The sequence below is a fragment of the Asterias rubens genome, chromosome 8 (assembly GCF_902459465.1).
Source record: "Asterias rubens chromosome 8, eAstRub1.3, whole genome shotgun sequence".
Taxonomy (NCBI): domain Eukaryota; kingdom Metazoa; phylum Echinodermata; class Asteroidea; order Forcipulatida; family Asteriidae; genus Asterias; species Asterias rubens.
Window position 1 is genome coordinate 7,831,010 of NC_047069.1, and position 66,957 is coordinate 7,897,966.

General features: G+C 39.3%; 3 protein-coding genes across 3 annotated transcripts; 2 read left to right on the plus strand and 1 right to left on the minus strand.

Annotated features, from left to right (window-relative positions):
- Positions 1-3,204: 3,204 nt before the first annotated feature.
- On the minus strand, positions 3,205-29,510 carry LOC117293553 (sushi, von Willebrand factor type A, EGF and pentraxin domain-containing protein 1-like). Its single transcript, XM_033775913.1, has 26 exons — positions 29,400-29,510; positions 25,596-25,817; positions 25,016-25,372; positions 24,456-24,860; positions 23,598-23,714; positions 23,231-23,359; positions 20,931-21,056; positions 20,487-20,600; positions 19,929-20,060; positions 19,246-19,359; positions 18,503-18,625; positions 17,627-17,752; positions 17,038-17,193; positions 15,951-16,073; positions 14,219-14,344; positions 13,704-13,826; positions 12,889-12,981; positions 12,079-12,189; positions 9,809-10,003; positions 8,310-8,534; positions 7,850-7,983; positions 6,931-7,033; positions 6,156-6,344; positions 5,541-5,624; positions 4,901-5,077; positions 3,205-3,998 (listed from the first exon to the last, which is right to left on the minus strand). Exons 1-26 carry the CDS (start codon positions 29,473-29,475, stop codon positions 3,862-3,864), a joined length of 4,017 nt encoding a protein of 1,338 aa, XP_033631804.1. The 5' UTR covers positions 29,476-29,510; the 3' UTR covers positions 3,205-3,861.
- A 16-nt stretch (positions 29,511-29,526) lies between these two features.
- Positions 29,527-54,181, plus strand: LOC117293902 (sushi, von Willebrand factor type A, EGF and pentraxin domain-containing protein 1-like). Its single transcript, XM_033776380.1, has 29 exons — positions 29,527-30,006; positions 33,008-33,282; positions 33,913-34,089; positions 34,766-34,979; positions 35,603-35,782; positions 37,347-37,502; positions 37,944-38,132; positions 38,934-39,030; positions 39,576-39,670; positions 40,180-40,371; positions 40,818-41,075; positions 41,298-41,428; positions 42,323-42,431; positions 43,287-43,484; positions 43,748-43,913; positions 44,296-44,437; positions 44,963-45,170; positions 45,562-45,723; positions 46,441-46,602; positions 46,848-47,009; positions 47,497-47,667; positions 48,332-48,444; positions 49,200-49,414; positions 49,925-50,109; positions 50,633-50,807; positions 51,327-51,469; positions 52,218-52,380; positions 53,425-53,581; positions 53,785-54,181. Exons 2-29 carry the CDS (start codon positions 33,016-33,018, stop codon positions 53,806-53,808), a joined length of 4,611 nt encoding a protein of 1,536 aa, XP_033632271.1. The 5' UTR covers positions 29,527-30,006; positions 33,008-33,015; the 3' UTR covers positions 53,809-54,181.
- Positions 54,182-58,276: 4,095 nt separating this feature from the next.
- LOC117293554 (fibrillin-1-like) lies at positions 58,277-63,679 on the plus strand. Its single transcript, XM_033775914.1, has 9 exons — positions 58,277-58,589; positions 58,813-59,145; positions 59,304-59,702; positions 60,407-60,523; positions 60,755-60,883; positions 61,146-61,271; positions 61,600-61,713; positions 62,213-62,344; positions 63,576-63,679. Exons 1-9 carry the CDS (start codon positions 58,307-58,309, stop codon positions 63,677-63,679), a joined length of 1,737 nt encoding a protein of 578 aa, XP_033631805.1. The 5' UTR covers positions 58,277-58,306.
- Positions 63,680-66,957: the final 3,278 nt, after the last annotated feature.

Genomic DNA, 66,957 nt, shown 5'->3' on the forward strand with positions numbered 1-66,957 from the left:
CAATCTTTATTAGGGCTTATATCATTAGAGTATGCAACAAGTGTGTTTATCAAAAGTTGGTTTAAGGTACAATACATCTAACCAAAAGAAACTAAGAACCAAAGAACCAAAGAACCAAAGAACCAAAGAACCAAAGAACCAAAGAACCAAAGAACCAAAGAACCAAAGAACCAAAGAAACAAAGAACCAAAGAACCAAAGAACCAAAGAACCAAAGAACCAAAGAGCCAAAGAACCAAAGAACCAAAGAACCAAAGAACCAAAGAACCAAAGAGCCAAAGAACCAAAGAACCAAAGAGCCAAAGAACCAAAGAGCCAAAGAAACAAAGAAACAAACAACACAAACAACAATTTTCTTCGTTTGTTTAGATGAGCAATGTAGTCAATTTATTATTTTTTTTATGAGATTACAAACTATAAGTTTTACACTGAATTAAGTTTAATATAATTGAGTATGGAATAGACATACATTTATTTTTATACCTCTGGGTAAATTTCCCAGTGATGTAGTTTACCAAACGAGACAATGCGAACTTTGTTTACAATAAGTGTGACCTTGTGCATTCTTTGAGTATTCTGGCAGGCAAGATACTTCACTGGTCCTCTGGGAGAGTTGACATTTTGTGTCATAATTTCCACATAAACCCAATAATTATGAGAGTAAAAGCTGGACAAGTTTTGAGATGTGCCCCCTTTCATCATATCAGAAGTTGATAGGAATTAGACAGTGCAATCTCCATAAAATTAATATTAGGTTTCATGTTTTCTTCCATTAGGCTGTGTACAAATCATGCCTGCAGGACGTCCAGGCTCTGTGGCTCTTTTGTAAACATGTTATGTCACAGGTCACAATTAAAAATTAAACATAATATGATATAGGTTAAAATTAAAAACCAATAACGAATTTTTCAGAAGTAACATTCATTATTATCATACAACAATATTCAAGACATTTGTCACGATGCAACCATCTTGGTCATGTTTCTTGTATCCTGAGAAACCATACTGGGTGTTAATATTCATTATTAAAAAAAGGGACCCGACTATTATTCCTTCCAGCCTCAATTTGATGACAATGAGTTGAACTGGGGAAAATCAAGATGACCACACCGTGACAAAGGTCTAAACATTAAACCAAATAAAACAGGTCTCTTAAAGTTTTAAAAGTTGAGCACCAACTATTAAATTCCATGTCTGTATACTTGAAAACTGGGCATCTACGTGTATGTTATATTTGCATCAGGAATAGCGTATACTACTTTGGTTTTTAACCCATACATCGTTTAGTGTGAACACTGTATACTCAGTACTTCCCAGAGTCCTGAGGAAATATAAACCACCCTCATGTGTAGAATTGTACTCTTCCGAACTTTTGCTTACATTGGAAAAGAACATTGGCCTACATATGATACAGACGACAAATTAATGCCCTATCACTTTAACATTGAACTTTGACCGGGTTGGCAGTTTGTGTAGCACACTTTTCCATCAGGACGCCAAAATGTGTGCATTTTTTCAAGGATGTGGAACAGCGTTGTGGAAATTGTGTGGGAGTCTCCCAGATCTCGCACCAAGATGGTAACACCTTTGGACCCTCAGTGATTCAAAACAGATGGCCGAGATGTTTGAAAATGCAAGTGAATGTTTTGTACATTACGTTCATAACATTGTAACGGCTTAAAGGTGTGATCAGAATTGGTATACATGTATAACTTACTTCAAAAGTACTGGTGTAAGTTCATAATGTTTAATAAAATAGTACAAACATCAAAACGCCATGAGTTGGAAATGCAGGTGTTTTGTACATTACGTTCATTACACTGTAATGGCTTAAAGGTGTGGTTAGATTGGTATACGGCTTATTTTTTGAAGTAATAGTGAAAATTGGTTTGATTTAACAAATGATACAATGATACATATAATTTGTTAGCATTACATTTATTACCTTGTATGGGCTTAATTGTGTGGTTAGATTGGTCAATTCAACTTACTTCAAAAGTACTAGTGAAAGTTGTTTGTTTAAAGGAACACGTTGCCTTGGTTCGGACGAGTTGGTCTATAAAAAGCGTTTGTAACAAAACAAAATTAAAATGCATATGGTTGGAAAGATGTTTTAAAAGTAGAATACAATGATCCACACAAGTTTGCCTCGAAATTGCGTGGTTTTCCTTTTACTGTGCGAACTAACACGGTCGGCCATTTATGGGAGTCAAAAACTTGACTCCCATAAATGGCCGACCGTAATAGTCGACGAGGTACAAGGAAAACCGTTCAATTTCGAGGCATGTTTGTGTGGATTATTGTTTTCTACTTTTACAACATCTTTCTACCCATATGGATTTTATAAAAAACGGTTACGAATGCTTTTCAAAGACCAACTCGACCGATCCAAGGCAACATGTTTCTTTAACAAGAAGATACTAACATCAAAACGCCATGAGAAAAATTTCCACTGTGAAATAGTCCCAACTTAAATGGAGGACAAACCTTTGGTAATTACTCCAAAAATTAATGACGATAAAAACTGACTTTGTTATAGAGAGTACTACCTGGTGCTAATAAACCATTTCTAGAAACGACCCCCTCTGAGGTAATGTAGTTTTAGAGGACGAGGTCATTTCTTTTGCACACATAACAATTTGAGCCTGAGAAAAGATTTAGTCATGACGCTTTCCTCAGGGATCTGAAAGTACACAATTCAATGTAATAGGGACGGTTTTTTCTTCTTCTTTATCTTCTTTGAACTTCTCGATGACTAACTGAGCCGCAATTTTCACAGGTTTGTTATGTTAATTATTATGTTTGGATACACCCAATGAGGATGCTGGTCTTTGACAAAGGTATACACTGCCTTAGAGCAACAAAACCAGCAATTAATACTGAATTCATACTTATAAATAATTCAAACACTGGGTATGTTATATAACTTTAACAAAAGTGGTAGTGCGATTTCCAGGATGGGGTTTTCTGGCAGGTTCTTGAAAACCCGAAACCGTTGGTGAAACGATTATAATTACAAAAAACTACAGTATAGTTCGGATAATTACTTTAATTGTACATGCTATGTACACGTTTAATTGCTATAAAAAATAAAAGTTAGTAAAACTATAGTATGATATTGGTATAACTACTCATTGTGCTGTTGTGTAGAAGGTATTAATTAAAATAAACATTCAAAACACGGAAATAGACACTGCATAATATATTTTTTTTTTCGTTTGGCGAACATACTTTTTGTTTCGTTTCAAATTTGACTTCCTCACTGAAAAGGGTTTTTCATCGAAAACATCCTTCTTTCGGGTCGCTCAAGTCACTTTATTGAATCTGCTTAATGGACGAAATAAGACCAACCAAAAAGTCCGTCATTAATATGACGCTTTAAAAACTTCACATTTCTTTCTAAAGTTCTCTATGTGATGGATTCTACAACCAACAGTTGAAACACTAAAAAAACTATAATTGTCGACCATTAATTTTATAGTGTCATAAGATAATCAAAACAACTAATGTATTATAGCACTTTTACTAAAAGGCGTCTCAAAAAGCGCTGATCATTATTTAACTTCCACACAAGTTCTTAAAAATTTGGACTAATGAGACCAATACAATTATTGGTAACACATTGTGATGGGGTTTACAAAGTGTAGGGTTACAATCAGCAGTCACTGCCCGAAACACCTTCGGCAAACTCCAAGCGATACCGAGGGTACAAAACTTGTGGGTGTAACACAATTTAAATTTACCAAACATCTGACTGGTTATCCATCATTTCAAATATATAATGAGGACATTGATAATGTTGCAATTGTGCTGCGTTGTGATTGATACCTACGACCACAGCATGCTTAGTTAGTATATTCAGCTACTTTTGTTCCATTGTGGCCGGTGCCTCCTCTGGGGTCGGTGCCTCCTCTGGGGTCGGTGCCTCCTCTGGGGTCTGTGCCTCCTCTGTGGTCGGTGCCTCCTCTGTGGTCGGTGCCTCCTCTGTGGTTGGCATAACTGAAATAACAATGTGGCAGTGATATTTCATTAGTAAAAGTCCACACCAAATCAAATAAGAGTTAACTTTGACCGGGCTATGCACACTGCAAACACTGGGGTGCAACCTTTGACATCACACCAATGTTTTGTCAAAATAAATAATAACAAACAAGAATCAAAGTTAAAACCATAAGGTAAATATTGTATTTTGTATGAATTAATAAGTGTTATTTTAGTGTTCTTTTAACAACTCATGATGTAAATTTTGAAGTATTGTTATAAGGGTTTTAATCTTCGTCAATTCGTGTTTCAATGGGAACTATAGTTTTTTTTATGTCAGTTTATTTCTGCTATTGTATGTATTCTTAATGATCTTTGTTTTATTTTAAGAGAGCTTTAGGTGCAAACTAATTTTCGCTGTTAGGGATTTAAAGGCAGTGGACACTATTGGTAATAACCCAAAATAATTATTAGCAGAATACCTTCCTTGGTAACAAGTTATGGGAGGGGGTTGATAGTACAAAACATTGTGAGAAACGGCCCCCTCTGAAGTCACGTAGCTTTCGAGAAAGAAGTAATTTTTCAAGAATTTGATTTCAAGACCTCAGGTTTAGAATTTGAGGTCTCGAAATCAAGTTCTAAATCTGAGGTCTCGAAATCAAACTCGTGGAAAATTACTCCTTTCTCAAAAACTATGGCACTTCAGAGGGAGCCGTTTCTCAGTGTTTTATACCATCAACCTCTCCCCATTACTCGTCACCAAGAAAGCTTTTATGCTAATAATTATTTTGAGTAATTACCAATAGTGTCCACTGCCTTTAAACTTTTAAAACACAGGCTGAGCAAATATCTATATCTATCAATATTGACAAATAGGTCAAAGGAGTGAAAACAGTGAGAATTTAAATGTTGCAATTTACCTTCACTTGCTTGGCAGTCAGTGCTTGCCTTGGACGACTTGCCCTCCGTGGTTTGACCACGCTCACATTGTTTACACGATTCCTGGCCGAACTCGTCTTGGTAGGTGCCCACAGGGCACGGCAGGCAGGCAATGGTCGAGTTGACTTCCCCGTAGAACATCCCGCGTGGGCAAGAAACTATAGGCACGAGAAAAGTTGTTATGCATTATTTTGTATGAGGAACATTCATGGGGCTGGAAAAGAGTGAGGGGGAATTTTGGGCATATAACATGAGAACATCTCAGTGTTTGTCATATAATAGGAAGTGCAAGGGAGAAAAGGATATTAGTATAAGGGGTATCTGCAATGGTAGATGTTGATATTGTTTTTGAAAATAATTTGAGTGCCACGGCAGAACAGGGCTGTATACTCCCCAGGGAGAAAGAAATAGGAGTGTTATTGGCCCAAAGACCAGGGCGCCAAATAATGTGAATAGAGCTAATTATAATGATTCAAAGAAGGTATGAGGGTAGAAACTAGAGGAATACTCCACTGTGAAACATCACAAAGTTATATCAATGCTAGCTTTGGGGATTTTGTACTTTATATTAATGGTATTTTTATAAAGCATTTGACTAAACTATTAAATTATGACACTTACTGCATATTTCCCCTTCAATAGCTGGGAACGATGTCTGTACTGTCCCGGTTGGGCATGGCAACTCTGAGTTATGCTCTTCATAAGCTGCGAATGAAATCAAAGTAAATATCCTGACACTTAAGCTCAAGTAGCTCTCGAAATATTTTAAATCTGAGAATTAACCTTTGGTTGATGAAAAAAAAACTTTTTTTATTAATTGTTTCAAAATACAAACAATTTTTATATACATGTCTTTAGATTGAAGAAGTTCGTCTTATCAACAACACTAAAATAGATCTTTGAGAAGGAATTTTTCTTCTTTTTAGACATAGCTATTTTCAAATCGAAATCGAACACAATTTCCCATATGTACAAGTGCGGTGTTCTGGAAGCCTGCAAACGAGACCGGGCCCAAATTCAAAGAGCTGCTTTAGGAGAGCATTGTGCTCAACATGTTTCTGCTTAGCAAAAATTAGCAGGATACCAGTCACAAATTGAAATTGTGACATAGTAGTTTTGGCTGGTAACCTTATTCTGGTTATCATCATTTTTTTTTGTACTTGGCTACTTTTAGTGCTTAAGCGGCTCTATGAAATTGGTCCCAGAGGTTTTGAAAAGGGATGTGTGTATACTAACGACTACAGTCTGGTGCTATAGAAGATGGGGACCAGACCCCATCGAACCCACACAGGAACACGCTTGAAGGAAGCCCCTCGAAGAAGTAATGCGATTCGTCACAAGAGGGCTCACAGATCTTGCCGAACATCCAATCAGAGCAGCTGATTGCTCCATTGGCCGGGGCAACAGGTGTGCCGCACTCCTTGGCTGCAAATACAAAAACAATAATAATAATAATAATAACATCCGCATTTCTATAGCGCCTAACGCCTCCGAAAGAAAGTCTCTAAGCGCTCAGAGGAAACAAAAGAATAATTATGTATATGACGCGATCAATTCATCTAGGAATGCGATCAATTCATCTAGAAAAAAGGGATCTCAAGTCTGTCTTGTTTAAAAGTCTACGGCCCCGGTGATTCGGTTCCCCTCTTGCGAATCCTCCTCCTCAAGGCCATGTTAATTTCCCATGGGGGACAGATTCTCCGGCAGACAGAATTCCCTGGGACACGGTACAATCTTATAGAAAAAATCATTTTCGTTTGATACACTGTAAGGTACACAAGGACCCAGTTAGTTTTCTGTTGCTTGTGTCTATCGCAGCAATCAAACTAACTATTGATAAACTTAGATGAAAACCCACTATGAGTCAACAGTGTTTTTGTTGGTTTCAAAACCTTCATGAGATTTTAGAGAATGCAAAAGGAGTTTACGCTTGCAAAAAATATTAAACTTCATAAAGGTCTATGGTTGTTGTATGTAGTTGTTTATTTCATGCAAAACATTGCGGACTTACTTTGGATTGATATGGAGAATTGACACGTAACAGTGTTGCCTGATCCATCACTGGCGTCTATCAGTACAGTGTACGTTCCCCAAGTGAAGCGCCGATCTGGAGACTGAATATTGTATCATGAACAACAATTATAAAATGTCACAAGGAAATCACAGTAGATATACAGTTGCAAGAGAGTTACGTTTCACACACCTTTGAAAGGGCCCTGTTATCTGCCAAAGTTTGACTGCAGATTATGCCACAGTAAAAAAATGTCTATGATGCATTGTGAAATCTGCTTCTTGCCACATAAGTTTAGGTTGAATACTTAAATATCATCTAAAAACCTATTAAAAGGTGTCATTTCAAAGACATTTTGAACAATAAACCACAAGGGAAACTGCACTTGGTTTGTTAAATTTTTTAGGGCTGCACGGTTTGTTTTACCAGGGGTGTCATGGCCGAGCGGATATGAGCAGTGAATTCAAGCTCTGATGCTTCTGTTCAGCAGAGTGTGGGTTCGAATCCCGGTCGTGACACTTGTGTCCCTGAGCAAGACACTTCACTATAATTGCTTCTCTCCACCCAGGGGTAAATGGGTACCTGGCGTGGGGGCCGAGTTGGTTCTTGTCATTGATTAGCTTTGATTGCGCTACATATTTGGCGGCACAAGCTGTTTACTCCCCAGGGAGCTGAGATGGTTCAAGGAATTATTTAAGGACCAGTGACCAGGGGTAATCATGTTGAAGCGCCATGAGCGTCACTGCGTGACGGACCTGAGCGCTATGTAAGAAGCCACTCTTATTATGATTATTATTACCAACATTTGGCTAAAATATCAGTTGGTAGAGCGCCGACATGTTTAACCGGAAGTCATTGGTTCAACTCCCCATCTAATCAATTTGTTCAAAAACATTAAACAAAAGAGCAGGGTACTTACAATCCGAGTGGTGTTTCTGACCACGCCAACGTTGTCGGTGACCACCGGTTCATCCCAGATTACCGTCGGGTACTGCTCGGCGGTCTTGACGGTGAATGAATTGGGACACAATTGGAACACTGGCCGTTCTTCGTCTAAGTTTTTGAAATAATAAAAATATCAATGTCTGAATTATATAAACCCAATTCTCAGCCAAACTCTGTACTATTTTTATGCCAATCGAACGTCATTTGTGGATTGTCTCAATATTAAAAGTTGAGTGAAATTTAGAACTTTGCTAGCAGATCTAAAACAAATTCTTTCTTGTTTCTTAGGGTGTGAGTAGGGGCGGGGAAAGTTGCTTTAAAATAGCCGTCACTGAAGATGATGCGCCCATAGTTTTTGAACTGTTAGTGTTTTTGAAAGCTAAGTTCTGTAATGCTCCTTTAGTTGTAACAATATTTTGTAACAAAATGCACACCTTTAACGACGACATTGAACGAGCACGTTGCTGACGAGTCTGATGTATTACTAAATGCTGTGTAGACCACTTCGGTTGTCCCTACATCGAAGGCGTGTCCTTGTGTAGGTACGCTAGATTCAATCCTGTTCAGGGAGTGAACTGGCTCCACTAGATCTATGACTGCTTGTGCCTGGCCTGGTTCTAAAATCTTGGTGACGTCTTGTGGGCAAGTTATTTCAGAAACTGCAGAGTGGTAAAGGAAAGAGAAAAAAACAGTGGGGATGGGTACAGGAGATGGCCACTTTTCGGCTGCCAGAGTATAGCAGAAAAGCAAACGGCCACTTCAGCTTATAAGGAGATCAAGTACAACCAGCTTTTCTGGTAACAGAAAAATAGAAAAGTAGAAAATGCATTTTCACAAAATGTTTGATCTGATTTTAGGTAGCAGAAAAGGCGAAAAGTAGAAAAATTCATATAAAAAACAACAACATAAAATCAGCTTTTCTGTTATTCTGATACCAGAAAAGCAGATGGCCACTTGTCGTCCTCCATTTGCATGGCACAGTGAAGGTAAATGCCCCCCAAAAAGAGCTAGTACAACCAAATAACTGAAACCCGGTCGTTTTGGATCTCAGTAAAAATATCTGTATACTGGCTTAGTTTGCCACTTCTGGGAGTAAAAGATTGACCTGCATGACACAGTGAAGGTTTAATGACCTACACCAGAATTCCCAAGTAAAACGAAAATCATTCTGGTCGTTCTTGGATCTCAGTCAAAAAATCATTTGCACCGATTACAATGGCAAGTTGTTATCTAGGCCAGACGCCATAAGGAACATCCTCACATAGACCAGATGCCATAAGGAACATCCTCACATACAAAATGTTTGTTGTTGCTTTGCTGGAAGGCATTGTTCTCTTACTTTGTTTGTTTTATTGTTTGCAACAGACAGGGGTAATGTCCTGTTGGCAGAGATATACAACTTTGGAAGGATACAGAAGTTGATGAGGTCATCAGATAAAAATAACTTCATTCTTTTGTCAATGTCTTTGAAAAAAATGAGTTTGCACGAATTGGCATATGACACAGAAAAAAAACCGAATGCGAGTATTGTCTGATAAGCGGTTTAAAAAACAGTTGAAAAAGACTTGAGGACTCTCTCCATGTAAGTGACTTCTTTAATATTATGTTTTTGGTTATTGTCAAAAACCAGTGTTCTCACTCGGTGTATCCCAAAAATGTATGTATCAAATAGCCAACCTGTAAACATTTGGGCTGAATTGGTCATGGAAGTTGTAAGAGAATAGTGAAAGTTAAAAACACCCTTGTTGTATTGGACTCTCGTTTTTTATGAGAGAATATAACACAGAGGTAAAACAAAACAGAACCAATCGGAAGAAATATTCACAACATACGTATTATATAACTTTAAAAGATGGTAACACAGCGCAACAGAGTCTAGAAAAAAAATAAAACATATGGATTGGCGTGAATGCCATTTGACAGTGGACCTTACCCTGCTTGCAGGTGGGTGTCTCCAGTGACCACGTCCCTGTTTTCTCACAGCTGGTCAGGCTCGTCCCCACCAAGGCGTACCCCTCGTCGCATGAGAAGACACACGACCCCTGGAACGCACTACTGTCATTTTGGAGACACGAGGAAGGGTGGACCAGGCCGTTCTTTGGGTTCTGGAGGGCGGGGCATCGTATGGCTGAAATGAACCAGGAATGTTAAAATGTGAGTTGGTCTCAGGTGTGGAATTGCATGCTCTTATGCTGAGCAGTGTATAGGATTCAGTAACAAATTTACCACACTACAGGGTGAGTCAAAAAGAAGTTGAGCGGGATTTGTGATGTTTGTCAAAACAAACAAATGACACTCAAAAGTTCAGTAAAGCATATAATAATTTAACGAGCACTCTCTCCTGCTTGTTAGAAGAAAAAAAAGAATGATAGAAATTGATCATTCCTTAGAGGAGTTATGTCTACTTTAAGAAAGGTACTCAGATGTTCAGATTCAGTCATGCATTAACATTCCATGAACAAACATGAGTGCTTTCAGTAAAACAGGCATAACTTATCTTAGAAATGATCAGTTTGTTTCATTTTTTTTTCAGATAAGCAGGAAAGAGTAATTTTAGTAGTAATGTGCTTCACTTGGGTTTTGTTGTTGTTTTGTTTTTAAATCATAAATGGCGGTCAACTTTATTTGGACTCAAGCTGTGTAATGTTTTTGTTAACGTGCCCCAAAGGTGGAATATTTTAGAAAACTAATGATCAACAACATTGAAGTTGATGGACCCCACAAACCGTATAGCTTTGAAGATGTGTATCAGGATATTGTAAAAGCGTGTATCGAAATAATTAAGTTTTAAACAGCGCATCTTAAGTTGGGAAAATCTTCTGGAAAATGATCACCTCCAACTTTACAATACAACCTTAACCCAATCACTTTCCTTTTTTCTTTTAAGTAAATGACTTTATTTTATTTTCCAATTTTCTCTGATTCTTGTAAAAGAGTGAAAGCCACTCATTGCCATACCACTCTTGCAAAGAGCCATATGGCAGACAACTCTTTTTAGAGTAAAATACTGGGTACTTTCAACTTGATTTAGGGTTATGTTCATTCCAATATCACACTCAAAAAGAGTGACACAGATTGACTATCACTCTCAAAAGTGTGAAACTAACACCACTCGGACAAGAGAGTAAACATTAATAGAGTATTCCCTTTGACATCATTTGAAATAGTGGATCAGCTGTCAATATGCTTTTTTTCTAACGAGCTTAAAAAAGTTCAAAAACAAAACAGGAACAAGGAAATAAACTGCATTTTCACCTATGATCAGCAATACTACAAGGATGTCGTGAGAAAGTTTATTTATCTTGTAGGAAGAGAAAGCTTATCTGTTCTCAATCCTTCCCCCTTGATTTCACTTTCCCTTCATTTTAGTTTTGTGGGAACTGTTTCATCAGCTCGTTGAGGTAACCAGGTACAGGGAGTGGGAGTTAAACCGAATCTAAAACTGGCCCATTAGTTAAACTGGCATCAAAACGGTTTCCAAGAGTAAAACACTAAACATGAGAGACTTCGTTTTTGATAGTCGTCGTCTGATAGTGGAACTTGTTGGTTTTGCTTTATTGTAAATACAAAGTTATCATTTTGGTTAAGAACAACAGGGCCCAAATTTGCTCAGCATGAAATTTCTTCCATGATAAAAATAGGATTACCAACAAAATTTCCATTTGTTGCATATTTCTTGTTACTGGTATTTAGCTGTTGCTTGCTTATCCTGAAAATCACGTGGAAATTTGGTTGGTTGTCATGTTTTTTATCAAGGAAGAAATTTCATGCTTAGCAAATTTGTGTGCTTAGCAGCTCTACGAAATTGGGCCAAGGATGTAACCAGTAAACTTGCAATTACAGCCACATGCAAGTCGCTTTTGGGAAAGGTTTTGGCTTTGAAAAAGACCTGAGGTGCATGTCTCAACGCTTCAAACAGTATACTATGATCGTCTTATACTTATAATAACAAGTATGTTGTTGTTATTGTTGTTGTGTTTTTGTTAAAATTTTTGCCGCTAAATGATTTTTTCTTGGCGCTTTACAATAATTATTGTTTTTGTTGTCCTTTTTTTATCTTGGTTGTCGTTGTTTTTGCTATTTTTGCTGTTATTATAGTTTGTTGTTGATTTTTTTTTTACTGACAGTTGTTGTTGTTGCTCATTATGTTGTAGAAAAGGATGGGCCGAAATAATTAAAAGTGGATGAAAATAAGAAACCTACGTATGCAAGATGCTGGCTGTGCTGACCACTGTCGAGTGTTAAGACATGTACGATTTGCAGGCCCTCTCAACTCATATCCTCTCTTGCAATCCACGGTACATGTTGTACCAACTGCAAAATGGAAAACAGAAAGTATTAGTGACTGAGCTTGATTACATACATTGAGTTCTAAAAATTGGCAAATTCCACTCCGAACTTGTGCTTTATCATGGTTTTACTCGATATGAGGACAGTGAATACACCCTCTTAAAGCGTTGCTTGCAGGCATGCTCAAAATTCTTGAATTGACAATTGTAAATAATTACCGACTGTGCTTGATTACATACTTTACATTGAGTTCTTAAAATTGCCATATTCCACTCCTGGCTTGTGTGCATCATCATGGATTTACATAAAATAAGTCAGTGGTGGGTACTGCGTCTTAGAGTGTCGCTTGTAGGTACGTTAAAAGTCTTCAAATGGCATTTAGATGGACAACAAGAATACCTTATTGACAACCAAGGACAGGAAGAAAAGAAAAGAGGTAGACAGAGAAGAAGATGGAGACATGACATCGGGGTATATGCAGGAACAACATGGACAAGAACTGCAAACAAGTTGTAAATGAATATTTACATGGGGAGGGCTACATCCTACACTAAAGGATGGTGATTGTCCAAGTTTTACTCGGGAAGAACTTCCCATACTGCACTCCCACTGTAAAGCTCTCGAACGAACAAGACATTCTGCAAGAGTCTAATTAGTTCTACACAATATCAACAATTCGATTTGTTTTATTTTTAGAGTTAGTTTTACAGTGAATAATATTACCTATAATTTTCTTTGTCGCATGATTTCCTTGGCACAATTTGATTGGATACACTTTCATTTTGTCAGGCAAGAGCAACGGGTTACATGTGATGGCTGGAAAAAAAAAAAGAAGATAATTTATTGATATGAAATGGAAATCACAGTTGTTGTATGCTGCATAAGAGAGGTTTACCTTGCTCAGTGCCCAATTTCATAAAGCTATTTAGCAGCAAAGCTTGGATGTCTTTGCTAAACAAACATTTAGTGGGGCACCAGTCACATCAATGTAAACTTCATGTAATTGTGGCTGGTTACCTGTCTATGTTAAGCATTACTTTTTTTGTGCTTTAAGGCTTTATATCATTGGGTCGAGATCCTTTATGGCTTGAGAAGCAAACTCTTTGCACCCTGTAGAATTGTCTGCTACAGTGAGCGGACAAATCCAAAAACAGATGACTGATTCGCATTTTACAAGACCCTGGACACCTTTGGTAATTGTCAAAGACCAGTGCTCTCACTTGGTGTATCCCAACATATATGCACAAAATAGCAAGCCTGTGAAAATTTGAACTCAAGGTGCAAGAGATGCTTCATTACTTTGTGTGCTTCATTTGCATAATATAAAAGGCTTCAGCTGAAGTCTTTTTATTATTAATTGAATGAGAAATTACCCCTTTCTAAAAAAAAATGCTACTTCAGAGGGAGCCATTTCTCACATTTTCTTTTTACTATCAACAGCTCTCCATTGAGTACAATTTTATGCTAACAATTATTTTGAGTTATTACTCTTTAACTCATTTTAAATTTATTATTTGATTTACGAAGTTTTGACTTACGATTACACTTTTTGCCGTCCTCTGCGAGTATTGAGCTGCTATTACAGGCACAGTGGTAACTACCGGGGTAGTTCACGCATTCTTGTTCGCAGCCATGGGTGGACTGGCTGCACTCATCCACATCTTTATTCAATATTCAATACAATAATGATCTTTTATTTCATACTCATTTGGGGAAATAATTCAATACTATGAAAATTTACCAGTATAAAAAGGTAACAAAACAAAAGAACATAACAAGTATACAGACTTAATATGTTGTTAACACGTTCTAACTTGGGACTAGCCTTAAGTTTTTAAATCATTATCTCCAAATCCAAAGTTATTTGTAGATCGACCCCTGACCACTGAATGACCATTTCTGGGTCATTTTGACCCATAAAAGGGTCAGGCCCACGTGACTCAGAATCCTCAGTCAGTTTCACTTGTGGTTTTATTGCAAAGATATGCCTAAACATGTACTTCTTTTTCAAAATGAATATTCATACTTATTTAAAATGAATATTCATACTGACCTGCGCACAGATAGGAATCGTTTGGGTCCACCATGTATCCTTCATTGCATGTACATTGGAAACTTCCTTCAGAGTTGACACAGTTGTGTTGACAGCCGCCTTTCCTTTGAGCGCACTCATCATGATCTAGGAATTATAGTTTAACAAAATTGTAAATGAACTGTCTGCAAAACAAATATTTCACCAATGCCCATTGTTATGTCATTCAAAGCCTGTCAAAGCCTGTCATTTTAATTAACACGGAGGAAGGACTTTTAAATGCTCTTTAAAGACAGTGGACACTATTGGTAATTGTCAAAGAGCAGTCTTCTCACTTGGTGTATCTCAACATATGCATAAAATAACAATCCTGGGAAAATTTGAGCTCAATTGGTCATCGAGATAATAATGAAAGAAAAAACACCCTTGTCACACAAAAATGTGTGCATTCAGATGCTTGATTTTCGAGACCTCAAATTCTAAACTTGAGGTCTCGAAATCACATTCGTGGAAAATTACTTTTTTCTCGAAAACTACGTCACTTCAGAGGGAGCCATTTCTCAAAATGTTTTATACTATTAACCTCTCCCATTACTCATTACCAAGTAAGGTTTTATGGTAATAATTATTTTGAGTAATTACCAATAGTGTCCACTGCCTCTAGGTTGCGTTTATATACGGTCAACGTTCCTTCGAATATATGCTTCACCTAAACTATGAAACTCTCTTCCCAACAAAGTCAAGACTGTACCACGCTAGAACAACTTCAATTCAACAAAACCCAAAATGGCCTGCTTATGTTACTCCCAAAGCTATGTTTAACTTGTTGTTTTATAAAAAAGCTCACCTTGTTATCATCGTCCCCAAATTTATTGATGCCAAAACCGCAAGTTGATGAATTTAAGGCATTAGTTTGGAAACCTTATCTATATAGTGTAAAATATTGAAAATGTCACCCTCTTGTCCAAGTGGTGTCAGTTTCGCTCTTTTGAGAGTAAGAGTAAATCTATGCCACTCTGTTGAGTGAAATTGGAACAAACAGTACTCTTAATCGAGTTGAAAGTACCCGTCTTTTACTCTAAAAAGAGTTGGCAGCCATATGGCTCTTTGCAAGAGGGGTATGGCGCCAAAACGACTGGTGTTTCACTCTTTTACATTAAAGGAACACGTTGCCTTGGATCGGTCTAGTCGGTCTTTGCAAAGCGTTTGAAACCGTTTGTTATAAAATGCAAATGGTAAGAAAGATATTTTAAAAGAAGAATACAATGATCCACACAAATTTGCCTCGAAATTGCGTGGTTTTCCTTTTACTTTGCGAACTAACACGGTCGGCCATTTATGAGAGTAAAAAATTGGACTCCCATAAATGGTCGACCGTGTTAGTCGAAGAGGTAAAAGGAAAACCACGCAATTTCGAGGCAAATTTGTGTGGATCATTGTATTGTACTTTTAAAATATCTTTCTTACCATTTGCATTTTATAACAAACGGTTTCAAACGCTTTTCAAAGACCAACTCGACCGATCCAAGGCAACGTGTTCCTTTAACAGAGTTGGATTTTCACTCGGTTTGCCTTGACGTGCACAAAATCCCGCCATATCTCGGGTCCATTGTTCAAATTACTAAAAGAACTTGCGTCTTGACACTGTTTATATATAGCCTTCAAATCAAGATTTGTATGTACTGTTGGATTATACGTATACAAAATTGCGTGCATATTTCTTGAAGGGAAAAAAAAAGTAGGTTTGGCTTACCAACACAATCCTTCCCATTGTCGATCAGTTTGAATCCTTTTGGGCATGCGCAATAGAAGTCTCCTGGCGTGTTAATGCAGTCATGTTCGCAGCCTCCATTGTTGCCATTACATTCATCAATATCTAAAAAGACAGCAACAATGGTACATGTACATGGTATCATGGCCTCAAACAAAACAGCTACAGTTCTGGTACAAATGTAAACCGAACAAACTATTCGAAAGCCTTTTGGTTGGATTTAAAATCTTGGAATTTTAAACACCCAGATTTGGATTCTGGGTCAGACAACAGTGAAAGGGAACATTACCCACAAAAACCTGACGTTGCAGTGAGATTATTAAAGGAACACTAAAAGTTGGTTAGACAAAAATTCACAGATTCACATAAAACTAAAACGGTCTAACGATGAGGATAGCAGAAAACCTCACTTGAAATATTTCTGTCATAATGTCATATTTGATGACAAAGAATTAAAAATTGATCGCTCAGTGAGCGTTTTTATTAATTTTTGCCCCAGATGGCTGATCGACCTCGATCTTCTACAGGTTTGTCAGTTATGTGGATTACATAGTGCTTATCCCTGCCAGCAAAAACAATTTGTTATGTTCCTTTAAAGCCATTGGACCCTTTCGGTTCAGAAAAAAAAATAAAAGTTCACAGATTTACAAGTAACTTACAGGGTTTACAGAAGGCAATGGTGAAAGACTTCTCTTGAAATATTATTCCATGAAATGCTTTACTTTTTGAGAAAACAGCAAAACAATATAAATTCTCGTTAACGAGAATTACGGATTTATTTTAAACACATGTCATGACACGGCGAAAAGCGCGGAAACAAGGGTGGGATTTTCCGTTGTTTTCTCCCGACTCCGATGACCGATTGAGCCTAAATTTTCACAGGTTTGTTATTTGATATAGAAGTTGTGGTACACAAAGTGTGGGCCTTGGACAACACTGTTTACCGAAAGGGTCCAATGGCTTTAAGTAGTCCCTTTCAAAAAAGTTGTCACCAAGGAAGTCCTGATATATTTTATAAGGCCTGGATGGATTTGAAAGCATATCTATTTTTTTCCCTTTTTTGTCTCACCTTTGCACAGTATATCCTCGCCAGGGTGCTCATTGTATCCAGGTTTGCAGTGACAGTCGTCAATGGTCGCCTTGGCGTTGCCGATTGTGCGGGAATATTGCGGGCATTCAACACACTCGTTCAACGTGCTGCTATAGTAGGAATTGGTCCGGCATGCTGTGAACCAAAAAATTAGTTACAGATTTCTTTTTAAAAAAAGTCTTCAAGTTCAACTCCAAAGTTCCAATGCTAAAATTTTGTTGACTTGTTTAATATCCCAGCATTGCAGGTTATAAATGTACGCGAAATAAAGAAAAGCAGATTACAGAAAGTCTTTAAACTTCGAAAAACATTGTTAATTTGTTTGGATTTTTTGCTTTAACATTTAGTAAAGAGAAAACAAATATTGAGCATAATTTGTAATTTCTATACATCTGCCTTATCCGGCATATCTTTTCATCTAAAGGGGCAAACAACAAAAACCTTGACTTGATTTAAACATGTTGACGTTTCGATCAGTATACTGTGACGTCTTCAATAAGAAGAAGACAGTTCTTTGGTTGCAAGGACCATTGATTGGACAAGGATGGTCTCAGGAGGGTGCACTTACCATCACATGAAATCCCATCAGGCATTAGGAGGTGTCCTGCTGGGCACTCACAGCGGTAGCTACCTTGTGTATTCAGGCACACGCCTTTGCATTGATTTAACCTGTCATTCTGGCATTCGTTGACATCTAAATGGAGACGATCATTTTAAAAGATTAGCTTCACTCGTTGCATCTCGTTGCAACTTTAAAGGGCAAAACTAAATTGTACATCACCATTTACACCTTCATGGCAAAAATAGTCGCCAAAATTGGTTCATGTGTTTCTTTTCTTTCAACCAATGATGACTACCCATTTGAAGTATTTACGTTTAAGTGACAATGGCACACAATACAAATGGCTTAATGGCGTAACACAACAAAACAATCCACCACAAAAAATACTAAAAAGTTAAACATGTGAATCCATATAAAACACAAGTGTATATCATAACAAGCAAACATAATGTTGTTTTAATAATCAGGCTGGTTGTCGGGCATTCTAACACAATAAAAGACTGAGTCGTCATGACCAAGGCCTGTGGCTGTACACGGTCCCACATGTTGGAACTGTGGGAGAAATGGTAACTCTATGTATATAGCCACAGGCCCTGCTCTAATCATGATGACACCGCCCCTTCAAGGGAACGAAAACTGGGCATGCTCTACAACTCAACACTCGAAAACCCAATCGCATAGACCTCCATTCATGTCAATCATGTTGCATTTGTCATTATTACAACAGTATGGGGATCATAGTCTTTTTGGTTTTTTTACCCACCGATGCCTGTTACTCTGTAAACTCAGTATTTACCCGAGTTCTGTACAAAAAAAAATCACAGGCATCAATTAAGTATGGGGGTCAGGTGAAATGAATTCACTGTTGTGTTAGATACCAACCTTCACAACTGTATCCATCCTGTGCGAGTCGGTACCCCGACTGTGGACAGCTACATCGATAGGAGCCTACAGTGTTAACGCATGATCCGGCACAAGGTGTTGACGCCTGACATTCATTATGGTCTGTCAATAGAAAACAATTCAATTCAATTCAGTTCAAATAAATTAATATTTATTTCCATGTTGGTCAAAAAAGTAGAACAATAAACAAGTTTTGTACAACTATTGAAGTCAAAGACAGTCAAGAACAGATCAAGAAAATAATTATTGAACATTAAATGAAAACATATACATTGTAATAAATACGGAACAAACCAATATGGTGATATTTACAGAAGCCAAAAAGGCTCGTTTTGAAATGCCTGACAAATACAAAACAAAATCACCATACGAACAAAAAATAACAACCTAACTCAAGGTATCGAACAATATCAGTTGCAACTGGTTGTTTAGGATGAATATTTGAAGCAAATCAAACCATTTATAGAGTCTTTAAGTAATATCACAATACAAAGTCAAGATTACTCAAATCAGGCGAGAAACTTCCCATTTGATGGGAAAATGTTAGGGATTTATTCATTCATAATATTGTTAAAATTCCCTGTATTTGAATTAAGAATTGATGGAAACATTTCTTGTATTGCCTCTGTTCCACACAACGAGTCATTCAGCTTTCTAAGGATACTAACAATTCAAATGATACATTTTTGTTATTTAAAAAAACAATTCTTGTAAGTACACACCGACACAACTGTCTCCTGTTTGACTGCGTCTATATCCTTCAGCGCATGTACAGATCTTCCTCCCGTTGGGCTGAGAACAGCCAGTTGATCTAACACCACAGGAACATGGACGTTCTGTTATGATCAAAAATTACATGGCACTTTTAACAAAACATGACACTTCCATGATAAAAAAATATACGAGAATAGCAAACACCTGCCTATCCAAACCCAACCACAGCCCCTACATACACCATATAAAATCAATACACACCAATACTGTGAATCAACATTCATATTTTAGTCTGCCTGAACTTGTAAACTGTTGGATGGTGACTGAGTTTCATCAAATCAATTTTTATTAAGGACAGTGCTTGAGGTGTTTGTATTGCAAAGCAGCCTGCTCGAGTTTTCATACACCATACCAATGACACAAAACCGAGGCTTGGACCAAGTTTCAGTCTGGTCCCCTTGTTGAAGTGTGAATTATTGGTAATGACTGCCACGTGCATAATACAGGGAACATGACCCAGTAGCAGTTCCATGAAGGTCTATAATAAACTACTTGAGATCAACTCGGTTTTCTCATTATCATATTTTTATTTTTGTGTACTAAATGTCTTTTTATATGTATCTTTCCAATGTTTTATCTGTATGTATTGTGGTCTGCCCGAATAAAGTATTCTTACTATTCTTAAAATTACCTCGACAAGTCCTTAAGTCTTCGGACGGATACTGCCATTCTCCCGGGCAGTAGCACCTGTAGGAACCTGCGGTGTTCATACAACCCTTCTGGCAGTCCCCTAGACCGCCGTTTTCTTGACACTCGTCAATATCTACAATCATATTGATCATAAACAAGAAAACATGCATGGTAATGAAACAAAGCGAGATAAAACAAACAAGCAAACCATAACGTAGGCAGGTATTTCTTTAAGGCACTGGACACCTTTGGTAATAATTGTCAAAGACCATTAATCTAACTTGGTGTATCCCAACATGTTTAAAATAAACAAATCTGTGAATATTTGGGCTCAATTGGTCATCAAAATTGCAAGAGAATAATGAAAGAAAAAACACCCTTGTTGCACAAATTACATAAAAAACTATGTTACTTCAGAGGGAGGCGTTTCTCACAATGTTTTACACTATCAGCAGCTCTCTGTTGCTCATTATAAGTTTTTATGCAAACAATTATTTTGAGTGATTACTATAGTGTCCAGTACCTTAGAGTTGTATTAGAACTCCCCTTCTAAACTTACCAACACATATACGACCACTTTGCCGATAGCCTGTCCTGCAGGTACAGATTCTCTCTCCATTTCCTTCCCAACATGATTCAGATCCAGTGCCACAGCTACATTGAGTCTGGGGAACTAGGTACGAGACAACATTACACAAGTTAAACACGGTTTACATTTTCCCCAGCAATTACTCAAAACATCCTTTAGTATTTCCTAAAACACACAATCATCTGATTGTTTTGGTGTTACCCATTATACATCGATGTTTGTTGCCAATTAAGTTACTCTCCCGAGTTCTGTGGAAAAAAATCACAGGGCTATTACTCGGTCGGGATTAGAACCCACGACCTTTGCAATTCTAAAGCAGTGTATTACATACTAGACCATCGTATTTATAAATTCATAACAGTTCCTATTGAGGGGACAACAAATTACTAACATGAAATGTTACAACAAATGTACCTCTGTCACAACTGAGACGATCGGGGCTTTGTCGGTAACCGTCATTACACCGGCAGAACGCTGGAGTTTTACCGCGTGCTTCGACGCAATGGCCGTGTGTCCCACAGCTACAAGATTTCGGAATTTCTTTATGGAAAGAATGACCAAAAGAAAATTAGTTATATGTCAGCCGCTCTTGTTCTTGAATTCGTTTATTAATGATAGAGGCTTTTGGGGTTTGTTCTCTTTGTAAGAGAGACTTTTTTTTTTGTAAGAGACGAAGACGTAACATGTGGTGAGATATAAGTTGAATTAATAATAATAATAATAATAATAATAGTAATGCGCACATATCCACCCTGCTGGGTGTTCAAGGCGCAGTAAAACCAAAAACAAAACAAAAACAAAAACACAACACAAAGAAAAACAGACACAACAAAATTAGTCATTGAAAACCTGTGACATAAGATAAGTTTTGAGAAGAGACTTGAATTTTGCAGTACAAAGACAAGATCGAAGATTAAGTGGTAGAGAGTTCCAGATGCGTGGCGCGGCTGAAGAAAAAGACCTGTCACCCCATGAGTGTCGAGACTTGGGTTCAATGAGGAGAAGCATAGAACTTGATCGAAGATTCCTTGATGGAGTGTAAACTTGAAGCAGTTCAGAAATATAGTGGGGAGCCTTGCCATTAAGAGCTTTGTGGACAATGAGCATCAGCTTGAAGATGATTCGTTGAGAGATAGGGAGCCAGTGTAGTTGTTTCAGAATGGGGGTGATAGAACACGATTTTCTAGACAGTGTCACAATGCGGGCAGCAGTATTTTGGAGCCGTTGAAGTCTGGAAATCTGGTTGTTAGGAAGACTGTAGAGAAGAGCATTGCCGTTGTCAAGACGAGAAGTAACAAATGCGTGAATGACCTTTTCAGTGGCACTTTTGTCCAAGTACTTGCGAATCTTACCTATATTCCTGATGTGATATGATGATAAACGAACAATGTTGTTGATGTGTGGCTGAAGTGTCATTGATGAATCAAAAATAACCCCTAAGTTCCGAGCTTTCAGCGAGGGAGCTATCCGAGCATCACCGATGGAGATGTATGGCACTGAAACCTTAGTTAACTGTTGACGTGACCCAAATAGAAGGAACTCTGTCTTATCATCATTTAACTTGAGGAAGTTTTGTTGTGTCCAACGTCGAATCTCTTGGATGCATTTCTCAAGTCTTGCAATAGATGCATTGGCGTTTTCTTGAGAAGATTTAAACGTGATGTATAGTTGAGTGTCGTCTGCGTACACATGGTAATTCAGATTAAATTTCAGGATGAATTTCAGTATCAGCTTTGTTATAAGCTAATTGACAGAAACTGAAATTCACGAAGACCCTTACTACAAGTTAAACATGCGTCTCTTGCAGACTCTTAATAAAGAGAACAAACTATCAAAGCCTCTATCATTAATTTAAAGGCACTAGGAACATGTTTGGTTATTGTCAAAGTAATTGTCAAAGACCAGTATTCTCACTATCTCAACATATGCATTAAATAACAAGCCTGTGGAAATTTCGGCTCAATTGGTCATCGAAGTTGCAAGAAATAAAAAAAGAAAAAACACCCTTGTTGAACAATTTTGTGTGCTTTCAGATGCATACAAAAATACTTCAGCTGAAGTCTGTTATTACTTGAGTGAGAAATTATCTCTTTTAAAAAAAACTATGTTACTTCAGAGGAAGCCGTTTCTCACAATGTTTTGTACTATCAACAGCTCTGTACTACATAAACAACATAGTGTAATGGTATTAAATGGTGCAAACACGTGGATGATAAAGATCTGGGTAACACAGTAGTGTAGACTGTGAAGGTCCCGCGCGAATTCAAACACTGGGCCGGGACCCGTTAAAGTGCACGATTTTGATTTATTCAACGTCAAAGTAAGGGGGACCAAAGTGGTTCAAAATAATTTGTTCAAAATAACTGTGTTCAAATACGCGAGAGACAGTGATATAAATTGTGAGGCACAGTTGGCTATTATTGCTGAGCTGCTGGAATAAATGAGTTTTAAGGAGTGTTTTGAATGAGATAAGTGAGCTGGCATTTCAAATTTAGACAGAAAGCGTATACTCAATTGTAGAAAGGGAAAACGTGCGTAAAGGAAGTCTCGGACATCTTTGAATTTTTATCGACCTAATAGTATTACTATTAGACAAAACTGCATGAGGACGGGCGTACACTAGAAACACTGAAATACAGGTGGTCGTTGTGTTTGAAAAAGATGACCAAGATGGTAACTATAAAGGTTTGTTCAGCAATGATTTGCTAACTTACCTGTGCAAGAAGTTCCATCAGTCGCTAATGTATGTCCATGGTCACAGTAGCATCGAAATCCCCCATCGTGATTGACGCACCGATGCGCACATGCACCACGCCCTCTATTGCTGGCACATTCATCAATATCTGTCGTTGACACATTGTTATACAAAAGATCAATAATAAAACTCAAACTCTCTTTGGGCCACCGGGTTCAAGACAAATAATGGAAACACTTGATTTATGATAATAATAAATAACATCTCATGAGTGCAAACAATGGAAACATTTGATTTATGGAGATTATATCTGACAAGTGCAGATTATTGATCAAAAATTCAAGCTTCATCGACACTTTCAGTTCGCCAACTTGACTATATAATACCTGTGCATCTTTTCCCATTATCTGCCAACTTGTAGCCATCTCTGCACGAGCAAACAGCACCCTGGTCGGTGTTTGTACACAAGTGTTGGCAACCTCCTTTTCCATATCCACACTGAGCTGAAATATTAAATGATTAGTTTGTATGAAATTAATGTTTAGTAGCAATACTTCTGATCCTCTTAGTAGCAGTATGTGTTAAATATCATCAAATTGACCTATGGAAGTACACATGTATTGGTTTTTTAAAGTAAATCTTGTTGTCAAAAGGTCACTTACAATAATGACAGCAATAACTAAAGTTAAGCGCTGAACATTGAACCAAATTCAACACCAAAGAATCAGTGAGCCGAGGACAAACTTTCAAGTTTGCTCTCAACTGTTATAAGTTTGTTTTTTAACAGAAATGTGTCAATGAGTGGCCACGGCCACGACCATACTATTGAGAATTGTCAAAGACCAGTCTTCTCACTTGCTGTATCTCAACATAATATGCATAAAATAACAAACCTGTGAAAATTTGAGCTCGATCGGTCGTCGGAGTTGCGAGATAACTATGAAAGAAAAAACACCCTTGTCACATGAAGTTGTGTGCTTTCTGATGCTTGATTTCAGGACCTCAAATTCTAAACTTGAGGTCTCGAAATCAAATTCGTGAAAAATTACTTCTTTCTCGAAAACTACTCCACTTCAGAGAGAGCCGTTTCTCACAATGTTTTATACTATCAACCTCTCCCCATTACTCGTTATCAAGTAAGGTTTTATGCTAATCATTATTTTGAGTAATTACCAATAGTGTCCACTGCCTTTATAGGACCTAGTTTTATTCCATAAACAACGTTTCGTAATCTGTACAGTTACCGTAACAATGAGGAAGGATCCCGACGACGTTTCCTGCTGAGCAGTACACGGCGTAGTTGGCGGGTTGTATGGTGTACCCAGAGTTACAGATGTATTTCACAGTGTAGAATAAATGCCCACGATCATCACGCTCTTCTCCGTAGTCTGGTCTAGCGTTTGGAACGGATGGAATGCCTCCGCAGCGAGTACCATCTTCAACCCTGGAGGGATAGCCATCGCCGTTTGGTTGCCGCTGTGGCTGGCAAGTCGGCAGACTCCCGTTCCATCTCTGGCCATCGCAAAACAGAGCTGGAGAACCTACCAAGTCGTACCCAGGATTACACGTCATCTTCAACACCATCCACTGTTTAACGGCAATCACACCATTAGTGACGGCGTTTACACTGGGCACTCCGCAGCCAGCACCTGGTTTCAAACAAAGAACAAACAGCAACATAAATGTTACGAATTGGAATTGGATTTCTAAAAGATTAGTGGTAAAATGATGTTGATCAATAAAGGACTTTTAAATTTGTCTCATTTGATAAGAATTTATATTAACAGATACAAACAAAACTTACGAGCGCACACAGCTGCTATGCCTGTCCATTGGCCATCAGAGTTGCATTGTAAAGTCTTGTCCCCAAGTTTTTGGAAGAAACCAGAGTCACATGAATATGAAACACCTCGTCCACCTTGCGTTATCGTCATTCTTGCATTAGGGATTCTTGCAGGCTCCGAGCAACTAGGAGCAGAGTTATGTGCCGATTTCTGTAGGACGCACCGGGGTTCATTCCTCCAGCGGGCTCCGTCGCAGTAAATGAACGCGGGTCCCTCGAGCTCAAATCCGGCCCAGCAGTTGACCTCGAAGACGGTACCTCTGTTTCGACGAGGCATGATGGAAGACTCCACCACCGTTTTTTCTGGACAACCTTTAGCTGTTGTTACAAAAAAGTAAACGACAAGAAAATTAAAGACGTTTTTCAGATTGATCACCAAAGCTGACGCATTAGTTTGATAGGGTGATTGGGATTGTGATTGGGTTAAATGCATGTTCTGGTGGTTACAATGTGAACAAAAGTCGCTTCAAACGTGTATTTTTCCAAAACAGCATATAATACTGGATAACTCAATCCTACCTAAAAGCAATGTTTTTCTTACCTGAGCACACTGGAACAGATCCAACCCACTGTCCGTCCACGCATCGTAGTGTGTTTCCATTGGGTCCATACAATGCGTACCCAGGGTTACAGCGATAGAAGATATTGCCCCGAGTCCCGTCGAGGGTGGAGGCACCGTTCTCAAGCTCAGGCGGGATAGGGCAGGGGTTTACAACATCAGCAGGGGGCTGGGAGTTCTGCCGAACTTCGTGCGAGTCGTCATCTTTATAATAATTGAATACAGGGAGCATGGTTAGCCACTTGAAGATGATTCTGGAAAACTGATCAAGTTTGTTTCACCACATTTAATAATATATATAATATCGAAGTCTTATATAGCGCACGTATCTACCAAACAAGGTACTCAAGGCGCTGAGTAAATACAAACCGTCAGCGGTTAAGGTTTCACGCAGTAGCACTCACTGCTATACCAGCAAAAAACAACAATCAAAGAAAACGGCCTCTGAAGTTGAACACTTTTTAGAAACCCGCCTCCCTTCAAAACTTCAAAGTATTTTCATTTAATTTTTTCAATGTAGATACTTGATGACTTGAACTTATCAATTAATCTTATTTTGACTCATTTGCATAATTAATTATGAAACTAGACACAAGAGAAGATGCGTGCTACTTCGTGAAACCAAAAAAGTGCAAAATATGTCTTTTTGCGTTTTCACGAAGTAGCACTCGCCTATGCTACAACACAGCATTTTGTATTGATTTTTGAAACTAGGTCAGCGCGCCCGCGCTCACACAACTTGCGTGCTACTTCGTGAAAACGTTTTTACCACACTTTGACTCGAGTGCGTGCCATGCATACAACGGTAAACAGAGGTTCGGGTGCTACTTCGTGAAAACAAAAAATGCCACGTTTGTGCCAAAATTGAAAACACTAATTAGCTTAATTAAAAAAGTAAAGCTGTCTGAGCTTCGAAACATTATGGAATTGTAGGTCTTCGTGCATTATCAACAGAAATGAAAAAAAAAAAAAATGTGTAAAAAAATCCTTAAGCACGTAGAGTGCTACTTCGTGAAAACGCTGACGAAACTTTCAGAAAGATAGGTAATTGCAGTGATGAATTTTGAGACCCAATTACTTAGCACCTTATAAGGGTTTACAAGGTGCTACGGCGCATATAGCAGCCACAGCCAGGAACACCGGGGCGAACCCCTTCTCTTTTCGACAAGTACACTGTGTTCTTTTACATTCGTTACTCAACACATGGGACCAACGGCTTTACGTCCCATCCGAAGGACGAAGCAATGGTTAAGTGTCTTGCTTAAGGACACAAGTGTGACGGCTGGGGACTCGAACCCACACCCTGCTGATCAGAAACACCAGAGTTTGAATTCGGTGCTCTTAACCGCTCGGCCACGACACTTCCACATCTGATCTCAGAAAACACTTATTCTTTCGTTTTGGTTTGCAGGGTTTTGGGTATATTTTCTTATACTTTTTGCAACAGTCGTTTTAACTTAAAAGTTTTGATTGGGTTTTTTAAATTTGTTTTATTCTGCTGACTGTTCACTTTCAATGGGGGACTTTCAGGACGCTTGGTGGCAGCAGACTTACCAGGTAAAATACATTGTTCTCGGTAATGTGCGCAAGATCAGAACTACGTAAACAATAGACCTTTTCGCAAATACCGGGGCGCGCGCGTAAAGCTTGGAATTAGGTGCATTGTGGTCTAGATGGTATCCAAATTTGATCCATATATATCCCACAATGCACCTCATTCAACAGTCTGCGCTTGCGCATTGGTATTTGCGATAAGGTCTATGGAAATTTACCTGGTAAGTCTGCTGCCACCTAGCGCCTCAAAGTCTCCCATTAAATTTAAATAATGTCAAGTTTTTGAAATTATTTTATTGCTATAATATGTATACAATTGGCTTTGGGATATTACATTAAGCGCAATAATATAAATAAATGTTACTATATTTTCCCCGTTATTGCAACACAATTTCAAAAATCTTCACCAAACGTGGAACTGTTTAAGGGAGGCACTGGCCCGCTTTAAGGACCCTGCATATTAAAGGTAATTTTTTGTTTAACCCTTTGAATGTTTTACTCTTATATAAATAGAGATGCACAATAAAACTAAAATCAGAAACAAATCACATGTCTCTTTTGAGATATCACCGAGAATCCGGAGCGAATAATTGTGCACACAGGAAGAATAATCCCTAAATACCCCCCCCCCCTCCCCACTAAGTAGGAATACGTTTTCTGCTAAGCGTTACCGATCTCAGATTCAAATGTTGGGCATAGCAACTGATATCTGTTTACATAACCACATTACTTCGAAGTGAAATGTTTCTCAAAATGCATGCTGTAATGTAATCCGAAATGGTTACAGACTATTAATTTATCATCCTCGTATACGCAACGGACGTCTGGGTACTGCACGCCGTGTGATAGTCTTCGGACTAGCGCACGGCAAACCGATGCACCATCACACGGCAAACCGATGCACCGATCACACGGCCGTCGTCTAGTAAAAACTAAGACATATCATGTGACGCGCTCTAAACCAATGAAAAGGCAGAATATTGGTAAGGGGTGTTATAATATAAAACATTGTGAGAAACAGCTCCCTCTGAAGTGACGTAGTTTTTGAGAAAGAAGTAATTTTCCTCGAATTTGATTTCGAGACCTCAGATTTAGAATTTGAGGTGTCGAAATCAAGCATCTGAAATCACACAACTTCGTGCCATGGTGCAACAAGGGTTTTTTTTCTTTCATTATTATCTCGCAACTTCGACGACCGATTGAGCTCAAATTTTCACAGGTTTGTTATTTTATGCATATGTTGAGATACACCAACTGTGAGAACTAGTCTTTGACAATTACTAAAAGTGTCAATGTCTTTAAGTTTGCATCAGGGATAAAGAATAGCCATTTTGGTTTTACCCTCAAACCGATGTGTGTGTTATCACATGTAGACTCAATACTTACCCGAGTCCTGTGAAAACAAATTCACAGTCATTTTACTCGGGTGGGATTTAAACCCACGACCCTTGCAATTCTAGAGCAGTGTCTTACTAACTAGACCACCGAGATTGCCCGGTAGCTAGATCAAGTTTGAATCCTATGTTTTTTAGCAGCGGGTACCGCAACGATACAATACTTGTGTGCAATGAGGGAGTGAGTGTCTTGAATAACTATTACAAATCTCCCTGCCTTTTTCTAATTATAATCAAGACAAATCACGTGGGTCCGTTTGACTATCGGTGCTGCATACTCCTAAGGAGTATACATGGTTTTAGGTAATTTATTTTTAAACCAGTACCAATCATGTGCTATGTAACAGGGGAAATGCACATGGTTTAAAACCATCTTAAAAACATGCTTTTTATGAATAAATCAAACGGTTATGTATTTTTAGTAGGACAACCTCCTGACCCCAGCATCCCAGTGTTTATAGAGGCTAGACCATGTGACGTGGACCAAACTTCGTTGTAGAGTGCTGTTTTTACATGGTCCACAAAGACTCGACACTGAACATGAATGCATGACCAGAGATATAAATCGAAGAAATCCTCAAACTAACGTCAGTATGATACAATACTTCTGTTTACATTGTGACAACATTGTTGATTGTAATTAGTGTATATTGTCATTCCACAACAGACTGTGTATGACTCGTGCGTGTTTGATCATCACCTTCAAAAAAAGCACTTTCGTCCACACGATCAAAACAAAATCATGTGCGATGTAATTTTGAAGGTTATCACAAACTTTTTAACGTGCAACCAATTTTCCTAGTACTGAATAGTGACTACATGTACATGGTATACATACCGTCTGTGTAGACTAACACTGGTCCTCCGAGCAAACACACAGCCGCCACAACCACCAGATTCACCCACAACGTCATGCTGACGTAAAACTCTCTCTCTCTCTCTCTCTCTCTCTCTCTCTCTCTCTCTCTCTCTCTCTCTCTCTCTCTCTCTCTGACAAGTCTAGTCTTCACCGATGAGATTTCACAAATTGATGAAGAAAAACGCAAAATCCAGAGTTGAATTGTAGGCTCACGTTGCAAGGAGAAACTCAATGCTGGTGTGAAACGAGCAGTTGAATCTATACCAAGAAGTAGAGGACTGTACCCGGAACTCGCTTCCACAAACACAAAACCGGAACCGGATGGGCTTGCGTACATTGTTTGTCACTCACTGATGATACACGCTGTCACATAGGACCCGTGTTAATAGAGCAGTCTCTGCATCAAGGGTGGCAGAAAAATACAGTTTCCATAGATGTTTCCTCTTCTGGCAACTAATTTAAGCAGCGGGGGCAATTCAACTTGAGGATTGTTTTAATGGTGATCGCAAGTTGAGGGAGTCAGCTCATAGTTTTCTCCCCGTGAGTTTCTTTCGACGAGCCGGTCGCGGCTAGAGGATTTATCCCGGTAAGTTCATTTTCAATAAAATAAAACAACCTGTACAAAAGAAAAGAAGATTGTCACTTTTTGTTCAGAGAGGTTCGATGTTGCTTAAACCATGGAGGAAGAAACTACCACGATACAAGCCTTATCTGACCCAAGTTTTCCTCACCTGATACACATTTTATTACCATAACAATGCGTATAAATTTGGAGTTATTCTGTATGCTGTCATTAGTTAAATATATTTAACGGTTATAAGCATGTTTCTATTTTAGTGACAATAAACATTAAATTAGGTTGAGCTGACGGTGCACGAACCATAATTAAAGAAAATTATTGATCCATCATTTTCAGAGCAAGTGATGTATTCTTGGTGTTATAAATATCTATACGGAAGCTTTCCTCTTCAGTTTTGTTCATATCTAAATAATGAGTTTTTGTAATATTATATTCACAAATGGATGTTTTGTTAGGCCATGGAAAAGAACCCACGTATACTCCTCACCCCACTGGCTAGTTAAAGAATCTAAATGACTAAGCCAGTCGCCTAGCGTGTGCGTCTCTTTGCCGATTCCCAATTGTGAATAAAAACTGATTTAGGTGTACAAACTTAGGTAATAACTATAAGGGAAACTAACTGGGTATATGTTATACAATTCTGGGTTAAAGGCACTGGACAATATTGGTAATTGTCAAAGACTAGTCTTCACAGTTGGTGTATCTCAACATATGCATAAAATAACAAACCTGTGAAAATTTGAGCTCACTCGGTCGTCGAAGTTGCGAGATATTAATGAAAGAAGAAAAAAACACCCTTGTCGCACCCATGGTCACACGAAGTTGTGTGCCTTTAGATGCTTGATTTCGAGACCTCAAATTCTAAATCTGAGGTCTCGAAATCAACTCGCGGAAAATGACTTCTTTCTCGAAAACTACGTTACTTCAGAGGGAGCTGTTTCTCACAATGTTTTATACTACCAACCTCTCCCCATTGCTTGTAATCAAGTAAGGGTTTATGCTAATAATTATTTTGAGTAATTACCAATAGTGTCCACTGCCTTTAAGCAAAGACTACTTTACCAGAGCGGGACCTGAACCTGTGACCTCTAGATTAACCAGGGGAGGGAGACTGTTTGGAAAGTCTAGGAGCGGGGTTCTAGAGTGTACGGATCAAATAAGAAGATACTTACACAAATTCACAGAGAGCAGTGTTTGCAAAACGTTCTACATTTGGACACATTTCACACATCGTAACGACATTTTTTTTTCTCTTTCTGACGCGGTAATATAACTTGCAAAAAGGTTATGAAATCAGACCAAATTATGTACACGTTGCAATGGCAAATGCAGTGTGTGTGACGTAATTTTTTGAGAACTCGCTGGCGCCCCAAAATCCCCGTATCGCACAGACATTTTGACAGATAATTTGGGGCATATTTATCCACTGTCTAGAGTCAGTTGCAGATGTTAACAATTGAAATTTGAGAACCAACAGATAAGCAAAGACGGCAACCTACTTTACCCACATGGGATAATTTACACCGATTTCTTGAACTAAAGTCGCATATGTTGGGGGCTTTGCCAGCAACAAAAAGGTTACTGTACAATATCCCGACTTCAAAATAGTCATTATAATTAAATCTGTGGAAAACACATTGATAACAATACCAGAAACACAGTCATTGAACCTTCCCCTACAGCAATAAGGAACATCCTCCTTGACGAGGAAGAACATTTTGTACGGGCCTGGGGAAAAAAAAACCCAGTTATGATAACAAAAGGACGTGGAGTGACATGTGTTTGTACCGATCGAAGGATGGAAGATCGGGAGCCTGGGGCACGATTAAAGGCACTGGGCAATCGTTTTTTTTTTATTGTCTAGACTAGTTTTCTCACTTGGTGTATCCCCACATACGCATAACATAACAAATCTGTGAACATTTGGGCTCAATCGGTCATCGAAGTTGCAAGAAAATAATACAAGAAAAAACACTCTTGTTTAACAAAAAGTGTGTGCTTTCAGATGCATACTAAAATACTTCATCTGAAGTCTTTCATTTGGTTAGTGAGAAATAAAAAACTACTTTACTTCAGAGGGAGCCGTTTCTCAAATGTTGTACACTACCAACAGCTCTCCATTGCTCGTAACCAAGTAAGTTTTAACGCTAACAATTGTTATGGGTCCAGTGCCTTTACACAAAGAGCTAATCAATCTGAACTGTGTATCACTCTTATCTTAACTGCTAAGTTTGGTGCCACAAAACAAATTGTTATGGAGATACTTTAGTTTTGTTTTTACCCTTCGATAATTTGCCAGTGGATTTTGTTTTCTTCACAAAACTCGGCAAAGTACTGATTATACAGTGCTTAATGCATGTCGGTGTGAGGGTGAAATCGAAGAATAATCTTTGTACCTGATGTAAGTTTAACATCTGATGCTTGCGCCGAACCAAATAGGAACGACTCTGAGTAGACCAGCCTGCACTAAGCTTAATTTTAAGTTATCAGTCTGGCGAAACAATAATTCTGGTCAAGTTATCCGTCTGGTCAAATTATCCGTTTGGTCGTGTTATCCTTCTGGTTAAGGTATCCTTCTAGTTAAGTTATCCGTCTGGTCAAGTTATCCGTCTGGTCAAATTATACGTCTGGTCAAGTTATCCGTCTGGTCAAGTTCTGGTCAACAAATCCGTCTGGTCAAGTTTGCCGTCTGGTCAATTAATCGTCTGGTCAAAATATCCGTGTGGTCAAGTTATTCATCTGGTCAAATGAATCCGTGTGGTCAAGTTATCCGTCAGGTCGAATTATCCGTATGGTCAAAACCGTCTTGTTAAATTTGTCCGTCTGGTCATTTTAACCGTCTGGTCAAGTTAGTCGTCTAGTCAAATTATCTATCGGCATGGTCTCTTCCCGGAACACGATGCACTGTTAAATGGATGTAAGCATTTCTAGATTCCCTCAGTATCTCTGGAGTTTAATTACATGAAGTAATGATTTCATTGTCACATTATCTCTGTGTGATGGCTAGATTCGACAATGACAAGCTACGTGGCCCTCAGCTTCCTACTTCTACTCATCCCAACGCTTACCTGTCAGCAAGATCCTGGGGGTATCATGGACTCCAAGTTGCGTGAGGTGCACCTCCACCGGAAGACTGATCTCATCTTCCTCCTGGATAACTCCGGCAGCATCGGTGAGGCAGACTTCGACATCCAGCTGCTATTCGTCAAGAGTCTGCTGATTGAGTTCAGCATCAGCCCGAAGGACACTCGGGTTGCTGTGGTCAGCTACAACGAACAAGTGGTAGGTTTCCATTAAACCAGTGATTAGGTTAGATTAGTTTAGTTTAGATCAGATCAGATCAGATCAGATCAGATAAAATCAGATACGACCAGATTAGACCAGATCGGATCAGATTAGATTGATTAAATCAGATCACATCAGATCAGATCAGATTAGATAAGATAAGATAACATAAGATCAGATTAGAGAAGATTAGATCAGATTAGAGAAGATTAGATCAGGTCAGGTCAGATCAGATTAGATTGTAAAGAACTGTTCTTGGGCCAATTCCATAAGCAAGAAATGCTACTGCACAATTTTCTGCTCAGCGAAAATGAGCAGGTCACCAGTCACAAATTGTATTTGTTACATGGTGTTTATAGGTAGGCAAACGTATAATAATTATTTTGTGCTTAACTACTTCATGTAATTAAGCAGCTCTGTGAATTTGGGCCATGTATGTACACTCGTTTTGAAACAGCATCATGGGTCAAAAACTGTTCAGAGAGAAAAACCACAACCCATCGAGGCACATCGGGCCATGCAACTTGAACGAAATGAACCAGAAACAGTGTGTTATTTGTTATTTCTTTGATCGGTTGCCAAACAAAAAAGTTATTTTGTCTGGTGACTTTTTTGCCTTCCATATAGACGCGGCACATTGATTATATCTCCCACGACCCGGACAACAAATGCAGCTTTCTATCGAAAGTCAAGAGTGAAGTCAAGTATAAGGGAGGAAGCGCCACCAACATTAAGTTGGCTCTGCAAGACGCGAGCGACATCTTCGAAAACAGCCAACGAGGAGGGGAAGAAGACGTCAAAAAGGCAAGTGAACTGACTCTTAATACTCTATATAGAACTTGCCCCTTAGACTAATAATAGAGACGTCCACATGGGGACTTGGAACACTATGTGGACGACACAGTGTTTTTTTAACAGTGATGTAGACTCATTATTATTAAGTGTATAGAACAACGGACTGTTTACAGAGTGACTGAAACGTGGGAGTAGGTAAACACATTCAGACGTGGACAATAGGGTCCACGGTTCAGGAAAGGTCCACAGTTGGAAAACATTTACAACACCAATGGGAGCTGTTGCAAAATAGTTAGTATAAACAAAAGAGGGACAATATGAGGTTTACGGTTGCAGGCCTGTGTGTGTGTGTGTGGTCGGGGGGGGGGGGGTGGGCATGTAATGTACATCCTTCCTTGAAACGCATACAGTGGGGAGATATGGGGTCTCCCCGACCCTTTTGGATCCTGGCCCGATCTCATCATAGAGCTGCTTAAGGAGGAAAATGCTTAACATTGTTTTTGTTGTTCAAGCAGAAATGAGCAGGATACCAGTCATAAATCGTTTGTCATATGTTAGTTTGGCGGGTAACCTTTTTCTGGATCGTGATTTTGTTAAGCTTAGCTACTTTTGGTGCGTTAAGCAGCTCTTTTAAAAATGGGCCCTGACATTGAAAATGAGCCCCGCTCTGATTAACCCCACACAGGTATTGATTCTACTGAGTGATGGTGTGTCCAATACCGGCGGATCACCAGTAGATGAGGCCAAGCAACTCCGGCAGGATGGCGTGGCGATTTACACCATAGGAGTGGGCCTGTTCGACCGGTCACAACTCCAGCTCATAGCCAGCACACAGTACCACTTCTTCATCTTTTACAACTTTGAGGACTTCAAGAGGCTTGCTCTCCGAATTCGCGGAGGTAATTGCACTGCACGCAAACCTGTGTCAATAATGAAGCCTTTCTTACAAACGAGGAAAAACTCGCCTGGTGCCTCCCCTAAAATTGTTCCCTAGTTTTGCTGCTGATTTTATTGACAGTGGTTAGCGCAATAATGGGATGGTGATAAAAAAAAAACACCAAGAAATGTCCACCTCAAGCTGTGGCTGGAAGAAGGACATTTTAACCCAAAATTACCAGTGAAAGAGCGTAAGAATTTACAATGGAAAACCTTTTTTTTTTCAGAAAACTTATTTCTAGAAAGTTGGAAAGTTTGATAAATTTTCTGGCACTCATAAGTCATGATAATATTATCCAGATTAAACTTTGCAAGAGGAATGGGAAATGCGTTTTCTCTGCGGGCAGATCTTTCAAAAGAAAATGTTACAGTAGTAGTGCTTGAGCCATTTATGTTATTTTGGGAAAGGTACTTTTTTTTACGTGCCCTTACGCCCTTGATCCAGACAGCAGACGCGGGAAAAACGAGAAAAAAAATTCAAAACCAACTATAAACTAATAGTTCATTCAAATGTTATTCAATTTTTTTTATTTTATCTTTTTTATGGTTGATGGATTAATATTGTTTGCGGTTTCGTATACTGCAGATCCCAAAGACAACCAGTTCGACGCACTCGTTGACCAGAGTCTTTGCAACGGCCTATGCACTAAGGCTGGCGGATGCTGCCACGAACACGCAAGATGCACATGCTCTCTCGTAGGGGGGCGCCACGGCTGCGTTTGCGGACCAGGCTATTTTGGGCTCAAGGGCTTACACAATTGTGAAGGTGAGCATACAACAAGAAATACTTAAAGCTTTTAAACCTTTTTTAGGCCCCTTTTCAGATTTTTTTTCAACCCGCACGTAATAGGTAAACCTTCCCCTGACGCTAAAATCAAACAGCTTTACAGTCAAGGTAACTGGTACCAAGGCGGGCGGAGGAGGGCGTTCTAAAGCTGTGATTATTCTAAAAAAATTAAAATAAAAAAAAGTGTAGTTCCAGTATTTTATACCAACCTTGGAACACGCATCTCCAGCCTGGTTTAGTGGTCTAACTAAAAGTATAGAAAGACTGCCTTGAAAAACAATCTAGTTTAGAATTTTAAACCGGAACAAATTTATGTAGCAGAAAGTGCACATTGCACTCTGCCTTAAATCGTTTGACGACCTCGAAAACTAAACAGCCGTAGGTTGCACTCTTGATAATGCTGGCAAATGTTCAAGATAACAGCCCTACTCATTAGAAAAATACATGTTACACTTTCACCGGCTTGTGCAAAAGTGTTCAGACGAGCACGTGCGGTTTTACCTTTTGGTCATGGCCACCACACTCTAAGCAATGTCCGGGAGCCATCCGTGGAAGGAACCGGTAGACCTACCCGGGCTGCGTGGGGGAATTCCCCGCAATGAGTCCCTCTGAAGCGCCCGGAAGGGCTTCAACTAGATCAACATCCCGCCAAAAATGAGACTAACAGAGGGTAAACTTGGCAAACAATTGCGTTTAAAAGAACACTTAATTTCACTTGTTGAACATTTTGTTCTTTCTTTTTTAGGTTGTTTTATTAAAACGAAAGTTTGTTGAGTCGAGGCCATCCAGGAAAGGGCAAAAAAAAAAAATAATAATAATAAATACAAAAGTATACACAAATATGGTCTAACCCATAACCGAAGTGTGAAGCACTGTATACCAAGGAGTCCACTTTCCCGAGTACTGTAAACAAAAATGGATAGATAGTAAAATTAATAGTTTAGAACGTACAGATTCAAAGTAGATACTAAGTAATGGCATCGATAACATTAAAGTATTATATAGCGCACGTATTTACTAACAAGTTACCCACCCTAAGTAAATACATTTTCACAAAAAGATAGGTTATTGAAAGTATGAATTCTGAGACCCAATAACGAGACACATTAAGGGGTTTATAAGGCACATTCAGCAGCCACAGCCAGGAACAGCCGGGGCGAACACCATCTGTTTTCGATATCAAAGTGCACTGGGTTATTTTACATGCGTTACACAACACACGAGAGCAACGGCTTTACGTCCCATCCGAAGGACGAAGCAATGGTTAAGTGTCTTGCTTAAACTTGGACATGAGTTTCACGACTGAGACTCGAACACAAACTGTGCTGTTTAGAAACAGCAGAGTTTTAATTCGGTGTTCTTAACCGCTCGGCCACGACACCTCCAAGGGAAAGTATTGCCATTATTACATGTAAATACAACAAGTGAAAAGGTGCGGTGCATGTCACATTACGAGGGTACACTGAAGAGTGTGAATTTCCCATGTGCACAACTACATGTGCAACAGCTTGAAACTAATTGTCTCATGTTTTACCCCTCAAAGAGTGCCCGAGGGGTACATACAAGTCAAACTACGCAGAGGTGAGTAAATGTACCCCCTGCCAGCCTCACTCAACCACGACGGCAGAGGGCAGCACATCTCTTTCGGCATGCGAGTGCTTGGAAGGATACTTTCGTGCAGAGGATAAAACATGCAAAGGTAAGATTGGATACGTTATCTATCTAGAATCTGAACTTTATAAAATCAAACACATGTTTTTTGTTGCCCTAAACCTTTTGTTGACAAATAAATCGCTGCGTCATGTTTCTCTCAATGCATGGAAGAATTTCGAGTGAGGCTTCCATGTTTGGGGGAATCATTGATTCAGTATTCATTAAACGCTTAATTATTTTTTTTACAACTCTATTGCAAGAAAACCTTCACAAGTAAAACAACAAACTTGGAAATGAACGAACATACTTGTTCGACAAAACAGTGTTAACGGGTACACTGAATGAAATGATGAAAATCAATCTACAAACTACTACACAATCTAAGTTATAGTTCATAACTTAGATCATACTGATTTTCATGAAATTGAAACCAAAATAGGAGCCTTCTTAATACTTTTTGGGTTCTATCATTTTTCTTTTAAAATAGTTCAAAGGTGTCCACGATTTGTATCACTATCGAATGGTCGGATGAGACCGGATATCTGCGAGAACACCTACGAATCAGAGTGTTCGTTTGAATGCAACCTCGGCTACGAGCTGATCGACCCTGCCAACTCTGCCACACGCCGATGCAAAGCTGACGGATTTTGGTCAGGAAAACAAGCACAGTGTCAAAGTTAGTTCCGCCTAATTGGCTTCAATTTTTGGCCGCTAGGTGGCAGCAGACTCAAACAGCGCATCCTTTTTTAGCTTCATGATCCTTTTCGAAAACACGGCTTCGGCTTTGAACTCGGCTCAGGCTAGCCTGGCCCCGCGGTTGTTTTGACAACTGCGCGTGCTTTGCGTACGTGCCCAAGGCTTCAGACGAGAGAACAGGGCCCGGAAGCCGAATCCAAACCCGAAGAAGCGGATTCGAAAATGGCCTTAGAAAAGTGTGCTTTGATCGTGCCGAGATGCACAGTCGTTGTCCCAGTGGTAAAATTAACGTGGGCTGAAGGATGATGTTTAACAGAGGGCGCCATCAGAATTATGTAGTGCAAAATTCGCCGTATTGTGGACAGGATCTCCCGGGGAGGGGAGCAGGGTGGGGGGGGGGGGGGGACTGTGTCCGAATTTACGGCTACAGCTATGGCTACGACAATTGCTAAGGGTGTTAATGAGGAAGTCCTATACCTCAACGCATGATGACGCGGCAATCAAGCCAGCCACCAATTTGGACACGGCCGCCAAGCTCAACTGCTATTTCGAAAAGAAGAAAAAAAACCCGAATATGATTTGCTTTTACTCTTACACCAGTGTAGGCCTATGTATTAGCGCTGTATCTCAGTCCTTTCCAGGGTGTTGTGAAAACAAATTACCCGACGATTACTCGGTGGGATTCGAACCCGCGACCTTTGTGTATTAATTAACTAAGATTTTGATATAATGATCATCAACTAATTTGGATGTATTGACCCCTATCCCACTCCCCACCCAGAGGTCAGCTGTGACGAGATCCCAACACCAACTGATGGCAGTAGGCTTTGTTTAAATCAAGATGAATTTCTCGGTGATGTCTACGGTTCTACTTGCAGGTAAGTTTCCAACAGAAAATACTTTTGTCTTTTGTGACCGTTGTCTGTCTTGTACGGAATTCCCCGAATACGGAATTTCTTTCTCGAAAACTACGATACTTCAGAGGGAGCCGTTTCTCACAATGTTTTATATTATCAACCTCTCCCCATTACTCATTACTAAGTAAGGTTTTAGGCCAATAATTATTTTGAGTATTTACCAATAGTGTCCACTGCCTTTAAAGGATTTTGATACCTAACAAATTAACAAATTGAAATTAAAATCAAATAATTTAAATTGATTATAAAGAAGGAGGAAGGTGTTCGGCTGCAGCCGAAAACCTGTTATTTATTTTAACATATTATGATTACGTTTGAGTGAACCAGGTGCGTACGGTGCTCCAGAAGTGCCAAACTAAATGTGTTGAGTTAATGGAATGAAATACAATTTTAACAACATAATGTTGTTAGCTCAATACAATGACATGACATTCCGGAGCTCCGTATGAGACAAGAAGCAGGAGTTATTTATGAGCAAAGTCTTCGTTTGATTTTTATATGGACAGCTTTTCGTGTAAAGATGGCTTCAACGAGGTCGGGGATAGAGAACGTGAATGCACTGAGTCTGGAGAGTGGTCCGGGGTACCCTTTTCATGCAAAGGTAAGGCGGAGTGGCAGGAGATTATGTGCCCCCCCCCCCAGATTTTGCCCCACACACGGGGAACTGTGTACAAGCTTCTCATGAGAGCGCCCTCTTTTGGAATCAACCTCCATTGGCCCATACTGGGCGACAGAATCTCCAAGGACAAGTTTCCCCGGACAAAAGACATAAGAAGACATTCGAAACTTGATTAATCTCCAAAAAGAAGAATTCGGCACTACCTTATAAGTAAGGTTTGCTGTAACACCATAATAATCTCTTGGGTGTAGTTCTCAAAAGAACCGTTGGTACCAACTCGACGTTTCGATCAGTATGCTCGGATCGTCTTCTGGAGAAAGAAGTTGTAAAAACTGTTGTAAATATAATACACTGAAGTTGTAAATACTGATAATGCTCGTATAAACACGATGGGGGAATGGGCAAATTCCATTCTCGACTTTGAAAGGGTAAAGTGATACAAAATGAGTGTAAATGTTGATATTGTTTCCCTGTATTTTGTCTTTCTCCAGCTATTACGTGCCCCACTTTGCCCTCCTTACGTAATGGCTACATTGTACCCGCAAAGTGTGGAGAGAAGCGGCAAAAGGTGAAGCTAGCCTGTGCGTTTAGCTGCGAGGATGGGTATAGACTACAGGGCCCTTTGACCAAACAGTGTCAGACCACTGGAAACTGGTCCTCAGACGAACAGGTCGCGTGTGTTGGTAAGGATTTCAGTACATGAGCCTCCCTTTAATCAAAATTTTTCCTTTACTCAAAATAATAAGTTGCAAAAAACTTTACTTGGTAACGAGTAATGGAGAGCTATTGATAGTATAAAACACTGTGAGAAACGGCTCCCTCTGAAGTAACGTAGTTTTCGAGAAAGAAGTAATTTTCCACGAATTTGATTTCGAGACCTCAGAATTAGATTTTGAGGTCTCGAAATCAAGCATCTAAAGGCACACAACTTCGTGTGATAAGGGTGTTTTTTCTTTACCTCGCAGCTTCGACGGCCAATTGAGTTCAAATGTTCACAGGTTTATAATTTTATGCATATACTGTTGAGATATGAACATTAAATAGGTCACCATTGGGCTCTTCTGGTGCTATTTTGCTAACAATGGCAAATTTTTTAGGTGCTCATTTGTTAATTTTATTTATTTTCTAGATGCCATCCCTCCTGAAATAACCTGCCCAGATTCAATTGATAAAGAAGCCGAACCTGGACTTTCGTCGGCCGAGGTCACGTGGGACATGCCAGTCTACAGTGATAATCTAGACGGCACTGACGCCCTCACCGTCACCGTTCATCCAGCCGGACTCAAACCATCTCATCGATTTGAAATTGGATCTGTTCGTGTACGGTACACTGTTACGGACACCGCTGGCTTGAGTGCGGAGTGTTACTTTAAAGTGGTTATTCTAGGTAAGTTTGAGAACAGGAAGCGCCAACACCGACTCCTGAGATATCAAGCGTAACAACAACAACATCAATGACGAACATTAGCCTACACCAAGTGGTGAAGCCGTAGTCACAGTCAATTTAATGTCTTGTTACACGGATACCCAGTTGTTTTTAAAGCACCTCCCTCCATATATCCACTGACGGTCCTGAAGTTAAATTAAATGTTTTCCTGTTTCTGTTTAGACAAACAACCACCCACGGTAGAAAACTGCCCAGACGAAATGCATGAAACGTCATCTGACAAGATAAGCGCCGTGACCTGGGATGAACCACAGTTTACTGACAACTCTAAAGGGGATCTCATTTTAACTCAAGTAAGACACAGCTTATGTATTTAGTTTTGGGGCAGGTGGTTTTTACTGACGGTATTCAGTAAAAGCACACACAAATTTGCTGTCCTTATAACACTATGTTGTAATAATAAAAGCAACAGAAAATTTGGTGTAAAAAGCGTATTTTCCCAGATATACAAAGAAGAACCAAATCCTTTCGAAGTTTTTAAGCTCATTCTGAACTGACGAATTGGGATGGAGTGCCCGATAGATTGTGATACCAAACTGTATATTGCTCATTTTTAGGTGTTCAGCTAACAGCCGAACACCTATTTTATTTTGTCTTCTTCGTCATCAGCAGTCTAGAAACAGTTCAAAATACACCTTTACCTGACGTGAAGGGGAAGTTTTTGATATTTACTTTTATGCCGAATAAACATTGTGATGCTAGGAAAGTAAATAATTGATGGCGACACACGGGTGATTTCAGTGCAATAGGATAGCCCGGCCATGATGTTGCTTTGCACGAGGATAACGACATGGGGTTAGGGTTATTCTCTTCCATTTTTTTAAAACTTGCTGAAACTCACTTATTTAACTCCAAATACACTTAGCTTGTAACATGTCTCAGATTATTCATTGTATAATTTGTCTTTGTATTCTATATCTTTTGTTGTTTATGTGTTTTGCATTTTTTTTTTGCGCCTCGGAATAGGGTCTCGTACACTAGATAGATGCCGCATTATAAATGCATTGTTATTATTATTATCATTTAGTAATCATTGCCTCGATCAGATTTTCATAATAATTTCAAACAAATCTAAAACTGTGTGCGAATTGATTGATTGAATTCCAATCAATATGACAAGCCCTTAAATCTAGCGAGTATAGCGCTGTATAGGGCCTATGCATATTTTTTTGCCATTTTGATTTCAGACACATCATCCTGACGTGGAGCTAACTTGGGGAGCACATATCGTGACGTATACAGCAACAGACGCTGCCGGATTGGAGTCCGAATGCCGATTCAGAATTCGTATCGGTCGTAAGTTTAAAATAACCAAGAAAACAACAAACAAAACTTAACAGGAACAACAATAGCAAAAAAAAAACGAACAACAGCAGTGATAATCAATTATTTCCTTGGTTAAATTACACAAAAATCTTACAAAAAATATCAATATTAATTTTGGTTTTTACCCATACACCGATGTGTGTTAGCACTGTATACTCAGTACTTTCCCGAGTCCTGTGAAAAAATATCACAGGCATGTTACTCGGGTGGGATTCGACCCCACGACCCTTGCAATTCTAGAGCAGTGTCTTACCAACTAGACTACCGAGATTGCCCGGCAGCTAGAGGCAGTTCGAATCCTATGTTTTGGCAGCGGGTACCGCAACGATATAATAGATGTTAAATTTGCATCGGGGATAAAGAATATTAATTTTGGTTTTTACCCATACACCGATGTGTGTTAGCACTGTATACTCAGTACTTTTCCGAGTCCTGTGAAAAAAATATCACAGGCATGTTACTCGGGTGGGATTCGAACCCACGACCCTTGCAATTGTAGACCAGTGTCTTACCAACGAGAATACCGAGATTGCCCGGCAGCTAGAGGCAGTTCGAATCCTATGTTTTGGCAGCAACAAACAAAAGAGAACAAAACAAAAACCGACATCACAATAACAATGATGATCATATTTTGTTTACATGAAAATTACGCTATTTCTTACATTCTGTATAGGCCTACATAACAATTTAATACAAATACACAGCTGATTTGCCTCTATATGGTTTGAAGATCTCGCTCGAGAATTTTTGTTCTTTTACAAGTTTCAGATTTGCAAAACATTGTTTCCTAATTAATGCAAACTTTGTTTACTTATTCCATTGCAGCTTCGACTTGCACAAATTACCCAGATCCACGTAATGGGGCGAGGGCATGTGACCAGTGGTTGTTCGGATCGTTCTGTCGTGTCTACTGCAACCAGGCCTACGAGTTTGCAGAGAAGCCGGCCGCGTGGTACATGTGTGGCAGGGGAAAATGGACCACCAGTCCATTCGGGTTCTCCATACCATGGCCGGATTGTTCAGGTTAGTCAACATTATACATGGAAGGTCCAAAAACTGAAGATCTTGATTTGGCAGGTTAGTCGAAACGTCGAGTGTGTGCAGTAGCGGCAAGTGTGGTTTACACATCTATTTGTTTTGAGGATACTCTTTAAGATGGTCGTTTGTTTGAAAAAGTGGAATTGATATTGAAGAGCATCTTCCATTTCAACGGCTGCATTCGAGCCTATAGGCCCTTCGAAAGAATGCGTTTCCTTCATCAGTCTTTCTGATTTTTTTTTGTTAAGAAAAACATGATCCAAGTGGAGTTCGACTGGGTATGGAGACGCAGTACTATGCCGGAGACTGCACAAATGAAAAGACAAGACTAAGAATCCGAGAAGCTTTTGTTGATGACTTCAGGAAGAGTATGATTGGTAGACGTGGTGGGTGTATGGGAGAAAACTACTGTTTGTGAGTATTAAGGTCAAAACTAACAGTAATTGTAAAAGACCAGTCTTCCCACTTGGTGTATTCCAAAAAAATATGCATGAAATAACAAACCTGTAAAAAATTGGGCTCAGTTGGTCCTCGGAGTTGCGAGATAACGATGAAAGAAAAAAAACAACACCCTTGTCACAAAAGGTTGTGTGATTTCAGACGCTTGATTTCCAGACCCAAAAGTACTCCTTTCTCGAAAACTACGTTACATCAGAGGGAGCCGTTTCTCACAATTATTTTATACTATTAACAGCTCTCCATTACTCTATACACACCAAGTATGTTTTCTGCTAATAATTATTTTGAGTAACTACCAATACTGTCCAGTAGCTTTTATTCAAATGGAACGTTTCAGGGTGGAGGAAGTGACAGTATACTGCGGTGAGATAGACGAAGACGAAGACGAAGGTAGGAGAAGGCGGCGAAGTGCCGACACTACAGGACTAAACTACACAGTGACAATTGACTTTACTGTCTCTACACAAATACGATCACCGGTAAATCAATTATTACTTATCCATAACGTAAACGACTTTGAAATGATTGACGACAAACCAAAGAAAGCATCAGTTGAAATGCCAAATCAAAATGAGATACTTCGTATCAACTGGAGTAAGACCAACAGGGCAAACCAAACACATTAGACATTCTAAAAGTTCCATCTATGCTCCTAGTAAAAAACAATATGGAAGGATATGATCGACCCAACTGGTCAAAATATTTATCTTTACAAGATCGGGTAAGTATACGAGCATCATCAACTTTTAATTTTAGTCAGAAAGCTGACTGAATATGTTCATACTAAAACCATTTTTCCCTGTGAAATATTTCCTCTGAAATGAAGTTGTATCCGAGAAAAATGTATCTGAAAACCTACCAAACAACCCACAAAACAAACAAGAAAACACGGAATGTATGCGCAGTGAAGTGACATTATGTTTGCCATGAAAATTAGCAAAGATGGGATTCGAACCAGGGTATGGAGACATTTTTTTTCTCACACTTTGTTTCATTTGTTTCAGGACAAGGGACAACACAAAGCTCAGCTTGAGAATGCCACACAAACACTTGAGGAAATCAAGGGCAACTTCGCCAAACTCGCAGGGGCTGGTCAACTACATCTCGTTGTCGACAACCAGACACTTCCGGTCGTTGAGGGCTCATTCTCTGCCAATCGAACCGTACCGCTCTGTCAAACAGGGTCGATGTTGCTGGACACAGAAGAATGCAGTGAGTATATGACACGAAGGCGACGCGACACTGACAATGACGACGACCTCGACATACAGTCGCCATTATAAGGTGTCGTTGCATTATCAGTAAAAGGGTTGAAAAAATGTTGCGCTAAACAAAGTGATGTTACCACAAACCTTTAAGAAGTTAAGGATTTGAAACCTGCTTTCTTTTCAGAACCATCCGAACTCAATTAGAGATTTTCATTACATGGTGTCACCGCAAACCTATATCAGCTTAGGATTTAACATGTGACTCTTCCTTAGCCAACTGTGCCTTTGGTTGTGTATGGCAAACATGGGTCCATAGGTGCATAGTATATAGTGAAGCTGCACCTGCAGCCCGTAGGTTTTTTTAACATGTGACGTATATTGACTCCAATCCGCAGTCAACTGTGCCGTGGGTTCTTACTTGGAGACGGCAGCTCATGAATGTAGAGTCTGCGAGGAGGGCACGTACCAGGATGAGGAAGGACAGGACTACTGCAAGAATTGCCCGTCCGGTACCTGGACTGCAGGCACACAGGCCAAGGACATCAGTGAATGCCGAAGTATGTAACCAGACTATTTTATTAATATTTTGTGGTGAAGAAACCGAGGAACTTGGGTATTCTAGGTGGCGGCAGACTTACCAAGTATATCCATTTTTCTTGGAAATGTGAGCATTCTAAGAATTACGTGTCATGGAAAATTACCTGGTAGGTCTGCTGCCACCTAGCGTTCAAAGGTCTCCCATTCCCTACGCTGTAAGTCTGCATAAGATGTTAACTAAAGGAAAACACAAAAGGGGTCAAACTAGCAAGAGTGGATCACCCTACATGGGATGGTCTTCTTCGAGGTGAGATTCGAACAAGGTCCACAGAGGCCAGAAATGAGGTAGGGGAGGAAATAAGAAGAGAGACAGACGATAGATGAGCCCGAGTACAAAGATTAGTAAGTAGAGTATAGGTTCGAGTCCCGGTCTTGACTCTTGGGTCCTTAAACAAGGCACTTGCTCCATTATTGCTTCGTCCTTCGGAAGGGGCGTAAAGCCGTATGTCCCGTGTGTTGTGTAATGCACGTGAAAGAACCCAAATCGCAACGAGAAGGGGTTTGCCCCTGTTGTTTGGGGTTGCTGACGCTGGTGTAATAAAGCGATTTATATAAAAACCAAGTTGTAGTATAACGTTTTCGAATCCAATAAAGACTCGCATACGTTACAGTGTGAACTTGTTTTAAGGCTGGCAAATCACAACTCAATGATTTATCCACTCGACGTTTAATTACAGCACAGTGTAACCCCGGTACGTTTTCTCCATCCGGGCTATCAACGTGCAAACCGTGTCCAATAGGCTCCTACCAACATGGCTTCAAAAAACACGCCTGCATACCATGCAGAGAGGGTACAACTACGTCCGCAAAAGGGACCAGTTCATCGAGGAACTGCAGAGGCAAGTCTAACAATAAATGTTCGACAACTTTAATGTTTGACTACTTTAATGTTCGACAACTTAAACGTTCGACGACTTTTATGTTCGACTACCCTAATGTTCGACTTCTTGGTGATAACTTGACATGCAGCGTTTTCTAACTCTTCTGATGTGACATGCTTTATTAACTGTCTATTTTTAGTAGTTTTCAAAGCTCATATTTAATTATTGCTCATCTATAACTCATCAATGATTTGACCCAACAGCTGTTTGCAGTCCAGGGAAGTATAGCGTTACCGGACTACGTCCATGTAAGCCTTGCCCTATGGGAATGTATCAGCCAGAACAGCATCAAACTGAATGTCTACCGTGCCCAGACAACAAAATGACAACCGATGAGGGCGCTATATCAGAGTCCGAGTGCAGAGGTACTGACTCTATCATCAATTTTGTAAAGTCATCGATCAGCCTAAAAATAATGTTCATTGTTGGTCAAGAGAATTTTTTTTATGGCGATTGTACTTAGAGTCGATACCGATTTATGACTATTTTTCCGTGAAACATTTCTGTTTGTGACGTCACCACTATGAGATATTTGCCATTAAAAGATCAATGACACTTTGAGCTCACAAAATACGATAGCTAACCACGTGGTGGTATGCTAAACCGAATCACATCTCACATTCAAATGAATTGCCGAAACATGTCTTAGCCTGACACGAATGAACAAAAAATACCCACAAACCAATAACAGTTTATTCCTTAAAATGAATATAGCAAATAATGTTAGTTTCCCCGTGCAAACAATACATCTATTTTTCATTTTACTGAATAACAAAAAAATAGTTTATTTGTTTTTCTATGAGCCCTTTAACATATCCATTGTTACCACCCAAACTACAATTTCGTTTTCAGATATCGATGCGTGCGAATCTGCCCCGTGCCAAAATGGCGGACTGTGTGTGAGAGACGGTGCCTCATTCTACTGCGGTTGCCCACCAGGCTTCGCTGGTAGCCTGTGTGAGATAGAGGTTGACGAATGTGCGTCACAACCTTGTTTCTTTCAGGCTACGTGTGTTGATCAAGGTCAGTGGTCTTGATACTGCTGTTGTTATTTTCATTTCGTTCTTGTTGTTTTCGTTTAAAGGCAGTGGACACTATTGGCAATTGCTCAAAATAATTATTATCATAAAACCTTTCTTGGTGACGAGTAATGGGGAGAGGTTGATGGTATAAAACATTGTGAGAAACGGCTCCCTCTGAAGTGCCATAGTTTTTGAGAAAGAAGTAATTTTCCATGAATTTGATTCCGAGACCTCAGATTTAGAACTTGAGGTCTCGTGATCAAGCATCTAAACGTACACAACTTCATGAGACAAGGGTTTTTTTTCTTTCATTATTATCTTGCAAGTTCGATGACCGATTGAGCTCAAATTTTCACAGGTTTGATATTTCATGCATATGTTGAGATACACCAACTGTGAAGTCTTGTCTTTGTCAATTACCAATAGTGTCCACTGCCTTTAATCCGAGTGTGTCTTTCGTTGTTATTGTCGTTGTTGTATGTTTGTTTGCTCTTACTTTAGATTTTGTGTTGCTCTTCAGAATCTTCTGCATTGTTTACTTCACTTCAATTGAACATAATATCATGCACCATGATTCTACATTTGTAACTCTTTCCAAGGACAAGAACCAAGGCACAGTTGATAGTTTATCGCATTAAATGAAATCTGTATTTTCTTTTTCAAAGTGAACGGATTCGCCTGCGTCTGCGTATCTGGTTATGAGGGCGCCCTCTGTGCCGTAGAAATCAACGAGTGTTTATCCCACCCCTGCCAGAACGAGGCTAAATGCCGAGACCAGGTAAATATTACACATTCAATATCCGGCGCTCACTCTTTTGCGATGTTTCAATTTAGTCCAAATCAATGTAAACATATTTTCCACTACACACACAAAGTACATGTCTATCTTACTGAAAATTACAGTAGAGGCAGAACCCACAAATCGAGGCTTGTGGTGGATTTGCCATGTAACAAAAATTACAACACAAAAAACGTACTCCAAGAGCAAAACAAAACAGCCAAAGGAATGGCAAATAATGTTAAGTGCTAGAGCGAAGAAAGGCAATGAGAAACCAACCTTTAAAGTAGCTATCACAATGGGCGCTCATGATATTCAACAATGGTGTGTTGTGGCATGGTTGTGGCTGAGCGGTCTAGCACACTGAATCAAAGTTCTGGTGGCTCAGTCATCACAATGTGGATTGGAATCTCGGTCCAATCACGCGTGTCCTTATGCAAGACAGTAAAGGGTTCACATCCTGACTTATTGACCCTACTGAGTAACAACGAAGATGTAGAAGTAGAAAGGATGACAAATTGTGGTTTTTACTAGCACATAATGTCTAGTTCCCCGCACCAATTGAATTCCAGATGTCTTGTCTTCAGTACTTTCGGTTCTCCAAGTTTTGTTCATGCTAGCACATTTGTGTCCGCTCAGCACTCCCCCAACAATCAAGCACCCTTGGGTTAACTTCCTAGTGAGTCTAAATGAGCGCTGGTAAACGTACACCTGTCCTCATGCTTACACCACTAACACTTCAATCACTCCGGCAGATTGCACGTTTGGAATGTGACTGCGTGGATGGGTTTACGGGGCCCTTCTGTGAGACACCACCCGACCGCTGTGCCAGTCAGCCATGCCTAAACGGAGCAGTCTGCACACAGACGCCCTCAACGTTTCATTGTCAATGCCAGGCTGGATACAAGGGAGCGAAGTGTGAGATAGATATTGACGAGTGCTACGGAAGGCCCTGCCAGAATGGCGCGAGGTACATCGATATATCCCTCTCAACCCCTGGCTGTTAACATACAAATCCCCGTTATACGAAAGTTAAGATTCCCATTTCACAAGATCCTTCCAGATTTCGCTGTGGCTACATAAAAATACTATACAGACAATTATCATACAGAAATTGCCGTGTTTTTCTGATAGACAAAACTAGCAAGGTAGTGGTAGCACTGTACATACTTCACAAAACTAGATGAGCTTTCGTAGCAACAATTACTTAAAAATATGATGATAAGAAAGTTCATACTATACTGCATTCATTCATTCATTTACCGTCGCTTTCAGCATTTTCAATCTATTAAGGCGAATTTACCTTTTATATTATATCTCTGTTTGAGAAAGTACGTAATTTGTTTGTCCTTCATTTTTAGATTCGTGAACAGTAGTGCTAGAAGGTAATTACAAACCTAAACTTGAATATTCATATATGGACAAAAGGGTACGAAATATTACAGTAATCGAAATTAAAAGTCACATTATCACTTTCCAGTTGTATCGACCTCCCAGGGAGCTACCAATGCGCATGCGTGCCCGGATACGAGGGGGTGAACTGTGAGGTGGACATTAATGAGTGCCTGGGCCATCCGTGTGCGAACGGCGCCACCTGCCGTGACGTCATCAATGGTTACCAATGCATGTGCCTACCAGGGACTGCAGGGAGACTGTGCGAGACCGGTGAGTTGGACTTATGATAATTCACGAATAAGTTTTTCCTTTGCAATGGGGAACGTTTTGGACGCTAGGTGGCAGCAGACTTACCAGGTAAATCCATTGTTCTCCGTTATGTGCGCATGCTCAGAGCTACGTTACATACAGTACTGTTAAACATTTCTGCTAACACATTCATCTGCACATTCTATACTTGTATACGATTATGTAAAACGGAAGTGAAGGACCTTTAAACATAATATTTAAACACAGTTAATATATCAATGTATGCTTTTTCCTTTGTGTTTTCATCGACTCTTTTTAACGATTCCTATCTTTGATTAATATGTAGTGTTGTGCTTACCTGCTTAGTGTAAGACTTTTTGAGTGTTTTCTATGTGTTTTATGTAGTTGCTGATTTCTGGTATTTTTTTTTTAAAGTGCTTTGAGGCCTTCCACTATACGCGATGTAGAAATATTTTATTATTCTTGACAGAAATAAATATTTTATTATTCTTGACAGAAATAAATATTTTATTATTCTTGACAGAAATGTCACAGGAGTTTTATTTGAGTTTCGACACATCGTCAACGTCAGAGTTCTCCCTGGTTGAAAGAGACCGCTCAGAGCTTCGAGCCGTCACTTTGTCAATGTGGATCCGATCATCAGATACAACCAACATGGGAACGCCCTTCTCATATGCCGCCAAGAGAACAACAAACGGGTAAATGAACCAAACAATGTGTGCGTTCGATTAGCTTCCCCGGGTCGACCCCGGTCTGCCCCGGTACGTTCGAATAGCTTTGACGTCATTACAGGGGCTCACCCGGGTCAGCCCCCAGTGTCCTGCTTGTGGAACGGGTCGAACGCACCCACTATGTATCATGGTAACCGTGGGTTAGGCTAGACTGGTCCCCTGTCTTTATTCGCAGCAGACAGGCACTGATCTAAAGGGCCCAATGATTTCATTGGATACAATGATTTCATTGGATATAGTGAATTCATTGGATACGACGACTTCATGACTTCGGTTGAATTGTAAAAGTTAATTGGAATTTTGACTGATGGGCTGTTTAGTTCTTTTAAGTCTGTGCTGTCCTTATTGATAAAATTGTCAAGTTGTAATTTCTCTTTCATGACGACAATTAAGCCAGTATAGAGACACCGTATACACACATGGGGTTATGCTTTTGTTTATGAGAGCAATATTAACTGTTTTTGTTTAAACTCTATCTATGATTAGGTCGGTTGACATTATTGATAACGCACTAACAGTGACTGACTGTGCCTCACTGAAGATCTACATGAATGGTCGAGCTTTCTACACCGATGTTGCCATCAACACTGGCTATTGGACTAGCCTGGTGTTCACATGGAGTAGTCAGGGTATGAGATATTGATTTCAAGTATTGAAATGAAATTAAAAATTCTGATTGTTGCAGTTTTAATACAATGGAATGTGCTTTTCAAAATCAGTAAACATTTTAATTATTTTACTTCATATAAAAATCCAATATACTTCAGTATTTATAATAAAACCACAATTTTAGAAACCGGTAAAAACTGTGACTGTATAGAGTGGTTCCTTATCCTGTATGTGGGGAGTAATGCGATCAGACGTCAGGGTCTTTAACATGAATATTGTTATAAATGGAGCACATATGAAAGCAAAGAACGAAAACAGTACAATTATCCAAAACTTGGTCAAACAAACATATACTTAATAATAGTTTAAAGCTATGAGAGAAATTACACTGAAGACCTATCGTTTGTGGAGTTAGGACCTGACCTTTGGATTTGAACTTGATACCCCCAAATCAATCTTATATTTAAGTCTGCCGTTGGATCTGTATATAAAACCCAGGCTACATTAGTTGTAGGTGTTAAACTATTTCTGTGACGTCACTCTATTGATGTTAGTGTATTATTATTTATTCACGAATCTACACTTAACTGTAGATTTGTTACGAATGTACACTCAACTACAGAATCTACAGTTGACTGTACAAACTAATGTGAAAGTTCAACTTTAAAATGCCTCTCTTTCCAAAAATAACTGATGTGAAAAACACAGCTGAAAACATATTCCAATTTCCAAAAACATTTTCCGGTTATTACACTTTTTTGTTTGCAGTTGGTGATTGGAGTTTGTATATGAACGGTTCCGTAGCCGCGACCGGGGTCGGTTTCATCGGGGAGCCGATACCGGGGGAAGGAGTGTTTGCCCTCGGTCAGGAACAAGACTCTCTCGGTGGTTCGTTCAGCTCCAGAGAATCTTTCATTGGAGACATCTACAAGTAAGTCCACATAAGTAAGAGTTCTTTATGACTGATAGAGGCTTGACTGGTGACATAACCCCCTTTCTAAACATTGAATGATTTTTTACATAGGCTTCCCAGTTCAGGTGACCAGTATAATTTTAGACAAACTGGGTGAATTTTACCAGGAAATAAGACTATAGTCTTATCTCGAGTTATTCGTCCTTACCTATAGGACTAACTAAGCTAGCCTTATGTTTTTCATAACTCCTAATGAGTCATTGGACTAGTCATAAGTTATAATTATCTCGGTGAAATCGACCCAAGGGTTGGATTTCACAAATAGTTAAGACTAGTCTTATCTCGAGTTTGGTCGAGTTACTCGTTCGAACTTAAGACTATAGCAAAGTTTTGAATAACTACCAAAGAGTCCCAGGACTAGTCCTAAGTTAGAATTATCTCGGTGAAATCGACCAAATACTAGTCTTATCTCGAGTTAGGACGAGTTACTCGTTCGAACTGAAGAATATAGAAAAGTTTTCAATAACCCCCAAAGAGTCCTAGAGCTAGTCCTAAGTTAGAATAATCTCGGTGAAATCGATTCTAGGTAGCCCAGATGAGACAGCACTACATCAGTGTTTGTTCAAACTCCAGCTAGTTAGACTCCACACAGTAAAAGTTCCAAATAATCTCAACACATTATTTATGCAAGGTTTACAGTGACATTTCACCCGCGTAAATTGTTCAGTTCTTGAAGTAAATACATTTACAAACTCCACGTATTTTTATAGTAAAGGTTTGTAAGTTCCAAGTTTCCCCCGGTTAAGGTGGAGTTCGTAACAATCACAACACATTTTTTAATGGTTCATAATGACATATCGTCCCCAATTGCTCAGTTGTTCAAGTGAATACACTTTATGAACAGATGTTAATAGAAACAACACAAATGTACAGAAGAGTTGTCCACAATAAAGGCAACCATCAGAGCTGGATGGGATTTGAGGCACCGGGTTATTTACAACGAGTCCCTTTTAAAGGTTTCCATTGATGTATTTGTGTTTCTGGTTTGGAATTTTCTTGAAGGATGGATCTCTGGGATGCAGTGCTGTCTGAGAGTGACATATCAACCATCTCCAGAAACTGCTTTGATGGACATGGCAACATCTTAGCATGGTCAGACTTCCTTGAAGGACTGGAAGGAGATACACTCGTACCACAACCCACAACCGATGGACACGAGGTGAGGAACTAGACATTGATATAAACAAATGAAGACGGCTTTTCAACGCATATAAATATGTGTTGACAACAAAATTGAAGTAGCATTTTTATGTCTTTGTTTGCTATATCAAAAAAGGATGACTCATTTTTATAAACATGTAGATTATAGATAAATTATTACGAGCTAAACCATGTGTTTTGATTTTTGTTTTTTTACAACAGATACCTGTCTGCACATCCATATAAAGTTCGTCAGTAGTCTTGCTTTCAAGACGATATGAGGTATACTTGGATGTACCATACGTGTTATTTTCACCCGAGGAGCTACAAGTCATTAACGATGAATCGAAAGAAGACTGGCTATAATCATTATTTTAAAGCAGTAGGTTAACCGTGGCTTTTTGTCTCACGAAACAAGACTAGCTATTTTGTTCCTATCAAAGCATTACGTATAATGTAGCCTTCCTCTCAAGTCTCACATAGATGTATTGCAGTTGATACTATGTGTTTTAATGACCAGAGGAGGCATGATGTCTAGAATAAAGGCTAACCCTCGTTGTACCAAAGAATGACATGGCCAATACATATCTATAAAATTTGCCAAAATTCTGATCACATTATGACATGTGGTTTAGAAATAGCTTCTATTTCGATAACATGTATCGACTTATCAAGTAAAAACTAATCCTTTATAAGTTTGCCATAATATTTGGTTATATACTGCATGTAAAGACTATATACATTGCTTGCCACGTATGTATAAGTTTGTACAAACCGAATAAAAACATATTAGATGTCTCGCAAATTCTCGAACATTGGGACATGTTGAGGGCGAGACTTTAAGTAGAAAAGATGTTGTTCAGAAGAAAACAAACGGAACACTGATTGTTGTATATTTGTACGGTGCGTTGTAGTTCTTACTCCAACTCATTTAAAGGGTTCTGATACATTTTGTTGATCAAGTTTTCGGCCATGTCATGAATCCCTACTCAAAGTGAAAGAAGATTTTTGTAATATAATTTACGTATAGAAGTTTCAGATTCATAACCCAACATGTGTGAAAATCACAGAGCAATGTTTTCAGGAGAGTCGCGTAAATCCGTCGTCCTATACTAAAATTTTCGTCTCAATTTCTCAAAAACTACAACACTTTGCAAGTAACATTTCAGGGGAAGCTTTCTACCATTGTTATCTTTAGCCATTGCACGTTGAATTTAAATCTGTGGACTTTTGTGTTCGAGTCGTACCTAAACCCTTTAAATCCGTACAGACAAACTTAATCGGTATTGGTATATTATTACGCATTAGTAATGAAATAAATGTATGTTCATATAAATTTCCGTTACAAAAAACAAGTTATATATGACGAGTCTACCAATGTCTGCTGTAATAATCTGTCCTGTCTATATTAATTGAAACTGTTGACCAGTTTACAACATAAAGGGACTGCATGTAAACATTTGGTAATGACACTGGCATTTCATGGCAATAAAAAGGTACGCGGTTAGAAGTACGGCAGCTGTGTATAGTGTAAAGCATTTTCAGAGACATTTCACGTTGAAGTACTGCGGTTGTGGCAAATAATATACCACTTTTTAATCCTCCGAATTTCGAATATAAGGAGCGTTATGTAGTAGGGATTTTAATTCATGCGGTGATATTATTTGCTCCGGGTTTTCAGCGATATCTTAAAAAGTACTTTGAAATGAAGTTTCCATTTGTTGGTTTGATTGTTTGTTATACTGGATACTGTGCCTTGAATGCAGGATAGATGAGTACAAATGGTTTAAGAAAGGAGGAAGATTCAAGTAAAAAAAAAAATAGATTCAAGCAAATCAAAGTCATTTAAATATTATTTTTAAATGAGAAATGCAATTTGTTTTGTTTGTGATCAAAATTCATGTCTGTGATAATTCAATTTGAGGATCACGCATGACATGATAATATCATGTACATGTAAATAAATAAACTATGTCTCGTATGATGTATCACTGTTCATGTATCACGTCATTGTTTTGTTTGTGATTTGAGTATCCGATTTGGGGCTTGGTTTACATTAACAGTGTATTCGTGATAAATAGACCCCACAAACTTTCTTGTTGAAATGAGGAGTTTGCTTGGGTGATTTTATTGTTCGTTCTGGTGTGTCAAAAGGGGCCGGGTTCATTGGCATAAACCAGACCCTTTTTGGGGGGAGGGGCAGCTTTGGCTAAGACGTAATTGGGTTGGGGGGCTATTTTTGTATCTAACCATTCATTGGTTCTTTTTAAAATCTAATCGGGAGCCTTGGGGCCCAGGGTTCTGAGTGTGCTATGATACCCACCCCCCCCCCCCCTCCTGCACGGGTAAGCCGCTTGTCTTGGTGACTAGTTGGGTTGGTAGTCCGGATGGGGTCTTCATTTACGTGACATTGTATCTTCAATCAATGACACGATTTATGGCTCTTAAAATGATTTCATTCACATTTTAATCAACTTAGGATAAGGGTTAAGATAGGGGGAAGTGTTTATGCTAATAACTATTTTGAGTAATAACCGACAGTGTCCAGTGCCTTTACAACCCTTGACTGGAACTGGAAAGCAGTAAGGATTACATGAAGGTGAAGGTTCATAACTTTGGTTTCGTTTCGGAAATCGAAATGTTTATTACACAGATGTTAAAACACATCATTATTGCTTTTTGAATGATCGCACAGACTGATCGTACATGACCTTGCACTATAAGTTGCCAAAAAGTGATATACACCGTGCTGCCAATCAGTCACAACAAACCACACTGTAGCGAGGTGAGTGAAAGTGAATCATAAGGAGTACTGGACAGACACTGAGCTGCTGCTATATACAAGGAGTTGTCAAAACTAAAATACAGTGTACAGTGTGGATACTTCGTGATCAGTGAGAGTTTGAAAAGTCACCATGACGTCATATATATTTCTGGCGGTTGTGATTACGGTGTGCCTTGTGATGAAGCTTATACCAGCCACCACATTTGCCGGTAAATACAATCATCATTATTAGATTAAGCCCCTTTGTTTGATACTGTAAACAACTGTTTTTATACTATCTTTACGCACCATGGGAGCGTTCGATTAGAGTTTCCCTGGGTCGACCCCGGTCTGCCCCAGGTACGTTCGAATAGCTTTGATTGCAAATAACTTACAGGGCTTACAGAAGGTAATAGTGAAAGACTTCTCTTGAAATATTATTTCATGAAATGCTTCACTTTTTGAGAAAACATTAAAACAATTATCAATTCTCGTTGGCGAGAATTACGGATTTACTGTAAACACATGTCATGACACGGCGAAACGTGCGGAGACAAGGGTGGGTTTCCCCCGTTATTTTCTCCCGACTCCGATGACCGATTGAGCCTAAATTTTCACAGGTTTGTTATTTTATATATAAATTGTGATACACGAAGTGTGGGCCCTAGACAATACTGTTTACCGAAAGGGTCCAATGGCTTTAAAGTAACACGTTGCCTTGGATCGAACGAGTTGGTCTTTGAAAAGCGTTTGTAACCGTTTGTTATAAAATTGATATGGTTGGGAAGATGTTGTAAAAGTAGAATACAATGATCTACACAAGTATGCCTCGAAATTGCTTGGTTTTCTTTTTACCTCGTCGACTAACACGGTCGGCCATTTATGGGAGTCAAATTTTTGACTCCCATAAATGACCGACCGTGTTAGTCGACGAGGTAAAAGGAAAACCGTGCAATTTCGAGGCATGTTTGTGTGGATCATTGTATTCTACTTTTACAACATCTTTCTAACCATATGAATTTCATAATGAACGGTTTCAGATCTTTTTTATAGACCAACTCGTCCGATCCAAGGCAACGTGGCCCTTTAATTCCCGAGTTATTTGAGAACATACAAACATAGGTCTACTACAGTGCTTAAATATGTCGGTGCATATGGGTAAAACCAAAATGAACATTGTTTATCCCCAGTGCAAATTTAACATATTGATGGGTTCCACAAAACAGTGGTGAACTTTACCTTTGATACGCAGGGTCCATCAAGCGGGCCACTGCCTCCCTTAAAGCAATAGCACGACATCGGTAAACAGTATTTTCCAAATGCCCACACTTCGTGTATCACAACTTATATATAAAATAACAAACCTGTGAAAATTTAGGCTCAATCGGTCATCGGGAAAAAAAAATCTGGAAAACCCACCGGACGTTTCGCCGTGTCATGACATGTGTTTAAAAGAAATCCGTAATTGTTGATATAGAAAATGATAATTGTTTTCTCAAAAAGTAAAGCATTTCATCGAATAATGATTCAAGGGAAGTCTTTCACCATTACCTTCTGTGCCCCTTTAAGTTGTTTGCAAATCTGTGAACTTTAAATTTTTGTGCTGTTCAGAAAGTGTCCAATGGCTTTAAACAGTTCCAAGTTTGTTGAGGCTTATAGAAATTGTTTTGTAATAACGAAAAATAATAATACTTTGTACTCATGTGGCACTTATGTAATACCCAAAAGTCAATTTATCACGATACAAATTATACTACTTATAATACTTAAAAGAAGGGTTTGAACAATTTAAATTTTAAATTAATTAAAATTGATCAGTAATCAGCCAGTAATCACCTCGGAGGCTAAGTTAATGTTAAAATGCAAGAAGAAAACAAGTTCAACGAAAGCCAAAACAAAACATAATGGGATAAGTTTTTAAATGAACGACTGTCACAACTATTACATGAAATACACAATGTTGAAACAAGTTAGAGCAGTATGCCTAAATCATCGATCGTCAAGTGGCTGACCATGCTCCCTGTGTTCAATTATCACAAAGGTGACGACTCAGACGAAGTTCTGCCGAGCTCCCAGCCCCCTGCTGATGTTGTAAACCCCTGCCCTATCCCGCCTAAACTTGAGAACGGTGCCTCCACCCTCGACGGGACTCGGGGCAATATCTTCTATCGCTGTAATCCTGGTTACATGTTGTATGCGCCCAATGGAAACACACTACGATGCGTGGACGGACAGTGGGTTGGATCTGTTCCAGTGTGCTCAGGTAAGAAAAACATTGCTTTTAGGTAGGATTGAGTTATCCAGTATTATATGCTGTTTTGGAAAAATACACGTTTGAAGCGACTTTTGTTCACATTGTAACCACCAGAATATGCATTTAACCCAATCACAATCCCAATCACCCTCTCAAACTAATGCGTCAGCTTTGGTGATCAATCTGAAAAACGTCTTTAATTTTCTTGTCGTTTACTTTTTTGTAACAACAGCTAAAGGTTGTCCAGAAAAATCGGTGGTGGAGTCTTCCAGCATGACTCGTCGAAACAGAGGTGCCGTCTTCGAGGTCAACTGCTGGGCCAGATTTGAGCTCGAGGGACCCGCGTTCATTTACTGCGACGGAGCCCGCTGGAGGAATGAACCCCGGTGCGTCGTCCCTAGTTGCTCGGAGCCTCCAATAATTCCCAATGCAAGAATGACGATAACGCAAGGTGGACGAGGTGTTTCATATTCATGTGACTCTGGTTTCACCAAAAAGCTTGGGTCCAAGACTTTACAATGCAACTCTGATGGCCAATGGACAGGCATAGCAGCTGTGTGCGCTCGTAAGTTTTGTTTGTATCTGTTAATATCAATTCTTATCAAATGAGACAAATTTAAAAGTCCTTTATTGATCAACATCATTTTACCAAATCTTGTTGAAATCCAGTTCCAATTCGTTACATTCATGTTACTGTTTATTCTCTGTATTGTTTGAAACCAGGTGCTGGCTGCCAAGTTCCCAGTGTAAACGCCGTCCCTAATGGTGTGATTGCCGTCAGCCAGTCGATGGTGTTGAAGATGACGTGTCATCCTGGGTACGACTTGGTAGGTTCTCCAGCTCTGTTTTGCGATGGACAGAGATGGAACGGGAATCTGCCGACTTGCCGGCGGCAACCAAACGGCGATGGCTATCCCTCCAGAGTTGAAGATGGTGATCGCTGCGGAAGCATTCCACCCGTTCCAAACGCTATACAACAGTATGCAGTACAGCTTGATGTTCGAGGGAGGTCCTTCTACACTGTGAGGTACATCTGTGACTCCGGGTACACCATACAACCCGCCAACTACGCCGTGTACTGCTCAGCAGGAAACGTCGTCGGGACTCTTCCTCATTGTTACGGTAGGATAACTTTCCGTATGGCGCCACCACTTTTTCACTCATTTTTACAAAAAAGGATATCTCATTGAGGTAAATTAGATACTATATTATTTCATGTCGAATGAAAAAGTGGTGGCGCCATACGGAAACTTTTCCGAGGAGTAGTTTTCGACAAAGAAGTAATTTTTCACGAATTTGATTTCGAGACCTCAAGTTTAGAATTTGAGGTCCTGAAATCAAGCATCTGAAAGCACACAACTTCATGTGACAAGGTTGTTTTTTCTTTCATAGTTATCTCGCAACTCCGACGACCAATCGAGCTCAAATTGTCACAGGTTTGTTATTTTATGCATATTATGTTGAGATACAGCAAGTGAGAAGACTGGTCTTTGACAATTCTCAATAGTATGGTCGTGGCCGTGGCCATTCATTGACACATTTCTGTTAAAAAACAAACTTTTAACAGTTGAGAGCAAATTTGAAAGTTTGTCCTCGGCTCACTGATTCTTTGGTGTTGAATTTGGTTCAATGTTCAGCGCTTAACTTTAGTTATTGCTGTCATTATTGTAAGTGACCTTTTGACGACAAGATTTACTTTAAAAAACCAATACATGTGTACTTCCACACGTCAATTTGATGATATTTAACACATACTACTACTAAGAGGATCAGAAGTATTGCTACTAAACATTAATTTCATACAAACTAATCATTTAATATTTCAGCTCAGTGTGGATATGGAAAAGGAGGTTGCCAACACGTGTGTACAGACACCGACCAGGGTGCTGTTTGCTCGTGCAGAGATGGCTACAAGTTGACATATAATGGGAAAAGATGCACAGGTATTGTATAGTCAAGTTAGCGAACTGAAAGTGTCGATGAAGCTTGTATTTTTTATCTGCACTTGTCAGATATAATCTCCATAAATCAAATGTTTCCATTGTTTGCACTCATGAGATGTTATTTATTATTATCATAAATCAAGTGTTTCCATTATTTGTCTTGAACCCGGTGGCCCAAAGAGAGTTTGAGTTTTATTATTGATCTTTTGTATAACGATGTGTCAACGACAGATATTGATGAATGTGCCAGCAATAGAGGGCGTGGTGCATGTGCGCATCGGTGCGTCAATCACGATGGGGGATTTCGATGTGAATGTTACCATGGACATACATTAGCGACTGATGGAACTTCTTGCACAGGTAAGTTAGCAAATCATTGCTGAACAAACCTTGATAGTTACCATCTTGGTCATCTTTTTCAAACACAACGACCACTTGTATGTCAGTGTTTCTAGTGTACGCCCGTCCTCATGCAGTTTTGTCTAATAGGTCGATACAAATTCAAAGATGTCCGAGACTTCCTTTACGCACGTTTTCCCTTTTTAGCGATTGAGTATACGCTTTCAAGAACAAGAGCGGCTGACATATAACTAGTTTTCTTTTGGTCATTCTTTCCATAAAGAAAATCCGACATCTTGTAGCTGTGGGACACACGGCCATTGCGTCGAAGCACGCGGTACAACTCCAGCGTTCTGCCGGTGTAATGACGGTTACCAACAGAGCACCGATCGTCTCAGTTGTGACAGAGGTAAATTTGTTGTAACATTTCATGTTAGTAATTTTTTGTCCTCTCAATAGGAACTGTTATGAATTTATAAATACGATGGTCTAGTATGTAATACACTGCTTTAGAATTGCAAAGGTCATGGGTTCTAATCCCGACCGAGTAATATCCCGGTGATTTTTTCCACAGAACTCAGGAGAGTAACTTAATTGGCAACAAACATCGGTGTATATGGGTAAAACCAAAACAATCAGATGATTGTGTGTTTTAGGAAATACTAAAGGATGTTTTGAGTAATTGCTGGGGAAAATGTAAACCGTGTTTAATTTGTGTATTGTTGTCTCGTAACTAGTTCCCCAGACTCAATGTAGCTGTGGCGTTGGATCTATATCATGTCGGGAAGAAAATGGAGAGAGAATCTGTACCTGCAGGACAGGCTATCGGCAAAGTGGTGATAGATGTGTTGGTAAGTTTAGAAGGGAAGTCCTTAAACAACTTAAAGGCACTGAACACTACTAGTAGTTACTCAAAATAATTGTTAGCATAAAAAACTTACTTGGTAACGATGCATTTTGGAGCTGTTGATAGTATAAAACATTGTGAGGAACGGCTCACTCTTAAGTAACGTAGTTTTTGAGAAAAAAAGTTATTTCTCACTCAAATAATAAAAGCCTTCAGCTGAAGCCTTTTATAAGGCATCTGAAAGCACCCAAATGTGTGCAACAAGGGTGTTTTTTCATTTATTGTTCTTATATGCAACTTCAATGACAAATTAAGTCCAGATTTTTTCAGGGATGTAATTAATTATACATTATTGGAATGCACCAGGTAGGAATACTGGTATTTGACAATGTACCAAAGGTTTCACGTGCCTTCTGTTTTAGTTTATGTTTTGCGTGTTTGGTTTATCTCAATTTGTTTCATTACCATAAATGTTTTCTTGTTTATGGTCAATCTATTTGTAGATATTGACGAGTGTCAAGAAAACGGCGGTCTAGGGGACTGCCAGAAGGGTTGTATGAACACCGCAGGTTCCTACAGGTGCTACTGCCCGGGAAAATGGCAGTATATGTCCGAAGACTTGAGGACTTGTCGAGGTAATTTTAAGAATAGTAAGAATACTTTATTCAGGCATACCACAATACATACAGATAAAACATTAGAAAGATACATATAAAAAGACATTTAGTACACAAAAATAAAAATATGAAAATTGGAAAACCGAGTTGATCTCAAGTAGTTTATTATAGACCTTCATAGACCTTCATGTTCCCTGTATTATGCACGCAGCACGTTGCAGTCATTACCAATGATAAATAAATACCTTGGACGGGTTCAAGTCTCTGATTGGTCAAACCCGGTCACGTGTGGGAGTGTTAACGGTGGTATAAAGACCGGCTTTTGAAAATAGCGAACAAGTGGCCACTAAATCAGCGTACATTGTGTAAACCTTGCGCGTTGCGCTGTATCGTACGCTTATTTATATCCCTGTTAGTTTCATTGCAACTTCGCGCACTTCGCGTACGCGCGCTGAAAATGTATCAATTTTGAGTGCGCGCGTGTAAACTGACGCCGAGCTCATGCACGCATTTTAATGCACAAAGAACAGCTATCCAATCATTTGCATCCTTTGACCCCAGTGAAGGCGCTGAACAGATCATTATTTCAAAGAGTCACTGGTCTCAAAGATCAGTAATGTGATTAACGCACGAAAGAGATGGGAACCATCAAAAGCTCGAATATGGCCCCTGAACATGTCTGGAAGTGCCGCCGAGAGAAAAGTTACAAAATTTGGACAATTTTAGCCGTTTAATTCGTTAAAAAAAGGTATTTCTTAATTGGAATAACAGTGTTCGTACCCGGTCTTCACTGTGTGGTAATGACCCTGGTTGGTGGTTGGCGCTGCTAACAGACCTCGCCTCCGGCTTGGTCCGTTAACAGCGCCAGCCACCAACCCGGTCATTACCACGCAGTGAAGACTAGGTAATGCACTGTTATTCCCTAATTCACACTTCAACAAGGGGACCAGACTGAAACTTGATCCAAGCCTCGGTTTTGTGTCATTGGTATGGTGTATGAAAACTCGAGCATGCTGCTTTGCAATACAAACACCTCAAGCACTGTCCTTAATAAAAATTGATTTGATGAAACTCAGTCACCATCCAACAGTTTACAAGTTCAGGCAGACTAAAATATGAATGTTGATTCACAGTACTGGTGTGTATTGATTTTATATGGTGTATGTAGGGGCTGTGGTTGGGTTTGGATAGGCAGGTGTTTGCTATTCTCGTATATTTTTTTATTATGGAAGTGTCATGTTTTGTTTAGAATGCCATGTAATTTTTGATCATAACAGACCGTCCATGTTACTGTGGTACTGGATCAACTGGCTGTTCTCAGCCCAACGGGAGGAAGATCTGTACATGCGCTGAAGGTTATAAACGCAGTCAAACAGGAGACAGTTGTGTGGGTGTGTACTTACAAGAATTGTTTTTTTTAAATAAAAAAAATGTATCATTTGAATTGTTAGTATTCTTAGAAAGCTGAATGACTCGTTGTGTGGAACAGAGGCAATACAAGAAATGTTTCCAACAATTCTTAATTCAAATACAGGGAATTCAACAATATCATGAATGAATAAATCCCTAACATTTTCCCATCAAATGGGAAGTTTCTCGCCTGATTTGAGTAATCTTGACTTCGTATTGTGATATCACTTAAAGACTCTATAAATCGTTTGATTTGCTTCAAATATTCATCCTAAACAACCAGTTGCAACTGATATTGTTCGATACCTTGAGTTAGGTTGTTATTTTTTGTTCGTATGTTGATTTTGTTTTGTATTTGTCAGGCATTTCAAAACGAGCCTTTTTGGCTTCTGTAAATATCACCATATTGGTTTGTTCCGTATTTATTACAATGTATATGTTTTCACTTAATGTTCAATAATTATTTTCTTGATCTGTTCTTGACTGTCTTTGACTTCAATAGTTGTACAAAACTTGTTTATTGTTCTACTTTTTTGACCAACATGGAAATAAATATTAATTTAATTGAACTGAATTGAATTGACTTTGTTTTCTATTGACAGATCATAATGAATGTCAGGCGTCAACACCTTGTGCCGGATCATGCGTTAACACTGAAGGCTCCTATCGATGTAGCTGTCCACAGTCGGGGTACCGACTCGCACAAGATGGATACAGTTGTGAAGGTTGGTATTTAACACAACAGTGAATTCATTTCACCTGACTCCCATACTTAATTGATGCCTGTGATTTTTTTTTACAGAACTCGGGTAAATACTGAGTTTACAGAGTAACAGGCATCGGTGGGTAAAAAAAACCCCAAAAGACTATGATCCCCATACTGTTGTAAGAATGACAAATGCAACATGATTGACATGAATGGAGGTCTATGCGATCGGGTTTTCGAGTTCTGCGTTGAAGATTCATGCCCAGTTTTCATTCCCTTAAAGGGGCTGTGTCGTCATGATTAAAGCAGGCCTGTGGTTATACAATAGAGTTCAATTTCTCACACAGTTCCTACACATGGGCGCGTGTACAGACATAGGTCTAACTTTGATCATGACGACTCTGTCCTTATATTTTTATAATGCCCGACATCCAGCCTGATTATTTAAACAACATTATGTTTGCTTGTTATGATATACACTTGTCTTTTATATGGATTCACATGTTTAACTTTTTTATGTTTGTGGTGGATTGTTTTGTTGTGTTACGCCATTAAGCCATTTGTATTGTGTGCCATTGTCACTTAAACGTAAATACTTCAAAAGGGTAGTCATCATTGGTTGAAAGAAAAGAAACACATGAACCAATTTTGGCGACTATTTTTGCCATGAAGGTGTAAATGGTGATGTACAATTAAGTTTTGCCCTTTAAAGTTGCAACGAGATGCAACGAGTGAAACTAATCTTTTAAAATGTTTGTCTCCATTTAGATGTCAACGAATGCCAGAATGACGGGTTAAATCAATGCAAAGGCGTGTGCCTGAATACACAAGGTAGCTACCGCTGTGAGTGCCCAGCAGGACACCTCCTAATGCCTGATGGGATATCATGTGTGGGTAAGTGCGCCCTCTTGCAAATATCCAATGCAGGCACAAGAATTTCCCGTTGTTCTGTGGTTTTCCGCTTTTCGGAGGCGAACAACCCGCCGATTGCAGTGTGAACCCGGTTTAAAAACTGGGGTAAGGGGGAAGGAGCCATCGTTGAAACGCCCCTATGAAGATTATTTGTGGACTCGATCTGGGCCAAATTTCATATAGCTGCTTAGCACAAAAATGTGCTTAGCATGAAATGTCTTTCTTGACAAAAACAGGATTACCAACCAAATTTCCTATTGTTGCGTATTGCTTGTTACATGTATTCAGCTGTTGTTTGCTAATCCTGTTTTTATAATAATAACAAGTTCTTATATAGCGCATTTCACAATAAACCGTATCAACGCGCTTTACATTAGTCCCCTGGTCATTGGGCCAATAAACATCCCTTTAATCTTTCTCAGCTCCCATTAGGGAGTAAACAGCCTGAGCTGCCGTGGCGCTCCGAAAGCTTTTCATTCACAATATCAACCTCTACCCTCGCAGGTACCCATTTATACCCCTGGGTGAAGAGAAGCAATTATAGTAAAGTATCTTGCTCAAGGACACAAGTGTCACGACCGGGATTCGAACCCACACTCCGGTGAATTAGCACCAGAACTTGAATTCGATGCTCTTAACCACTCGGCCGTGACACTCTATAAAAACACTCTTTATCAAGGCAAAACATTTCATGCTAAGCACATTTGTGTGCTTAGCAGCTCTATGAAATTGGGCCTAGATATACATACAAACGTTAATACAGGCATCACTTGTCTGGCTCTCTCCTCCGTGTTCTATTATACAACAGGTAGGCGAATGTCCAGGTTAGAAAGACGCACAGTGTATAGTGTAGTCTAATGTTATTTTCGTTCAAGTTTACAAAACCCATGGACGTCAATCACAGCGTTCGACAATTGTTTTGTTATACCTAGGTAACATGATTTTCCCTCCTCTCAACGTACTGTTGTCATCTTCAAACATTATTTACGATGAAATAAGAAACAACTTTCGCTGTTCCCTCGAGCCCGCGGCCGTTTCGTACTTAGCGATGGAAATCGACCAACGCTGAGCGAACAAGGTAATATACACCATAAAGAAATTAAATTATCTAGGTACTGCCAGTGTTTTAATAAAGCGCAAACTGTCTCGGTTGTGAGAGAGATAAATTTACATTGACTTTACATTTCTTGCTACTCTCACTGAGTGTACTAAGACAGTTTAATTAGTTCACCCTCAATACGGCACATCATTGGTTGTTCGAATCGCACAGTAATTTTTTTCTTCTTCTTGGAAATGTGCTATAAAAGAGCTGGTATTATTATTATTATTATTATTATTACTAACAAAACTCATGTTACCCGCCGCGCCATAGTACAAGCGTATTTGTTGCACGGCACGTGATTGGTTCTCGACCAATCAAACTTCACAATTGTTACCGAGGTATAACAAGCGTTTTCGTTGCACGTCACGTGATTGGTTCTTGATCAATCAAACTTCCCAATTTGTTATCGAGGTATACAAATTATATTTGGTGGCAAATAATATATCATCGTACTCAAAAGCACTTCGTTCTGTCCGCACTGTTGTTTTTCTAGATTGCATG

Bases quoted from the DNA above. Each gene is read 5' to 3' on its own strand.
- LOC117293553 (XM_033775913.1), bottom strand. From the start codon at position 29,475: ATGACGTTGTGGGTGAATCTGGTGGTTGTGGCGGCTGTGTGTTTGCTC. The intron at 19,360-19,928 runs GTAATTTTAAGA...TGATCATAACAG, and splicing joins AGACTTAAGGACTTGTCGAG to AACGTCCATGTTCCTGTGGT. The intron at 17,753-18,502 runs GTTGGTATCTAA...GTCTCCATTTAG, and splicing joins GGATGGATACAGTTGTGAAG to ATGTCAACGAATGCCAGAAT.
- LOC117293902 (XM_033776380.1), top strand. From the start codon at position 33,016: ATGACAAGCTACGTGGCCCTCAGCTTCCTACTTCTACTCATCCCAACG. The intron at 34,090-34,765 runs GCAAGTGAACTG...AACCCCACACAG, and splicing joins GGGAAGAAGACGTCAAAAAG to GTATTGATTCTACTGAGTGA. The intron at 44,438-44,962 runs GTAAATCAATTA...CATTTGTTTCAG, and splicing joins CTACACAAATACGATCACCG to GACAAGGGACAACACAAAGC.
- LOC117293554 (XM_033775914.1), top strand. From the start codon at position 58,307: ATGCCTAAATCATCGATCGTCAAGTGGCTGACCATGCTCCCTGTGTTC. The intron at 59,703-60,406 runs GTAGGATAACTT...TTAATATTTCAG, and splicing joins GACTCTTCCTCATTGTTACG to CTCAGTGTGGATATGGAAAA. The intron at 62,345-63,575 runs GTAATTTTAAGA...TGTTTTGTTTAG, and splicing joins AGACTTGAGGACTTGTCGAG to AATGCCATGTAATTTTTGAT.